Consider the following 72,089-nt stretch of genomic DNA (forward strand, 5'->3'; position numbering starts at 1 on the left):
TGCCATGTGGAATCACATGATTCACCTCTTGCCAGGTTAACAACATTTTAAAATTGACGTGTACCTAAACGAGAGTGAACTAAATATTTGAATGTGGAGTTCCGTCAATATGCAACCCGTTGCATATTGATATTCACTTAATGTGTAGTGTTTGATTGTTGTGAATTGACATGCCATGCCTTGCATAATTAAACCGATCATGCATCATATGTGTTGTGCATCATGTCGTGCATGTGTCATGGTGAATATTGTGTGTTGATTCTTGTTTTCGGTTTGCTTCTTCTCGATAGAGTTCCGCAAGCGTGTCAGAATGTGAGGATCCGTTCGACTACGTTGGTTCGTGTGCTTCACGGATTCGTTCTTCTTCCAAGCGGGATCATAGGCAAGATGATCGTTTCCCTAGATACCATCACTATCATTGTCATGCTATTTGTTTCGTTTCTATCGTTGTGTCTCGATGCCTACCACTTGTTTAATAAGCCTCCCAACATTGCCATGAAAACCTCTAACCTTTCCACAACCTAGCAAACAACTGTTTGGCCATGTTACCTCTTTCTTAACCACTTGATAGCATTGCTAGTTGCAGGTGCAGGTGCTTCCATGTGAGGACATGGGTTCCTCGTTATATGACCATATAATTTCTATTTAATTTAATGAACCTATATACTTGGTAAAAGGTGGAAGGCCTGGCCTTCTAGCCTCGTGTCTTGTTCGACCTTTGTCGGCTTAGTTTTGGCTACCATTTTTATATTTCATAGTTGAGCGTTCCTAACACGCTCGGGGTTGTTATGGGGACCCCCTAGATAATTCGTCTTAGTTAAAACTGGTCTAGCAAAGCCCATCTTTGGTTCTACATTTGCCTAATAACTAATAAACTTGCATAGGGACCAGTCGACCCCCGTGGATAATTAATCAACAACCGGGGCTAGTGCTCCTCATGAGTGTTAGCCCAAAACGGACTGCCTACGGGGCCACCACAAGGAAAATCGAGGATTGGTTTTACTCGTAGCTACTCCCGTCCGGTCGTGTCCTGAGAACGAGATACGTGGATCCTATCGGGTTTGTCGACACGTCGGGCGGACTTGCTAGACTTGTTTTACCTTTTACGAAATATCTTGTGCATCGGGATTCCAGTGATGCTTTGGGTTATCTCAGAGTTGAGGTTTTCCACTAAGAAATCCGAGGAGATCGCGACTTTCGTGATCGAGTCTTTCTATGCGGCTTGTGGTAATTTGTGATGTACTAGTTGGAGCACCCGTGCAGGGTTAAATCTTTTAGAAAGTTGTGCCCGCGGTTATGTGGCAAACTTGGAAACTCTGTTTAACATCCGGTTCTAGATAACTTGAAGTAAGCTTAATTAAAATATGCCAACTGTGTGCGTAACCGTGATTGTCTCTTTCGTGAGCTCCTTCTCCGACTGAGGACACGGTGGGGTTATGTCTGACGTAAGTAGGTGTTGAGGATCATTCATTTGATCATCATTAATTCACGTCCGCTGTGCGTAGACCACCCCAACACCCCTCTTTTATTCTTGTACTCGTAAGTTAGGCACCTCAAATAAATTATTGGTCACCTGCTGCAGACTCACCACTTAACCATACCTCACCCATTAACCTTTGCTAGTCTTAATACCTTTGGAAATGAGATTACTGAAGCCCCTGTGACTCACACATTACTACAACACCAGTTGCAGGTACAGGTAAAGTGATATTATGACGTGAGCGCGACGATTGTGCTTTTGGAGTTTCTTCTTCTTCTTCTTCTTCTTCATCGATCTAGGATGGGTTCCAGGCCGGCAGTCTGGGATAGCAAGGATGGACGTCGTTCTTTTATCGTTTGTTTTCGTCCGTAGTCAGACCCTACTCTTCTTCATGTGAACTTGATGCAGCTTGTGACGAGTGTAAGGCAATTCCACATACTCATCTATTATGTACATGTACTTGTAACAATATCCATTCTTGCAAAACGACGAGATGCGCTTCTATTCCTGTCGAGGCCCTCGCGCCAAAATAAGGATAGGGTCGCATCTTGGGCATTACAGGTTATTACGGGGATCCCCCTTGATTTCTGTTTTAGGATAAAACTCTTCTAGCAAGGCCCAACATTGGTACTATATTTTCGCAACATAATAATTGTAAACACCATTAGTAACGCATAGGGAGTTAGCGCTAACAATGGATTAATTGAACATAATACATGAAGGACTAGTGCTGATGGTGTTGGTCCTAAATAGAGCACTGTATGGGGACACCCCGGGGCAACTGCGGGGATTTCCATCAGGTCGTCGTACGCGTAGCTCATCCGGTAGTGCCCTGAGAAAGAGATACACGCGGCTCATATTGGGATCTGGCCTGTCGGGCGGTCTTGCTTGATTTGGTTTACTCTTATCGAATGTCTTGTGCACGGGATTCCGAGGATAATTTGGGCTACCTCGAGCTTCAGGTTTTCCACTGGGATTCCGAGGAGACTATGGGTTTTCCGTGGTTGAGGTTTCCCATGCAGCTTGTGATGGACTAGTTCAGGCACCCTCACGGGTTTAATTCTTTTGGAAAGTCGTGCCCGCGGTTATGTGGCAACTTGGAAACATTGTTTAACACCCGCTCATAGCAAACTTGAAGTAAACTCATTTAAAATATGTGAACCGTGTGTGTAACCGTGATTGTCTCTTCTCGTGAGTTTCTGATCCAAGAGATGACACGGTGGGGTTATGCTTGACTCATAACTAGGTGTTCGGTATCATTTCTTGATCATTATTAGTTCACGACCGTTTATGCGTAGATAACCCCCCTCCCCCTCATGTTCTTGTACTCGTAAGTTAGCCACTCAACTAAATGCTTAGTTGCTTTCTGCAGCCATGCCGCTTAACCATACCTCACCCATTAAGCTTTGCTAGTCTTGGTACCTTTGAAAATGAGATTGTTGAGTCCCTATGGCTCACAGATTACTACAAAAATAGTTGAAGGTACAGGTAAAGCGATACTTTGACGTGAGCACAATGACTCTTCTAGTTGGAGTTTCTTTGTCTTCCTCTTCATCGATCTAGGATCGATTCTAGGCCGGTAGCCTAGGATAGCAAGGATGGACGTCGTTTTATAGTTTGATTTTGTCTGTAGTCGGACCCTGCTCTTCTGATTGATGACATAATGTATGTGTTGTATTGAGATGATCATGATTAGCTTGTGGCGAGTGTAAGCCAATTCCATATACTCATCTCTTATTTACATGTACTTGTAACATATCCATTCTTGGGAAACGACGAGATGCGCTTCAATCCTTGTCGAGGTCCTCGTACCAAAATACGGATAGGATCACATCTTGGGCATTACAAGTTGGTATCATAGCAGTACCAACCTAGGAGCCCCTTGATTGATTGAACTTGGCTGAGTCGAGTTTACTGAAAAACTACTTTGAGTCTAGTTATATATCAGAGAGTAGGATACTTTTTACTCCTCTTCCCTGCTCTGGTGAGAAATTACGACTTAAGAATTTTAATTCTACCCCTCTTCTCACTAAAAAAAATTAGGATCACGCACGTATTTTGGAATCTCTATGATGCTGATGTGACAGAATTCAGTACTTGGTGCCTCCTATTTCCGAGGAGTAGAACTCTAGGGTATTCTTGACACATTGTTATCATTCAGTTTCCTTAGTACCTCAGGACAGAGGATGTTCGAAATTGCTTCAATTCTCCTTGTGGTGTGAGGAGTTTGGCGACATCTAGTACTGGGGAGAACGTCCAGATGTACAGCCATAATTAGTATCGTTGGGATTACAAGGGTCTAAGGTAGGTGAATTTCCAAGGTTTTTCTGGTTATGTCTTGACGGATGTGATACACTCGATGTGTAGTATTATTTCTAGGAGTTGAGTGATTTATTTAGTAATCGCTTCGTGTATCCATTGGACTAGATTGCATAACCAGAAAAGTTTGGGAGTCCTAAGTGGAAATTAAACTAGTTACCTAGGATTATCTTCCAACAGATGCATGATGTGAGGTTGGGGTTCGACATCTAGTGATTTGTTTGTTCATGGTCTTTCTTACATAGGATAGTCTTCGTATGGTTCGTCAAGCCTTGTAGTTCACTATGCCTAGGGACCATATTCGAGCGTAATTTCAATATGACAATCCAATGTACGATCGAGCTCGTGCGAATCTTACCACGAAAATATCGAGCGAAATCTCTGTCATATATTTGTTTCCGTCTTAACTTGCAAGCCTCGTCCTTTGTTTTGTCGGAGTATGGTAATTCGAGTTTCTTCGATGTCAAGTGGTGATTTCATATATTTTCTAAGTGGTGTTCTCATTTTAAATATGAGAGTGCTAATCCTTTTGCTCAACTTAATTATCATGTCGAATTCTTTTCAATCTGGAGTTCTTCCCTTCAAATGAATTCAATCACCTTCAATATTCCAGATCCGTCCTCATATTTCTTCCGGAGTTCGTCTCATCTGTCCCAAGTTATCTTTGCTTTTCCCCACCCTCCTGCCCATTTTCTTCAATGATTAAAACATCATCCAAGTGCCTTTCTTTTCATTGATGCTTCCTCTATCTTTTCTTTTGTATTGTATCTCGTGATTCATTGTGAAGACGCTCAAGAGTTCCCATTTCAGCATTCGGCATTCTCGTTTTTCTTCCCCAGTGGATTCGATTCAAGCTTTCGGTGTTCATCTTATCCTTTTCATTTGTAAAATGATTTCGTGTGTTGGAAATTTTTATCCAAGTATTTCTTCTTTATTCATCCCCAACTATTTTATCCGGAGTACTGAAGAAATCTTAGAAGTTTCATGTTTTTCTTGAAAACCCTTTTGATTGTTTTGAGGGTCTCACCTCATCAATTTCTTAATTTGTGCCGGTGAAATATCTCTTCCTAAGAAATCCATTCAAAAGTGTTTTATTTTGAGTGGCCCCATAACCCACAGGTTTTCCCAAGGATCTTACCTCGCCCTTCTAATCTTTTTTGGAGATCTCGAGTTCTTTGCATTTATGACGTAAGAATGGATTCCATGAGGCATATTCCTTCTCTAAGATCTCTTCAAATAGTTTCATCATTGGCTCAACCTTTCTCATCCATCGTTCCGGAGTGTCTCAGTAATTCATGGTGGTGTTTATCGTCATCATTCTCACTATGAAGACCGAAGAAGTGTTTCTCTTAAATCTTTGCTCATTCCATTGAAGATTCATGGTTTGAGCTTGTTGTTATCCTCTCAAATTGTTTTCGACCATGAGTAATTCTTTCCATATCTATCTAGAGCATTTTAGAGTTGTTTTCATTTCTCTATCCACCAAAGGCCATCATTTCAGAAGATTTCTTCGTTCTCAGCTTTCATTCTCAAATTCTTCTAAATTGTTGGCTCTTCGTTCCTAACTCAATTATTTCGGTGCTTTGTTCAAGTTTTCTGCCTGATGGATTGTTATCTCCTCATGCTCATGTATCTCCATTCATTTGTAGTATGCTCATTCGTTTCAAATTCATTAAAGACGTCTTCAAACTTGTTTCATATCTATGCAATCTTCTTCAAGAGGAATAAGTAGTATGTAAAATTTGTTGTTTGTCACCAATTTAACTTGATGAAGGATAAGCATAACATAATTCTTATTCTTGTTTCCTCAAAGTTATTTATATCCTTCTTCCAGAGTTCTTCATGATATCTAATTCTCAATTCTAAGTGGTTTATCTTTTCTTTTCCGGAGATCCAAGTCTTCTCAAGAATCTCTTTGCCAAGTTCTATCTAAATCTTGGAAGGTCATAATCTTATTGTTTTTAACCTACATTTATTTTGATCATTCTTTTGTATACGGAGGTTCAACATGGTGGTTCTTCAAGGATTTTTATCATTCTCGAAGTGTTGTTCAAGATTCTTGTTGAAGGAGCTCAAATATTCTTGTCTTGCATTCTGAAGTGAAATTCTTCCTCCATTATCCTTTGAGGTGGTGTTATAGCATTCTTGATTCATGAGGAGTCTCAAGAGAATTTGTTTCTAGAATGACATATTTAAACCCATCAATTTCTTCAATCATGAGGTATTTTCAACCCATGATTTCTTCGTTGAAGCTATCTTGGATTGGATTTCAGCTAAAGCTCTTCCTAAGGATTGTTGCTATTATGGTGATTATCATTGATCCAAGTCCTCGATGTATCCTCTTGGTGGAAGGAGTTTTACATATCTTGTTGCTCTCAAGATGTTAGTGGTCGATTGTCACCTCATAATTTGGAGATGCTTTCCATAAGCCGACAACAAGCTTATTCGTTTTGTTGTTTATTTTCCAACAACTCCGTTCAATATTTTTGTACGGATGCTCCTCAAATTGAAGGGTGGTAGAAGTTGTCATTTTTCGGTCATTTCTCTCCAAAGATCTAGCTTCTATTATTTTGTGTCGGATGCGTTGTGATGTTGCCCTCATCGACTCATCATCTCGTGTTATCAAGATCATGTTCTATCCTTGCTTATCAATTAAGTGGAGTGTTGTGAAATCTTTTCAAGTTCTTTCCATCTTATCTAATTTTGCATCCCTTTTATACTGGAGTGATGACCAAATTCTTTCTCTCTTGTTCCTTGTCTATCTCGTTTCAACCGGAGTGGTTTCGAATTCTTCCTTGTTCCTCATGCCATTCTTCATCTCGTTGCAACTTTCAAGGTTCGTTGGGTTCACCCGTTTGTCAAAGAAGCAACTAAGTTTTACCTCTTCATTTCATCTTTCTCTTCCTCTTCTCATTCTAAGATCTTGGGTCGGTATCTCCTGTTAGTGGAGGAGAGTTGTAACAGCCCGGAACCGACGCTCTGAAGTATTCCCTTTTTATTTCGTTATCGTCGTGTGATTCATTTGGTTGTTGCACTCATCATCGCATCATTCTCATCATTTGCATAGCTTTGGCACTTCGTTGCCGTCATTTTCTTAAAATCGCATCCGTTATTAGTTGTCGGTTCTCTCCATTCTCGTCGACGACCCTTTTGAGACCAACCACACATGCACACGCCCGCGGCATCATTTCAATATTGTTTTTAGAAGTGCATATAAAACTTTCTCAAATGGGTTCAAAGTTGGCGTGCGAACTTGTTTTATTGTAGGTAGACCGTGTGCCAAATTTCGCTGCATTCGGAGGTCGTTTGATGCCCCAATCGTGAAACATATAGCAGCACTATAGCTGGTCAGATAGCAGGCGATTTTCATAATTATAAACATGTTGCCGAGCTGCCCATTTTCCCTCTCTTATCATGCCTAGCCTCTCTACACAGTGCACCGACCTGCTCGCAACCTAGTCCGAAACTCCGCGGACCCAAACCCGGCGGTCGTGATCATTGGGTCCGGATCAACCACGTAATACCCCGAAACATCATCGGTATTTCAATTGGACCCTCTAACCTATTATTCTGGACTGTCCGTTCTAAAACGAAGGGACAAGATAGCCCCTAGCCTAACCCAATAAGGTATAAAACAGTCAAACCCTAGTTCCTAGCATGTCCCATCCACTCATTCCCATGGTCGTGCCGCCACCCATCTAACTGGTCATCCCCTTCCTTGGGATATGTCTCATCCACCCACCTCCTTGATTTGAAAATTGAGCCAACCATAGCCGTTCCTACCGATTCCCTCGATCCATGACACTCGCTTCCATCCATGCCTCGCGGACCCGTCCATCAACTGCAGCTCCCCGCGCCTCCTCCACCAAGAAGCAGCTAGTCCCGAACCCTATCGTGCTCGCAGCCATGAGCAAACCACGGCGCCAGGAGCGACCACCAGCCACTCGTCCGTCGCCAGGAATGGGTGTCCCGCAACCAGATCACGACCCCGCACCGCCTCGAGCCCACAGCGCCGCTATGCCTTGCCCCGTGCCTCCGGCTCCGCTTCTCATGCCGGCCGGCGAGCCAAGCCGCTGGAGTGTGACAGCCCGAGACCGACGTTCCAGAAGGTTCTCCCTTCTTTTCTGTTTCCGTCGTGTGATTAGTTTTATTTGTTGCATTATCATTTAGTTTGCATCGTCGCGTCATGCATGGCATCTTGCATCGTCTTTCACGTGTGGTGTTTTGAGTGTTGTGCTTCGAGTGATCACCGAGTCGTAGAGCGATAGTAGTTCCCCCTCTCTCCCCTCTTATTTCCTTTTTGTGGTTTGGCTAAAGACTTTAGTTTTAACCCCTATTTTAAAAATAAAGATTCGTCTTCTTTTAAAACCCTTTTATTAAATGTGGGGGCAACCCTTGGGTTTTTATTTTATCTCTCCTTGTGTTTTATTTTAAAACCGTCTCATTTTCTTTTTCTCCTTTAAAGAGTTTTATTTTATTCTTTAAATAAAAGGGGTTTGATTTTTATTATTTTGTAAGAAAAAGGGGTTATTTATTTCTTCAAAGGTTTTAGTTTTAATTCGTTTAAAAAAATGCCAATCTATTTATAAAGTTGGGTATATTTCTTTAAAAGGAGTAAAAGACAGTTTCTTCATTTTGTTAAAAACCTATTTTTTTCTTTATATTTGTTTTTCTGATTTTTTTTAGAAAGCAAAAAAAACCCAAAGAGGAGCCCAGCCCACTGGCCCAGGCCAGCCAGCCCTCCCCTGCCGTAGCGCACGCGAGCCTGCTCGATCCCCTCGTCCTCCCCGTGCGTCTCCCACCTCCAGCCGATCCCTCTTCTCTCCCCTTCTCCCTGCGTCGTTTCCTCCAGGGCCCCGATCCCTCCTTCCCCGCCGTCGAGCTGACCTCCCTCGCTGCCTCGCCCGTGCTCAGCCGCCTCCCGCGCCGGAGCCTCCCCTCGGCCTCGCCCCTCAACCTCGCCCCTCCCCACGTCAGTGCGTGCCGAGCTCGACCTCGCCTTGCTGCGTCCCCGAGCGCCGCCCCTCGCCTCGTTCCCCACCATGGCCGCCGCCCCGAGGACCTCTGCGCGCCGCCCTCGTCCCGTGGCTCGCCGCCCGCCAGCCGTCTCCTCTCGCCGGAGATGCGCCGCCGCCCGCCTGCTGGAACTGCGCCGCCCCGTCGAGCCGCAGCTCGTCGCCCTGACCGCGCCGCCCTCCGTGGACCCCGGCCTCCTCCTGTCGTAGCTTGCTGCAGGTTGCTGTTGTGTTTGCTGTTGCCGAGCTGCCGCTGTTGCTCTACTGCCTGTTGCTGGTTTGCTGTTGCACGCCTGCCCTCGTCGTTGTCCTGCTGCCGAGTTGCTGTTGCTTGTGCCGCCGCCTGCCTCGCTGTGTCGTTGCTGCCCTCCACGTTCCCCTGCCGAGCTGATTGGAGTTGATGTTGTTGTGCATGCTGCCGAACGCCGCCTGTAGTGATGCCGTGTTACTGTGTCGAAGTTGCTATTGCCTTGTTGATGCTGTTCTGTTGCTTGCTGCTGCGTGTAGTTTTTGCTGTTAGGTTGCTGTAGATGATGCTTGCTGTTGTCGCTGTCGCGTTGCCTGCATTGCTGTTGTTTCTTGTTGGATGTGCTGCGCCTTGCTGTTGCTTTGTAGCATGCCTTGACGTGCTTAGTGCTAGTTGTTGCAGTAGTTGCTTGGCATGCTTGCTATACCTGCTGTCGGTTGATGTTTGCTAGCTGTTGCTGGCTGTTGCTTGGGTTGCTTAATGCTTGTTGTTACTGCTGTAGATGCTTGCTTGCTGCTGGCTCTAGTTGCTATAGCTTGTGCTAGTAGTTTTTGCTGTTAGATGCTAGGTTGTAGCTGCTTGAGCCGAGCTTAGCTGCTGCTTGTGCCGAGGTAGATAGCTGTTGTGCCGCTTGCCATCGCCGCGTGCATCATCCCCGCCACCGTGAGTCATCGACATATTCGCCGAGCACCACGACTTCCTCGACGACCCCGGAAACGAGTTCGACTTCCTCGACGTCGTCGAAGACCCGTGTTCGACTACCGACGCCGAAGACCCGAGAACCACGACGCCGGGCGAACGACTACCGTCGGCGAGACCGAGTACCTCGACTTCCATGACGTCCGCTCCGAACCGAAACGCTCCGATACGCACGCTTCGAAGGTATACCGATGAGACATTGTCGTGAATCAAACGAATGTGATGTATGAGTTGAATGTATGTTTGCACCGTATGTTGGCCGTTGCACGTTGTCCCTCTTATGTTGTGCCCCGACACATGGAAACTCGGTAACCGGGATCACCCCATTCCTTATTTAGCGTTCCCGCACACGCTCCCTATTCGATGGCACGATATCTCGACGAGTTATCAGAATAGGAACATTGCCATGGCATCGTTTCCGTGTTGCCGCCATAGTTCCCCTTTCGCTCGCCGTGGCGACACTTGTTTCTGTCTCTTCTTACCGTGGTGTTGATGAACTCGCATGCATGACACATTCATGGCATATAATCTTGTGTTGCATGTCTCTCGTGTCGTAGCTCCATTCTATCTCTCGCGTGTTACCCGACTAGGATGACACGTAGGATCATCGCTTCACCCCTTGCCATGTTAACAACAATTAAATATTGCCGTTTAAATACTCGGGAGTGAAATAAATAATTAATCGTGGAGTTTCGTCGATATGCAACCCGTTGCATATCGAGCTTCACTTAATGTGTAGAGTTTGCGTGAGGTGAATTGCCATGCCATCCCTTGCATCATTGAACTGATCATGCATCATATTAGGTTGTGCATCATGTTGTGCATCGTGTGGTGAATATCTGTGTTGATGTTTGTTTCCGGTTTGCCCGTCTCGATAGAGCTCCGCAAGCGTGTCGGAATGTGAGGACCCGTTCGACTACATTGGTTCGCCGACTACACCGAGTTGTTCTTCTTCCAAGCGGGATCTCAGGCAAGATGACCATTTCCCCAGATACCATTACTATCATTGCCATGCTAGTTTACCGCTTCTATCGTTTATGTCTCGTTTCCTACCACTTGTTAAATATCAGCCTCTCAACAATGCCATGATTACCTTCAACCTGTTCGACCTAGCAAACCACTGATTGGCTATGTTACTGCTTGCTTGACCCTATTGATAGCGTTGCTAGTTGCAGGTGTAGTTGCTTACATGTGATAACATGGGTTCCTTGTTATATCACCCTTTTAAATGCTATTTAATTTAATGCACCTATATACTTGGTAAAAGGTGGAAGGCTTGGCCTTTCTAGCCTGGTGTTTTGTTCCACCTTTGCCCCCTTAGTTTCGGCTACCGGTGTTATGTTCCATAAACGAGCGCTCCTAACACGATCGGGGTTGTTATGGGGGCTCCCTTGATAATTCGTTTTGGACTAAAACTGGTCTGGTAAGGCCCAACATTGGTACTACATTTGCCCAGCATAATAACTTTGTTAATACTGAAAGCATAGGGCGTCATGAACCCGAGGAGTAATTTCACATTATACAGGGAGGGCCAGTGCTGATGGTGCTGGTCCAAAACAGAGCACTGTGCGGGGCCACCGCGAGGAAACTCGAGGTTTGGCACTCGTATGCGTAGCTTATCCGTCGTGTCCTCAGAACGAGATACGCGGCTCCTATCGGGATCGTCGACACGCCGAGCGGCCTTGCTGGATTAGTTTTACCTTTGACGAGATATCTTGTGCATCGGGATTCCGGTGATGCTTTGGGTAACCTCAGAGTTGAGGTTTTCCACTAGGGAATCCGACGAGATCGCGAGCTTCGTGATTGAGGATTTCTATGCGGCTTGTGGTAATTTGTGATGGACTAGTTGGAGCACCCCTGCAGGGTTAAATCTTTTCGGAAAGTCGTGCCCGCGGTTATGTGGCAACGTGGAAGCTTTGTTTAACACTGGTTCTAGATAACTTGAAGTTAATTAATTAAAATATGCCAACTGTGTGCGTAACCGTGACTGTCTCTTTCGTGAGTTCCTTCTCCGATTGAGGACACGGTGGGGTTATGTCTGACGTAGGTAGGTGTTAAGGATCATTCATTTGATCATCAGTAGTTCACGTCCGTTATGCGTAGATGTTCCCCCTCTTATTTCTTGTACTCGTAAGTTAGCCACCAAATAATGCTTAGCTGCTGCTGCAACCTCACCACTTAACCGTGTCTCACCCATTAAGCTTTGCTCGTCTTGATACCTTTGGAAATGAGATTGCTGAGTCCCATGTGGCTCATAGATTACTACAACACCAGTTGCAGGTACATGTAAAGGATACTTGATGCGAGCGCGTTGATTGTTCATTTGGAGTTGCTTCTTCTTCTTCTTCTTCATCGATCTAGGATGGGTTCCAGGCCGGCAGCCTGGGATAGCAAGGATGGACGTCGTTCTTCTTTTCTCGTTTGTTTTCGTCCGTAGTCGGACCCTGCTCTTACTCTTGATGAATATGTAATGTACTGATGTGACTCTGACGTAGCTTGTGGCGAGTGTAAGCCAACTCTGTTATATACCTCTTCTTTTCAGTACATGTACTTGTAACGATATCCATTCTTGCGACACGACGAGATGCGCTTCTATCCCTGACGAGGCCTTCATGCCAAATTGAGGATAGGGTCGCATCTTGGGCGTGACATGGAGCAACAGCCACCATCGCCGTCGACCCCCGCTAGACCGGGCCTCGTCGCACCCCTGCTCCTCCCTCTTCTAGGACTTGCTCCCAACACCATGGACGCAAGCCCACCAGCTTCCCCGTCAATCTGCAAGGACGTCGCCAGGAACCACCCACCAGCGCCGGGAATGGGCCCCTCATGCCTGCATCCGTCCAGATTCGGCCGGACCCCGCTGAATCGCACCGTCACGTCGTTCCGTCGCCGGAGTTCGTCGTGCCGCAGCCATGGTTGTCCCTTGGATGCACAGGGCTTCTCGATCATGTGCCCCGTTGACCTCCTTGTGTGGCCAACATGGCCCAACACTTGTTGGTGCTTCCAGCGTGTGGACCGCCAGCGCCCTGCAGCAACAGGCCCAGCCCAGCTCATCACAACCACAGCCCAACCACCTGCCTAGATCCGCTGACGTGAAGGCCCGCAAGGTGAGCACAAGAAAACCACCTCCATGTTGGTTATGTGACACCTTATGCAGACCAGAAAAATGTATAGAATAACATGGTCACAATTATTTTGCTGTTTAACAACTCTAAAATTGTGTTCTAGGCATAACAATAGCAATTTCAAAAATTACATATGGGGACTTTCAAGAATTGTTATTTGTTGTGTCCGGCCTCATTTAAAATGCCTAGATGATGTAGTTGTTCATACTTCACCTCTTGCCATGATTAAAAACATTTAGAAATGATTGTTTAGTAAAACAACATTAACCGCATTCCTCTTAAATATAGAGAGTTATTATTTTGTTATATGTATGTTCTCCTTCTCCATTTAAAAATTGCTTAATTCCATCTTCACCTTATGCCATGACCATTCATGTTTAATAACATTTAATATTGTCGTGTACCTAAACGTAAGTGAACTAAGTAATTCAAACATGAAGTTTCATCAATATGCAACTTGTTGCATATTGAGCTTCACTTAATGTGCAGAAGTTGATTGTTGTGCTTTGTCATGTCATGTATAATTAAATGGAATGCATCATATTAGTCTGCGCATCATGTCATGTATATGTTGTGGTGTTTATTTTGTGTTGATTGTTTGTTTCCGGATTGGTGCTTCTCGATAGATTTCTTTAACTGATTCGGAATATGAGGATTTGTTCGACTACACCCGTTCATCTACTTCACAAATTCGTTTTTTTTCAAGCGGTATCACGGGCAAGATGACTATTTCCCTGGATACCACTTGAATGATAAACCTCCCAACATTGTCATGAAAAGCCTCTAACCCCCTATATATCCCAGCAAACCTTTTGTTTGGCTATGTTACCGCTTGCTCAGCCCTTCTTATAGCATTTCTAGGTGCAGGTGCAGGTGCAAGTTGCTTCCATGTGACAACATGGATTCCTTATTATATCACAATATTATTGCTATTTAATTTAATGCGCATATATATTTGGTAAAAGCTCGAAGGCTCGGTCTTTTGGCTTGGTGTTTTGTTCGCTCTTTGTCGCCCTGGTTACTTGTGCACCGGTGTTATGTCCCATATTGAGCGCTCCAAACATGATTTTGGTTGTTATGGGGATCCCCTTGATTTTCGTTTTGGGATAAAACTCTACCGGAAATGCCCAACATTGGTACTGTATATGCCCAACATAATAATTCTTAACACCGTTAGTAACGCATAGGGAGTTAGCGCTACCCGTGGATTAGTTGAACATAACACAGGGAGGGCCAGTGTTGATGGTGTTGGTCCTAAATAGAGCACTGTGCAGGGCCACCCCGGGGAAACTCGGGGGATTTCTATCAGGCTACCGTACGTGTAGCTCATCCGTTAGTGCCCTAAGAAAGATATATGCACGGCTCCTATTGGGATCTGGCCTGCCGGGCGATCTTGCTGTATTTGTTTTACTCTTATCGAATGTATTGTGCACGGAATTCCGAGGATACTTTGGGCTATCTCGAGGTTGAGGTTTTCCACCGGGATTCCGAGGAGACTACAGGTTTTCCGTGGTTGAGGTTTTCCATGCAGCTTGTGATAGTTTGTGATGGACTAGTTGGAGCATCCCTGCAGGGTAAAATCTTTCAGAAAGTCGTGCCCGCGGTTATGTGGCAACTTGCAAACTTTGTTTGACACCCGATCATAGCAAACTTGAAATAAACGCATTTAAAATATGCCAACTGTGTGCGTAACCGTGAGTGTCTCTTCTCGTGACTTTTTGATCCGAGAGAGGACACAGTGGGGTTATGCTTGACTCGTAAGTAGGTGTTCAAGATCATTTCTTGATCATTACCAGTTCACGACCATTTATGCGTAGATCACCCCCTCCCTCTTATTCTTGTACTCCTAAGTTAGACACTCAAATAAATGCTTAGTTGCGTGCGGGAGCCTCACAACTTAACCATACCTCACCCATTAATATTTGCTAGTCTTGATATCTTTCAAAATGAGATTGTTGAGTCTGTGTGGTTCACACCTTACTAAAATAACAGTTCCAGGTACAGGTAAAAGCGATACTTTGGCATGAGCGCGATGATTGTTCTATTTAGAGTTTCTTCTTCTTCATCATCGATCTAGGATGGGTTCCAGACCGGCAGCCTCGGATAGTAAGGATGGACGCCGTTTTATCGTTTGATTTCGTCCGTAGTCGAACCCCGCCCTTCTAATTGATGATTGAATGTATATTTGTATTGAGATGATCATGATTAGCTTGTGGCGATTGTAAGCCAATTCCATATACTCATCTCTTGTTTACATGTACTTGTAACGATATCCATTTTTGTGAAACGACGAGATGCGTTTCTATCCTTGTCAAGGCCCTCGTTCCAAAATAATGATAGGATCACATCTTGGACGTTACACAAAGACACACAAAAAATGTGTTTTCACCTAATTCGATTGTTAGTTAGTTTTCCCTGCATCCCGCTTGGTCTTAGGACCTTCGTATTTTTCTGTCCTGGGTAGTAATGAGTGCCTCTTTCATTGCTTATCTCTATAAGGTGGCTATGAAGTTCAATTTGGCTCTAAAGTATCATTCTTCTTCGGTAACTTGTTTCTACGATCATCGACAAACCAAGTTTGGTAATCGGTTAATAATTATCCATTTTACTTTTCTAATTATCTTTTTTTTTATTTCTGCAAATTCCATGTCTTGTGTGAAAGTGTTGTGGTGGTTGTCCGAGGTTTATTCAGTCATTAGGTTTATTTACATGATTTTTGCCGGGGCAGAGGTAAGGCGACCTGTTTTTTTTTATTTTTTCGTAGATAGCTACAAAATTGCTTTGAACATTTCAAAAAGACGAAACACTTCTAACTCATTTCTATTTTTTTGTGACGTTTTTTTCAGCATTAACAAATCTCGTTCACCACACCATCACAAATGGTGTGCCTAGTCTGCTTATTAGAAACTTCGAGAGATCATTTTAGCGGGAGACTTAGAGAGTTTAGTGGAAACAATCTGCACAAACACCCGTTTTTCTACTCCCATTTTCTATAGTTGTCTCATCGATCTTTTTCTCATCCTTTTTTTCTTATTTTGTTTGCTGCACAGATCATTACATGTAATGCAACGATCTCATTTGACATGCAATTGGAATCAATTTGTGCTTTAGGGCAACAGAGTGGCCCATATACGTTGCTGAGCTCAAGAAAGGACTCACATCCATGGCGTTAACTGTGAGAGCTTCATCGGGAATTCGGGATACAAGATTCAAGAGGGATATTTGGTTCATTTCAACATAGATGGCCTGGTGCCAGCGAGGTTGACAAAGTCGTGGAGTCTGCGGCGTTCACTAAGTCCATTGACGGGTGAGGGGGCGCTAAAGACGATATACCCATCGCTCTTCAGGCACTCACGGAGAAAAAATAGGAATGTGAAAGAGGCGCTACAAGGAAACACATGGATAGCTGACCTTGCGCACGGAGACACCACGCACCTTTGGGTTGACGTCCTCCGTCTGCATAGATGGATCCAGGAAGCAGACATCCAGCTGATAGAGCAAGCAAGAGACCAAATCAAATGGAGACATGAGGCCTCGGGGACTTACACTGCCAACTCAGCATACAAAGCCCAATTCCTAGGAAGAACAACGTCGGAAATCAGCAACTTTACATGGAAGACTTGGGCACCGCAAAGGGTCAAGATATTCATATGGCTGCTGACAAAAAATAGGCTCTGGTGCAACGACAGATTGCAAAGAAGGGGATGGCAAAACAGATACTTCTGTCAGCTATGCCTCAGAAATTTAGAATCAGCAGATCATCTTTTCTGGAAATGCAACGTCGCAACAACAGTATGGGGGGAGACGGCATCTCGCACCGGATGCGCCTCACTAAGCCCAACAATTCGGGCCCACAACAAAACAGCCAGAGAGATCATGACCACAATGATAAGCAAGGCAAGACCAGAGTACAAAAAAGGAACCAGGACAATGATCGCGCTCGTTTTGTCAGAAATCTGGAAAGAGAGGAATGAGTGCACTTTCAGAAACAAAACAGCAAGAGCAGCAAGCATATCCACCTCCATCTCTACAACTCTCCAGTCTTGAAGGCAAGCAGGAGCAGTTTTCCTAGAGCACCCGTTTGGAGAAATTACGTGAGGAGTACGGCGTCTGTGCCAGGCTATCTTGGCTTTCACAAATTTTTCCGCGGTTTTCTTCTTGTTATGTCCTTTTGATCTTTTGATCAACCCCACACTTTTGTATTCCCGCCATGCTTCCTGTTATCTAAATATATGCCAGCCAGCAGTTGGATCTTTCAAAAAAAAAAAACTAAGTCCATTGACATGAATGGACACGGGATTTTCAAGCTTTTTGACCTTCTCACCTCAGTCTTGTTACATGAGGGTACCATTTGTTCACCGCCTCACCAACACTAACATCGATCAATAGACGATGGTACATTATCCCTTTGTCAGATTATTTTGTTCATTTTTTCTTCATTATTGGTAGTAAAATTTAAGTTTTGTATTTAGATTTTATAATTAGTCCATACATAAGTTAAGTAACTCTTTTTATCTCATTTTCTCATGTCTTTCATACGTCCTTACACAAGAAGCTATATTTAGTCTTGCTACTTTTGAATTCTTCATTTTTTTAGCTTTTCTACACTGTCCATCTAAATGGTTTTTTACAGAAATCATCTAAATGGGTTTTGTATGACAGAATTTTTATTTTCTTCATATGTGAATACCATGAGGCACCTAGAAATATCAAAAGTTTTTTGAGACATACTCCCTCCGTTCCTAAATATAAGATGCATTATTTTTGAAGTCAAACTTCTCAAACTTTGACCAAGTTTATCGACAAAAATATCAATATCTAGAATATATGGAATCATTATCACTAGATTCACCCTAAAATATATTTCTATATTATATATATTAGGTATTATAAATATTTATATATTTTGCTATAACGTTGGTTAAACATAGACAACGGTTGACTTTTTAAAAAACTAATACACCTTATATTTAGAAACCGAGGGAGTAAATATCAAAACAAGTAGTTCTAGCTTGAACATCCGGCTGGTGTAAGTGGAGAGCCCTCAGTTTGGGTGTGTATGGACCAAAGTGCAGCCGCAATCGGGTCCAGAAGATTCCCATTCAAAAAAGAGACCCGTTAGTGAGTGATGGACAGATGTTGCACGTGAATGGGTGGTGGGGAGCCGGGCCAATGGACACAATTTGACTGACATGAGCGAATAAAACCAGTCGCCTTTTTTGCGAACGAACTCAATACAAGCACTAACACGTGTTGTTGCATCATTGGAAGAAAAAATCAACCTAAACTGAAATCAAAATCAGCTGTCTGATAGTTAGACACTCCCTCTTCTTTAGGCTGGTCATAGTAGGAGTAACTTAGGTTGTATCATGTACTTGAGACTAGCAAACATGCTGATGTGACAGCTAATTAAAGATGAGAGAGAAGGTTAGATTAACATAGGTAGATACCGTAACATGTTAAATGCTATGCTACTATGTGTCATGCATGTCAATAAATGAAGTCATCTATGATACTAGTTTATGAAATATGCATTATGAAGGTAGTATCATACAATAGTATCATATGCATGATACTACTATATGATACTCCCCACTATGACCAGCCTTAGTCCTATAGTTATCTTTAGACAGGTCGTGGATTTGTTTTGTTTAGTTTTTAGCTCTCGGGCTAGAGATAGGATTTTCTTTCCTTATCAAGTTTCTTTAGATGGTCCGGCTCATATAAAAGCCTAGGTGCGTCTATGTACATTGCCCAGATCCGACCCTTCTGGATCCCCCAGCGCGGGCAGGGGGTGTCTCGCCTGATATGGAGACGACCAGCGATGGCACTCCCAGATCTGACCCTTCTGGATCCAGGTGAGCCCCATGATGGTGCCCTGTGCTAGTAGAGCGGCCTCTACGTCTTTGGTGACGGAGTGTGGCGTTTGGTGGTGCGGCTGCGGAAGTTGCAGGCTCGTGGTTCGTGCGGTGGTGTTGTGGTGGCTGGCGGGTCTTCACTTGTGTTGCAGGGGCGTCGAGGTGGTTTGTGAGATGTGCCCGGTGCCAAATGCAGCACTGGCTACTCGCACAGTGATGGCGGCATGACCTGTTTGGACCCGAGGCGGGTTGGAGATTTCACTCCAAGTAGGTGGGATTAGGCGTGGTCCGCGTTGTGCTCGCAGGCTGAGGTCCTTCTCCTCGCGGGTGCAGTGGGCATCGACGGTTGTCAAGGCGCTCGTTCACCCTTCACGGTCGGTCAGCTCGGCGTCTGTAGCCACGGGAATGATGTTGTTTGAGGTTGCTCGACGACGGCCATCGGTAGTCACACGCGAAGTTTAGGCTTGAACAAATGCAGAATAAAACTAGTGTTTAATTAGTCAAGCACAAAACCTAAAACAACTAGGCTCATCTATGTGCATCAACAACTTATACTAAGCAAGATGAATTACTAAGTGATAGCAAGATATATAACAAGAAACAATATAGCTATCACAAAGTAAAGTGCATAAGTAAACAATTTGGGTAAGAGATAACTGAGGCACGCAAAGACGATGATGTATCGTGAATTTCACACCCTTGCGGATGCTAATCTCCATTTGGGCGGTGTGGAGGCACAATGTTCCCAAGAAGCCACTAGGTACACCATAATCTCCTCACACCCTCGCACAATCAAGATGTCGTGATTTCACTAGTGCTACCCTTGAAGGCGGCCACCAAACCTTTACAAACAAGGTTGCGGCAATCTCCACAACTTAATTGAAGGCTCCCAACACCACCACGAAGCTTCACCATAATGGATTGCGGCACCGAGGTGCAAATTGCTCGGAGAAATCTTCACAACCTAATTAAAGACCCCGACGATTTCCGAAGCTTTAGACCATAATAATTGAGCTCCGAGACACCACCAACCATCTAGGGCGCCAAATCATCCAAGAGTCACAAGCTCTAGGGTGCCCAAACACCCAAGAGTAATAATCTTCTCAAATTTCACTTACATGTATCACCGTGAAGAACTCAAATTGATGCAACTAATTGTCACACCCAAGATGCGACCCTATCCTTATTTTGGCACGAGGGCCTCGACACGGATAGAAGCGCATCTCGTCGTTTTGTAATAATGGATATCGTTACAATTACATGTACAGAATAGATGAGTATATGGAATTGTCTTACACTCGCCACAAGCTACATCAAGTTCACATCAATACAACAATATACAATCATCATGAGGAAGAGCAGGGTCCGACTACGGACGAGAACAAACAATAAAAGAACGATGTCCATCCTTGCTATCCCAGGCTGCCGGCCTGGAACCAATCCGAGATCGATGATGAAGAAGAAACTCCAAATAGCACAACATCGCGCTGACGTCTTAATATCACTTTACATGTACCTGCAACTGGTGTTGTAGTAATCTGTGAGCCACAGGGAACTCAGCAATCTCAGTTCCAAATGTATCTAAGACTAGCAAAGCTTAATGTGTGAGATATGGTTAAGTGGTGAGGGTGCAGCAAGTGACTAAACATTTATTTGAGATGGCTAACTTACGAGTACAAGAATAAGAGGGGGATGACCTACGCATAATAGACATGAATTAATGATGATCAAATGAATGACCCTGAACACCTACTTACGTCAGACATAACCCCACCATGTCCTCAGTCGGAGAAAGGAACTCACGAGAGAGACAGTCACGAATACGCACAAAGTTGGCATATTTTAATTAACCTTACTTCAAGTTCTCTAGAAGCAGATGTTAAACAAAGTTTCCACGTTGCCACATAACCGCGGGCATGGCGTTCTGAAATATTTAACCCTGGAGGGGTGCTCCAACTAATCCATCACAAACTACCACAAGCCACATAGAAAGCCTCGATCACGAGACTCATGATCTCCTCGGATTCCTTAGTGGAAAACCTCAACTCTGAGATAACCTAAAGCATCACCGGAATCCCGATGAACAAGATATTTCGTAAAAGGTAAAAAAAAAGTCCAGCAAGGCCGCCCGACGTGTCGACGAACCTTATAGGAGTCGCGTATCTCGTTCTCAGGACACGACCGGATGAGCGCAGCATACAGTGGCGTGATAGAGATCTCATGAGTTGCCCCGGGTTGGCCCCGCACACGACTCTAGTTTGGACCAACACTCTTGAGGAGCACTCGCGTGGGGGTTGATTAATTATCCACGGGGTGATCAAACCCTTTGTGGTTCATTAGTTAATTAGGCAAATATAGTACCAAAGTTGGGTCTTGCCAGACCAGTTTTAATCTAAGACGAATTATCAAGGGGGTTCCCATAACAACTCTGATCGTGTTAGGAGCGCTCAATTGTGGAATATAACAGCGGTAGCCGAAACTGAGGCAACAAAGGTGGAACAAAACACTAGGCTAGAAAGCCAAGCCTTCCACCTTTTACCAAGTATATAGGTCTGCTAAATTAATTAGCAATAATATGATGATATAACAAGAAACCCATGTTACCACATGGAAGCAACGACACCTGCAACTAGCAACGCTAACACATGGTTAAGCAAGCGGTAATATAGCCAAACAGTGGTTTGCAAGGTTGTAGAAGTTGAAGGTTCCATGGCAATGTTGAGAGGCTGACATTTAATAGGTGGTAGACAACGAGACATAATGAAAGAAATGAGACAACTAGCACGGCATTAATAGTAATGGTATCTAGGGAAATGATCGTCTTGCGTGTGATCCCACTTGGACGAAGAACGAATCTGTGAAGCAAACGAACCGACGTAGTCGAACGGATCCTCACATTCCGACACGCTTGCGGAACTCTAACGAGAAGAAGCAAACTGGAGACAAGAATCAACACACGATATTCACCATGTCACATGCACGATATGATGCACCCCCTAATATGATGCATGATCGGTTCAATTATGCAAGGCATGGCATGGCTATTCACAACAATCAAACACTACACATTAAGCGGAGTTCAACATGAAACGAGTTACATTTTGATGAAACTTCACATACAAATTATTTAGTTCACTCCCTTTTAGATACATGGCAATATTAAATGTTGTTTAAACATGACAAGAGGTGAAGCATGTGATTCTACACGTCATTCTAGTTGGTTAACTAGATACGAGAAACACAAGATCATATGACATGGATGCAACATGCATGCAAATGACAACCACAATAGCGTTCCGGTTCCGATAACTCGACAAGATACCGGTGCAAACGAATTGGGAGTGTGTGCGTGTCAGATACCGGTGCAAACGAATTGAGAGAGTGTGTGTCATGCCAAAGAATGATGGGGTGATCATGGTTACTAGGTTCCCATGTACCGGAGGCATGAATATGGGGTACGTGCAACTAACATGGCATCTACAAAAGGACCTACTCGTAACTCATACAACAATGCATGGCTAGGTTATTGATGAAATCGCTGAAGGAAAAATAAATAAGCATCAGATACCGGTGCAAACGAATTGAGAGTGTGTGTGTCATGCCAAAGAATGATGGGGTGATCATGGTTACTAGGTTCCCATGTACCGGAGGCATGAATATGGGGTACGTCCAACTAACATGGCATCTACAAAAGGACCTACTCGTAACTCATACAACAATGCATGGCTAGGTTATTGATGAAATCGCTGAAGGAAAAATAAATAAGCATCAGATACCGGTGCAAACGAATTGAGAGTGTGTGTGTCATGCCAAAGAATGATGGGATGATCATGGTTACTAGGTTCCCATGTACCGGAGGCATGAATATGGGGTACGTGCAACTAACATGGCATCTACAGAAGGACCTACTCGTAACTCATACAACAATGCAGGGCTAGGTTATTGATGAAATCGCTGAAGGAAAAATAAATAAGCATAGGCCGAATTGCAACAGCTTGGGCTACCCTGGGATTCGATCTCAGGACCTCCCTTGAGGAAGTCAAGGCACCAACCAGTCGTCTACAAAGCGCTTGTGACAAAACCAAGGTTCACACTATATGAAATTATGCTGATGCGAATCTGAATCTAAAAATGAGACAAAGCAAAATATTGGGGTGTCTAGGATTCAAACCCAGGACCCCTTGAGTCTCACTACAAGGCACATGCAAGTGTGCAGGAAAATCAGGGTGCATGGGATTTGAACACCAGACCCATCATTTACATAGAGCGACGATGACCAACTCAGCTACCAAGTATTTGCGTCAAACAATGGAGCTTTAACTATGAGAAACAACACTACCGCGGATCTGAAACTGAAAACAGAACAACGCCTTGTTGTACCTCACGAACACCAGGTGAAACAGGGTCGGCCTAGCTGCAATCGTGGTGGCGGCTCCGGGCTCAGGCGACACGAGGAGGACGTGGGGATCCAGATCCACAATGGGGACGGGAGGATCCGGGCGGCAGGGACCGATTCCCGACATCACACGGCCGCCCAGGAGCTTCGGCGGCGACCTGCAAGCTCGCGCAGGACGCGCCCATGACAGGACAGCTCCTGCGCATATCCAACAGAGAGAGGGATGCGTGAGAGGGAGAACAAGTGAGAGAGGGAAGAGAAGGAGGCCACGGGCCTTGCGGTGCTGGGAGGTCAAGGCGGCGGTCGCGCCGGTGACTGGCTGTTGCGGCTCCGGCGGCTCAGCGGCCGGCCGGTCGGAGGAGTCGGCGGGGTCGGGCAGCACGCTCAGGAGCTCGAGGTGCAGCACCTGGCTGTGGGCGCGAGGCTCCCGGGTCCTGGCTGTTGTGGCTTGCCGTGGCGGGGACGCGTCCCCGCAGGAGAAGGGAGGCGCGGGGCTGGCTGCTGCGAGGTGGAGGGGATTGGCTCGGTGGGGAAACAGAGATAGCGTGGGATTTGAGCGATGGGGATCCCGAGGAAGATGGATGGCGGCGGCGACGGGACAAGCCTCCTAATTTTTTGGTTTTGACTGATTTAGCTAGGGTTGTCTCTTTATATATAGCACGGGTCCAAATGGAGACTATTTAAAGACATCGGATCGCGATCGGACATCTGCATACAACTTGGGAGGTTAGTTGGGCTCTGAAGATAGGCTAGGCTGAGATGAGAGAGAAAAGTCCGACTATAGTGTCGCTATATGTTTAACGGTCCGGGTATCAAACGAACTCTAATTGCGATGAAAATTGACATGCGGCCTACCTTCACTAAAATAAGACCGCACGCCAAGTTTCAACTCAATCCGAGAATATTTTATACAAACTTTTTAAAAACAATATTTTAACGATGTCGCACGCGCGTGCGTGTGTGGTTGTTCTTAAAACGGTCAACGACAAAAATGGAGAGAACCGAGAACTAATAACGGATGCAAGTTGTAAAAACTGGCAGCAACGGAGTGCCGATGCAATGCGGATGATGCGAATGATGCGACAAACAAATAATTAACATGATGACAATGGAATAAAAGGGGAATCTTCTGGAGCGTCGGTCTCGGGCTGTTACACTAATGCAATGGCAAGAACACACAAAGTGGTCAAGTCCCTCACCCTCAAATCACACCACAACAACAAAAGCTATGGAGGAATATGAGAGGAATAACAAGGAGCTCACAAAGAACTCCAAGATCTAGATCCGAGGGATTTCCCTCACATAGAGTAGAAAGTGATTGGTGGAAACGTAGATCTAGATCTTCTCTCTCTTTTCCCTCAAGAACTTGCAAGAATCACTGGAGGGTAGCAAGCTCGAAGAAGGTCAACAATGGGGGCAAACACCAGCTCAAGAGGTAAGGTCCATTGGGGAATAAAACCCCCTTTCATAGGTGAGGAAAATCCAACGATTCCCCCCTCAGCCCACACACAAGCGGTACTAACGCTCAAGAGAGCGGTACTACCGCTTGGGTGGTTGTGCCTATTGCACAGTGCAATGGCACAAGACCACGAGCAGGCAGTGCCGCCAAAGCGGTACTATCGCTAGGTTTGTAGTGCGGACGCCCTCGGATGCACGGCAATGACACAAAACAGGTGCAGTATTGCTGAGGCGGTACTACCGCTGGCAAGAGTGGTACTACCACTTGTAAGCGGTAGTGCCTCGCCCTACTGCCACCCTTAAGTCCGCTAATAGTTCTGAGACCAGAAGGTTAGGCGGTAGTTGAGCGGTAGTGGCGGGTGGAAGTACCATACTACCGTCCCAACAACCACCAGTCCGACATGAAAAGTCGAGACTTCACGGGCAGCGGTACTATCGCCCGGGGGTGGTACTACTGCTTACCTAGAGCGGTACTACCTCTTACAATGTAGGCGGTACTACCACCGACGAGCATGGTACAACCTCTTGTTTCTTTCAGGAACAAAACATAGGAAACAAATGAACGCAGGAACACGAGAACTGCCATAACTTTTGTAAATAAGCTCTGAATTGAGCAAACTCAAGCTTGTTGGTTATATTACGAAGAGGCACGGGAGTATGTCTATGATATATAGAAGTGAAACCTCCATCACAGAAGCACCGACATAAACTCCAACATCGAAAACATCATAGAAGATGCATATGGACTCCGTTTTCGATGAACTCGAGCTTGTCATGAAGATGACCATAAGCTCTAAAACCCACAAAGAGAAACACCAAACAATAAACAAGAAATATGATGCAAGGATGCAAATGGTTTGAGCTCTCAACAAACGATACGATCAAGCTACTAAACTGAGAGCCCTCCTTGATAGTACGGCAATCGATCATATAACCTGGTCTCCCAACTACTATCATGAGACCGGTAAAATAGAAAACCTATCAAGGGCAAACCTTTGCCTTGCGCATAGTTCACTTGAGCTAGATGGTGACGATCTTGTTCTCCTCAATATGGACCACCTTTCTTGATTGTGCCGGCTCGATAAAGACTAGTAGATTGCTCCTCCATACTCCACTATGGGTGAGCCACTCTTCGACACATCTTCACAAGTGTATTATCACCACAATGGACGGCAAGCTTCAAGCATGATCTCTTCGTGATGCTCCACTTGAACTTGCACACCGCAAACTTGATGACGGTCATCACTTGATGTCATTCTCCATGGGTTGTATGATATCTTCCTCTTGACGCAATCCCATGGACACATACCTAACCCCACATAGAACTCTCATGAAGGCCATGGGTTAGTACACAAAGCGTAACGGGCAATGCTTACCATATCATGGGATCACTTGATCCCTCTCAGTACATCATGTACGCTTTGTGTGTTGATCAACTTGATTCACTCTTTGACAGTCTTGATCAACCTTGAGACATATCTTCTCTCTATAAGATGATGTCTTGAAGGTAAACATGAATGTTCACATAATGTTCTTCTTCAAGACATGCTTGCAATAAGCTCAATTGACACATAACCAATCTTTGGATAAATCCTTGAATACCACCTTGGTCATTACATAAACTCCTTGAAACCAACAAATGAAATTCAAAAAATGCAAGTGGACAAATCATTGAAGTAAACTCAAAGCAATCATTAGTCCATAGGGATTGTCAACAATTACCAAAACCACACATGGAGAAATATGCTCTAACAACAGGGTCGTGTCCCCCTGCCCCCGGTGCGCCGGGACCGGCTGGGGATGCACGCGCGAACGCCTCCAATGATGGAGGTGTCGTCATATGCCTCGGGACTAATGGCGGGCTAGGAGTGAAAGGAGGTGCCTTTCACTCTTTCCATCGTGGTTGGTACGTTGTGTTGGGGATCGTTATGGTATCTCGGACATGGATGTCGGGGCGGCGGCTCCGAGTGGCAGTCCACATGGGTGGCTCTCTAGAGGGCTCCATGATGGTGGCGATAGGTACCCTCTTGGTCGCGTGGGCGACGAGATGTGCATTGACAGATGGCTTAGGCGTTCGCTCTGTCATTGGCAGTGGTGGCGCCCCGATCCAGACCCACGCATTGGCCTCGTCACGCTTGTCCTAAAGACCTCGTCATGGCACGAGGGTTCTACCGAGTGAAAGCTCTACACCTTGGCGCCGGCTTTGGCGATGCTCGCAGGCGTCGCTAACTTCCTGAAGATGTCGTTAAGGTCTTTCGATCTGTTTCAGTGTTTCGGGTGAAGACCCTTGTCCGTCTCGACTTGACAGCGGCGACACTTTGCACCGTTCTCCCTCCTGAGGGCATTGTTGTGGAGCTTAGGTGTGTTAAAGGTAGTGTGGCATTGTTCTGCATGTGTTCTTTCCCGATTGCGTGTGTGATCTTAATATCCTAGGATCGGCGTTGTATGGAAGCTACCGCTCCATCTTGTATCGTTCGGCCATCTACTTCTGTTCTGGTGATGCTTTACAATTATGTGTGCATGTGCATGGGTTTGAAGGCACCTCACACCATTCCAAACTCCAATTTGGACGACATTGATCACACACTTACAGATCAACCCCAAACAATGAATTAAATAGATCTATTTTTGTATAGAATATAATTAGGAGTCCAAAATTGCTCATTATTTTTACGGGGCCTTATCATGATATGAAGGGGGGCTTCACAAATTTTGCATTGATTTTGGGTATTGTTTGCACTCAAAACATTTTTTTAAGGAATAATTAAGTAGCAACCCCTCCTAGCCCACAACCACAACACCCAGCAGCCTAGTTAGCATGACATCTTCATAGGGGCAGTAAGAAGACGGTCCACATAAAAGGATCCTAAGGCAAACTATTTTAGCAAACCTTGTGGGATCAGGGCAGAATCGATTCACTCTATCCGACAGTTTCGACGAACAATCTGGTAGCAGCAAAGGCACTCAAGTGGCTAGTTAAGCGTTATGGGATGTTAGCCTTCCAGCGTTCTACATGTACTGTGGTACTTCAGGCCTAGTCTAGCTCTGCGATGTTTAGTTTTTCATTCGGTATTTTCCTCAATAAACTGAGCAAACTCGTCTCTTTTCTGGCACTTGCCTTTATGCGATGCATTTCTTCTTTCGGAGTGTTCTTGTAATACCCTTTCTAATCAATGGTTTGGCAACTCTCCTGAAAACATTAAGAGAACAAAAATAAGATTAACAGGGAGAGCTCCCCGGCTCCATTCATCAGAAAGAAACCTGAAAAACAGGACCACAAAGACCTAAAGTTACGAAGATTCAAAAGTCCTGGTACAAAAGGGAAGGGAACCGACTACCTAAAGCCACAGAATCCATCCAAGTTGCTCCGGCCCAGAGCATCATTATTACAATTATATCATACGTACATGGATAAGGAAATACGCCAACAAAGCAGAGATTTGGTGGCACTAGGTTTTTTTTCTAGCAACAAGCTGCACCAGGTGAGATCACACAAATCGCGTCCAGGGCAGACACTGGGCTCTCCATCGATCCAGGGACCTGCTGAAATTAACATATATAAAAAATGCCGCCAGCGCCAGCTGCTATTCCGCCGGTCACCGTAGAGATTAGAGCATGAGAGAGACATGATGGCCTCCTTGACAAACCGTTTCAGGTTGTGAGCGAGTTTGACTCATATCACACGCAGTCACACACTGAGTAATCACATTCATTAATATGTAAACACAGCTCTGGTTTTCCATATCGAGCAGGAGGGTACAACTAGTACGGGAAACAAAACAAAAGAGCTCTGGAAGGTGGGGGCGCAAAAATAAGAACAAACAGGATCGGATTTCTGTCATGTGGAAAGCGCCATCAGCCATGCATCGTGGCGGTCTTCTTGAAGTCGATCTTGTCAACCTTCACCTCGCCGTCAATGAGCTCGTACACGTAGACAACAACACGGAGGCCATCAATGTCCATGAGCACGAAGCTCGGGTTGACGTCATATGTGATGCTGCTGTGGGCGCCCGTGGCTGAGCCAGGGTTGATGACGACACCCCCCTCGTGCTTGTAGGCCTTGAACTGATGGGTGTGCCCGGTGACGAGGATGTCCACATCCAGCTGCCGCTGAAGCATCGCTAGGGAGTCCAGGTCGCCCCATGGAACAACCTGGCGATGGTTGTTGATGAACACATCACAGTTGAAATGGTTAGGAGAAATATTCCAGTGATAATCATTAATAAACCGCACATCCGAAGATGGAAGTAAATATTGGTACCGACAACATGAAAGACAATTTACTATAATAATATCACATTGGTCTATCGAAATTCAAGAGCTAGTTGTTCCTAGATAGAGGAGCCCTCCTGCTAGGTAGCAACCTCCTCCTCCCCTCCCGCTCCCACGCCAGCTGCACCTCCGGCACCGGCGCAAACTCCGACTCCGGCGGCCACCTCTCCTCTCCCCACCCACGTCCATAATTTGCTAACAGAAGCCTTGGCAGTGGATTTTGATGATTATTTCTTCTTGCTGGCTGTCGAAACGAGCGGCGTCATCTTGGTGGCTTGGACAAGTCACACGGTTGGTTGAGCAATTGCATTACAATTGCATTACAGCTCATGTGTCTCGCGCCATAGTGGATTATTGGTGGTTGACTTGCGTCTTAAGGACCGCAAGAGCACTCGGACAAGATCACCTTCCTCAACAAAATGCGAGAGGTGAGAGCTGTCAGTCCGGACCCTTGGGTACTTTGAAGTGACTTCAATATGACCCACCACGATGAGTACAAGAGCACCGACAACCTCCACCGCCGCACGTGGGGGACGGGGGGTCTGCTGCTCCCTAAGTGATTGCGAACTCAAACAGTTGTATCTTTCATGGTCGACGCTACCGTGGTCTAACAAGTGTGGAACTGCCGCGTTGGTCAAGCTCGATCACCTGTTCTGTACGGTGATCTGGTAGGAGCTCCACCCAGATTCTTCACCTCGCTGCCTCTCCACCTTTATCTCCAACCACTGCCCCTTCTGGATTGCACACCATGGCCTCCCTGTTGACGACGTTTCTAGTTCGAGAGTTTTTGGGCCAAGGAGCCTGGATTCAACAAGACGGTTGCCGAGGGTTGGGCGGCCGCGACCGACGACCCCTTTTGTCGCCTCGTCATGTGGCTTAAGAACACAACTCGTCAGTTGAGGAGTTGGAACAACAAGCAGGTGCGTTGTGTCAAACTACAACTTGTGCTGGCCAGGGAGCTCATCTTCCGCTACGATGTGGCCATGGAGTTGAGGCAGCTCTCAGAGCTTCATAGCCAGTTGCGTGCTAGGATGAAGCACGCCTACCTCGGACTCGCTTTGTACCATGGCTAGGCAACGTTTGAAGATTGCCCGGTTGGCTGAAACCAACTTCCTACAAGAAGCAAAAGCAAGTGATCCATGACCTTGTAGCCAACGGAGCGGTGGTTTCTGACCACGCGACTATCGGCAAAGATAACTTCGACCGCTGCAACATGCTTCTTGGCACAGGTGAGGGTTGTGAGTTCTCGTTGAACCTAGAATTACTAGGGTTGCGCTCGGAGGACTTGGCCAGCCTCGACGACCCCATTAACAAGGAAGTTTTGGGAGGTGGTTTGTTAGCTGACGTAGGGGTAGGTGTTAGGGCCGGACAGATTCACGGTTGAGGTCGTCCAATCTTGTCGGGTGAACCATGAAGGATGATGGAATGGTAGCCTCCACCAAGTTGAACTCGTTGTGTGGGCAGGGTTTCCATGGTCTAAACCAAGCCGTGCTAATCCTATTGCCCAAGACATCGGATGCATCGACCCTTCGGGACTACCACCCCATCAACATCATACACATATTTGCCAAGGTGGTGGTGAAGACATTGGTTAGCAGGTTGTCTCCCAAATTGGGGGGCTCCGTTGAGGAAAACCAATGCACAGTCATCAAGAAACGTTGCATTCATGATAATTTCATGTTGGTTCAACAAACAAGGTATCTGCACCAGATGGGTGAATCGCATGCCATGCTCAAGTTGGATATCACTCATGCATTCGACTCGGTGTCGTGAGCTCTATTTGAGGTACTTCAGCGGGTAGGCTTTGGCCCACGCTTCCCTGAGTGGATTGCCATACTCCTGTCCACTGGTAGCACATGAGTGATGCTCAATGGTGAACCAGGGCCTCTGGTGTGGCATCATAGGGGCATGCAGCAGGGGAACCCGCTCTCCCCTATGTTGTTTGTGTTGGTGATAGACACTCTCAACAAATTTTTTACTAGCTTAAGAGAGTTCAGATTAACTCCACCTATGTGTCTCAACATAGCCGGTCCAAAGCCCGGGTAAAGGAGGAGAATTGTGATAGGCTTGGCGAGCCAACGTCAAAACTCAGCCACTGATGAAACCCAAAAGATTTTCGTTGGGGCGTAACTCTCTCAGCGACATGCCAGATCAGAACCCGAGTGTGGTGTTAAATGGGCAAGGGCCGGGCCGTCACCCCCTAGTGACGCGCGCCGGTATCTTGATCTAGATACGGTGGCAGGTGAGCAAGGATCGGGTCGTCGCATCCTTAGTGGTGCGCTACATCGACGTCCGGGTAGTGGAAAATGAGCAAGGGTCTTCACATTTGACTCGACGAGTGCGAAGGATAAGGAAGCTAGCGAGCCTAGGAGGATCCGCTTAGGCAGTTGGAACGTAGGGTCCTTGACAAGTAAGCTTCAGGAGTTAGTTGATACAGCGGTGCGAAGAGGTGTTGATATCCTTTGCGTCCAAGAGACCAAATGGAGGGGGCAGAAGGCAAAGGAGGTGAAGGATACCGGCTTCAAGCTGTGGTACACGTGGACGGCTACAAACAGAAACGGAGTAGGCATCTTAATCAACAAGAGCCTCAAGTTTGGAGTGGTAGACATCAAGAGACGTGGGGACCGGATCATCCTGGTCAAGCTGGTAGTTGGGGACTTAGTTCTCGACATTATTAGCGTGTATGCCCCGCAAGTAGACCACAAAGAGAACACCAAGAGGGAGTTATGGGAAGGCCTGGAGGATGTGGCTAGGAGTGTACCGATTGACGAGAGGATCTTCGTAGAAGGAGATCTCAATGGCCATGTGGGGCACATCTAACACAGGTTTTGGAGGGGCGCATGGGGGCTTTGCCTGCGACATCGGGAAACAAGGAGAAGATGTCTTAAGCTTTGCTCTAGCCTACGACATGATCGTAGATAACACCCTCTTTAAGAAGAGAGAATCACATCTAGTAACTTTTAGTAGTGGTCAACACTCTAGCCAGATTGATTTCATCCTCTCGAGAAGAGAAGAGAGGCGTGTGTGCCTAGATTGTAAGCGTGCCAAAGTCGCTAGAACGAAGTGGTAGCAGCTCAACGCGCGCGCGCGCTGGGGGGGGGGGGGGGTAGCTCAGGCGCTCAAGGAGAGAGTCATTAAGGAGGGCCCTTGGGAGGAAGGAGGTGATGCAGACAATATGTGGATGAAGATGGTGACTTGCATTCATAAAGTGGCCTCAGAGGAGTTTGGGGTGTCCAAAGGAAGTAGAAGCGAAGCTAAAGATACCTGGTGGGGGAACGATAACGTCCAGAAAGCTATCAAGGAGAAGAAAGATTGTTTCAGATGCCTATACCTGGATAGGAGTGCGGACAACATAGAGAAGTACAAGATGGCAAAGGCCGCAAAGCGAGCTGTGGGTGAAGCAAGGGGTCAGGCGTATGAGGACCTCTACCAGCGGTTAGACACAAAGGAAGGCGAAAGGGACATCTATAAGATGGCCAAGATCTAAGAGAAGATAAGGGATGTTGACCAAGTCAAATGCATCAAGGACGGAGCAGACCAACTCCTGGTGAAGGATGAGGAGATTAAGCATAGATGGCGGGAGTACTTCGACAAGCTGTTCAATGGGGAGAACGAGAGCTCTACATTAAACTGGATGACTCATTTGATGATACTAGCAAACATTTTGTGCGGCGAATCCAGGAGTCGGAGGTCAAGGAGGCTTTAAAGAGGATGGAAGTGTTAGGAATAAGCAACTTGTATTCCCATGAGGCCATAGGCCAGTATATATACATGTACAGGTGATGGTCTATATGCAGGAAACCCCTTATATATTGGGATAAATACAAAAGGGTACATGACTTATATTATAACTCTAACACCCCCCCTCAAACTCATGGTGGATGAACAACACTGAGTTTGGAGAGATAAAAGCCATGTTGTGCTCTAGTATAGGCCTTCGTCAGGAAATCCGCCAACTGTAACTCGGAAGGCACATACTGAAGAGCAACAACCTGATCCTGCACAGCAGCGCGCACATAGAAAGCATCAACACCAATATGCTCGGTGAGCCCATGCTTCACAGGATCGCGCGCAATGCTAATAGCACCTGTACTGTCAGATAAGAGCATAGTATCCTGAAGTAACCATCGTAACCAAGTCACCTCTGCCGTCAAAAGAGACATCGCTCGCAACTCAGCCTCTGCACTCGAACAGGAAACTGCAATCTGTCTCTTCGTCTTCCAGGCAATGAGAGAACGACCAAGAAAAACACAGTAAGCAGAAAGTGAGCGGCGATCTGAAGGATCACTAGCCCACGTAGCATCCGAATAGGCCTGAAGCTGTAAAGAACTGGAGCGAGGAAAGAATAGACGGTGAGAGATCGTGCCCCGAAGATAACGGAGAACACAAAGGAGATGACTATAGTGAACCGATGTGAGAGCAGAGACGAACTGACTCAGAATATGAACCGGATAAGAGATATCCGGACGAGTGACAGCTAGATAAACAAGACTGCCAACAAGATGACGATAACGCGTCGGGTCACGCAGGGGATCGCCATCAGTAGCAGAGAGGTGAACATTGAGCTCCAAAGGAGTCTCAACAATGCGCTCATCAGTAAGAGCAGCACGAGCAAGAAGATCCTAGATGTACTTTTCCTAGGATATAAAGAAGCCATCAGAGGTAGAAGAGACTTCAATCCCAAGAAAGTAGCGAAGAGGTCCAAGATCAGACATAAGGAACTGCTCACTAAGGCGGGCCTTGACAAAGGCAATATACTCGAGGTCATCCCCAGTGATGACCATGTCATCAACATAGAGAAGAAGAGTCCGACCACGAGGAGAAAGGTGAATAAACAATGTTGGATCATGAACACTGGGTGAAAAACCAGCGGCAGTCACCACAGAGGCAAAACGCTCAAACCAGGTGCGTGGGGCTTGCTTAAGGCCATAGAGAGAGCGACGAAGACGACATACCATGCCATCAGGAATAGAATACCCAGGTGGTGGCTGCATGTACACCTCCTCACGCAGCTCACCATTAAGAAAAGCATTCTTAACATCAAGCTGAGAGATAGACCAGTGGCGTGTAGAGGCCACGGCAAGAAGTGTACGAACAGTGGTCATATGAGCCACAGGAGCAAAAGTCTCGTCATAATCACGATCATGCTCCTGCTGAAAACCACGAGCCACAAGACGAGCTTTGTGACGCTCAAGAGAACCATCGAAGCGAGTCTTAACCTTGTAGACCCACTTACAAGTGATGGGACGGACTCCGGGAGGAAGGGAAACAAGATCCCACGTACCAGTGCGTTCAAGAGCAGCAATCTCCTCTGCCATCGCAAACTGCCATTCAGGATGAACAACAGCCTGATGATAAGTAGTCGGCTCAAGAACGGCAGCACCAGCGATGGAAAATCCAAAGCGATCAACAGGCGGACGAGGACAAGAACGCAAGCCATAAGTAGGCTGAGACGAGGATGATGAGACATCCACAGAGGCATCCACAGAAAGTGAACGACGAGTGTAACACTGAGGAAAAGATGGAACAATGGAAGGAGGAATCGCCAAGATAGAATCGGGGAGTGGCGACGAAGAAGTCACCGGAGATGAAGGTGTAGAATCTGGTGACATGCTAGACGAGGAGACCGTGGAAGATGGTGGCGACAAGTCGACTGGAGGTGGAGAAGCAGAGGGAGTGGAACAAAGAGGCAAAGGCTCGACGGGTGTGATAGGTGTGTCAGGAAAAGTGAGGAAAGAGATATCCTCCACTGAAAAAGTCGAGGAAGATAGGCGTGGGTAGAAGGGACGAGACTCATCAAAAGTCACATCCCGAGAGATACGCATCCGACGACCGATAGGATCCCAACAACGATAGCCCTTATGCTCACCACTATAGCCTAAGAAGACACACTCAACAGACTGAGCGGTCAGTTTGGTGCATTCGCGGGGGGCAAGAAGAACATAGCAAACACAAACAAACAAGCGAAGCATCGAATAATCGGGAGAACGATCAAAAAGACGCTCGAAAGGAACACCGCCCTGTAGAGCAGCAGAAGGCTGGAAATTGATGAGATAGATGGAGGTGGAGACGGCCTCGGCCCAAAAACGAGGCGGGAGAGAGGCAGCAATCATCAATGCACGAGCCATCTCAAGAAGATGACCATGCTTGCGCTTAGCCACGCCATTCTGAGCGTGAGCACCAGGAAAAGAGAATTGAGAGAGAGTCCCTTGCTCAGCAAGAACACCACGCAACATCTTAGAGATATACTCGCCAGCGGAGTCAGCACGGAACACACGAATGGAAGAGAACTGAGTATGAACCATGGCAGCAAAACACTTATAAATGGACAACACCTCACTACGAGAAGTCATGAAATAAAGCCATGTGTAACGAGAGAAGTCATCTATGAAAATAATATAGTATTTATGACCCCCTTTCGAAGCGAAGGGAGCCGGACCCCATACATCGAAATGAACTAAATCAAAAGGACGCTTAGACACTGACTCACTATGTGGATATGGTAACTGAATCTGCTTGCCAAGATGACAACCCTGACACTCTAAAGAGGCATATCCTGAGACAGAACCCAGAAGACCTCGACGAACTAACGACGACAAACGAGAACCACACAGATGACCAAGTCGATGACGCCACTGCTGGAAGGAAACAGTAGCCGAGGCGACCAAAGCGGAAGAACTGGCGATAGAGTCGGCGGCGGAAGGAACATGAAGCCAGTCCAACTCCCAAAGACCCTCAGAATCATGGCGGCGAGGACCAGCCCCAACCAGAGTGTGCGTGCACAGTCCTGGACAGAATAAGAGTCAAGGTCAAAGATGACACGACAACCAGAATCAGCAAGTTGACCAGCGGAAAACAGATTCATGGTAAGTCGAGGAACATGAGCAACATCAGGAACAGAATAAGGAGTGGTAAGAGTGCCTCTACTAACGACAGGAAGGGGAGTACCATCAGCGGTGAGGACATGAACAGGAGAATCAAGCGATCGAAGAGAGGACAGAGTGAAAGAATTAGAAGTCATATGAAAGGAAGCTCCAGAGTCCAGAACCCATGGGGATGTACCTGACTATGTAGAAGGTGGCTGGTATGTCGTCTTCATTTTTTGCGCAAACAAGATGCCTCGGGGTCATAGCGATAGTATGGCTAACCAAGCTTTTCAACCTCATTTTTTGGGCAAACAAGATGCCAGAAGAATGGAGACGGAGTATAATAGTATCAATCTTCAAGAACAAGGGGGATGTTCAGAGTTGTACTAATTACTGTGGAATTAAGTTGATGAGCCATAAAATGAAGCTATGGGAGAGTCAGTGAGCACTGCTTAAGAAGAATGACAAGCGTGCCCAAAAATCTGTTTGGTTTCATACCTGGGAGGAGGTCGACAATGGAAGCCATTTTCTTGGTATGACAACTTATGGGAAGACACAGGAAGCAAAAGAAGGACCTGCCTATGGTGTTCATTGACTTGGAGAAGGCCTATGGTAAGATACCACAAAATGTCATATGGTGGGCCTTGGAGAAACACAAAGTCTCAGCAAAGTACATTAACCTCATAAAGGACATGTACGATAATGTTGTGGCAAGTGTTCGAACTAGTGATGGCAACACTCATGACTTCCCGATTAAAATAGGACTACACCAGAGGTCAGCCTTGAGCCCTTATCTTTTTGCCTTGGTGATGGATGAGGTCAAAAGGGATATACAAGGAGGTATCCCATGGTGTATGCTCTTTGCGGATGATGTGGTGCGATGATAATCGGACGAGGGTCAATAGGAAGTTAGAGCTATGGAGACAAACCTTGGAATCGAAAGGTTTTGGACTTAGTAGAACTAAAACCGTGTACTTGAGGTGCAGTTTCAGTATTACTAGTCATGAGGAGGAGGAGGAGGTTAGCCTTCATGGGCAAGTGGTGCCTCAGAAGGATGCCTTTCGATATTTGGGGTCAATGCTGCTGAAGAAAGGGAATATCAATGAAGATGTGAAACATCCAATCAAAGCCGAATGGATGAAATGGCGCCAAGCTTCTGGAGTTCTTTGTAACAAGACAGCGCGACAAAAGCTAAAAGGCAAAGTTCTATAGGACGACGGTTCGACCCGCAATGTTGTATGACGCGGAGTGTTGGCCGACTAAAAGGCGACATGTGCAACAATTAGGTGTGGCAGAGATGCGCATGTTGAGACGGATGTTTGGCCACACAAGGAAGGACCGAGTCCGGAATGATGATATATGCGATAGAGTTGGGGTAGCATCGATTGAAGAGAAACTTGTCCAACATCATCGGAGATGGTTTGGGCATATTCAGTGCAGCCTCCAGAAGCTCTAGTGCATAACTGGCGGCTAAAGTGTGCTAATAATGTCAAAAGAGGCCGGGGTAGACCGAACTTGACATGGAAGGAGTCTGTAAAGAGAGATCTGAAAGACTGGGGTATCACCAAAGTGTCAGGGGCGAGAGAGATGAATGAGACGGTGGGTTTTTTTTGCGTCGGGCAGACTCACCCCAGCTTTTTCGTTCTCTCTATTTTATCTGTTATGAAGTTTACAAAAGCAATCTATCTAGCTAACTAACCCGGCCAGCCCGCTACGTTCTGGAATTGTCACGCCATCCCATGACTTCCATCTCGCTAGCGTGCCACGCTGGCCGGGAAAAACTTACAACAGAAAAACAGCAATGAGGTGATCGTGTATACGACTCAGCCCTCCTACACCTACGTCCTACGGGTATGCTGCATGCGTGTGTCACATCATCAGCCATGCAAAGGTTATTCAAAACAGAAAAACATCTACGAGTTGATGGAGCTTATGCCAACATTTCTCCCCCTTAAGCTCCACAGCCTTTGCCGATCTCTCTGACTCCCAGTCTCTGCCGCATCTCCACATGTCACACTCGACCCAGGGCCTTTGTCAGAATATCGGCGAGCTGATCACTAGTGCCTACATGATCAAGTTCCAGCTCTCCTTCCTCCACACAGTCACGGATGAAATGAAACTTCACATCTATGTGCTTACTCCTGTCATGGACACACAGTCACGGATGAAATGAAACTTCACATCTATGTGCTTACTCCTGTCATGGTGGATGGGGTTCTTTGAAAGCACTATGGCTGATTTGTTATCCACCATAAGCTTGAACTTTGCTGGGTTTCTCCCTTCATCTCAGCGATCAGGCGGGTTAGCCAAAGGCCTTGACAGGTTGCCGCCGCAGCTGCCACATATTCAGCTTCACACAAGCTGATTGCCACCACCTTCTGTTTCTGGGAGGTCCATGAGATAAGATTTCCACCGAAGAAGAATACCTGCCCTGAGGTGCTTTTCCTGTCTCCAACATCACTGGCATGATCGTTGTCGCTGTATCCCAGCAGATCACCTGTCCCTCCTCGTGCATAGTAGCAGCCATAGCCCAGGGTGCCCTGAATGTACCGCGGGATCTGCTTCACTGCCGTCCAATGAGTCATAGTCGGCTTCTCCATGAACCCTTGCTATACCCACTGAGTGAGTGATGTCAGGCCTCGTGTGTGTCAGGTACCTTAAGCTCCCAATGATGCTACGGTAGAGGGAAGAATCACAAGGTTTGGCTCCATCTTCCTTCCTCAACTTGAGTCTGCACTCCATTAGGGTGTGAGAGCTATTGCACCCAGCCATACCGCCCAGCTCAAGTATCTTCTCTGCATAGCCTCGCCGACTCAACGTGATCGAGCCCTCTGACTGAACTACCTCCATCCCCAAGTAGTAGCTTAGGAGGCCGAGGTCGCTCATCTTTAACAACTCCTGCATCTGGCCCTTGAACTGAGTGATATGTTCCTTGTCAGTGCCAGTGATGATCAGGTCATCCACATACACACCTACCAGTAAGTATGACTGCGCGTCTCCCCGCCGGTAAACTGCATGTTCCAGGGGGCTACGTGTGAACCTAAGCATGTCTAGAGTCTCATGCAGCTTTGCATACAATGCCCTTAGCCCTTTGCGCAGACCATACAGAGCTTTTGATAGCTTCAGCACTTGGTTTTCCCTCCCAGCGATGACATAGCCCAGCCGCTGTCCAACATACACCTCCTCCATGAGATCGTCGTTGAGGAATGCAGACTTTACGTCCATGTGGTGCACCTCCCATCCGGAGAGCGCGACTAAACCTGAGAATGGTTTCATACTTGAACCATACTTGAACTATACCCATACATTTATCTCTCAAAACCATACTTAACCCATACCCATTTGATGTCATTTTCAGCCCAACCAGAACTAAACCCATTATTTTTTCCACCCAAACCAACTTAAACCCAATACATAACCGTGGGTTTAAAACCAATACATAACTATGGGTTTGCTTTAATGTACATATAATTGCACAAATTGACAAGTTAAGAAGCAAATGAGATAGAAAAGGCATAAGTGCATCTACAACAGTTTAAGAACAAAGTTATCCTTGAGATATAGTCAACACACAACAAAAGGCAAAAAAAATGCCCACGTCTGTATAGCTCACTAACAAGTGTATTAAAACAAAATTACTTACCAAAGCACAAGCAAACACTTCCGATTTTCATGTGGTATTTCCCCATAATACATAGTTACACAGTGCATTACAACATGCATGCGGATCAAAGATATTCATTCTCGGTCATCATTGGTTATTGCACATAACCAATGCCTAGAAACCGGTTTGGACCCATAGTTTATAACCGTTTATAACCAAACTGTTTAAACCCATAACCAACTATACCCAAACTGGTTTCTCCACATACCCAAACCAAAACCAAACTAAAAAAAGCTCAGCCCAATAAAACCTAAACCAATCAAACCCAAAGTAATAACCGAACCGTTACACCCGGTTTTTTAATAACCATTCCCAGGTTTACGCGCGACGAGTGCAAGGAAGAGGCGGACAGTCTCCATGCGGGCCACGGGAGCAAATACCTCCTCGAAGTCCACTCCCTCCCTCTGTGCATAGCCCTTAGCCACTAGATGCGGCTTGTGCTTGGTGACATTGCTGTCGGGGTCACGTTTCACCTTGTAAACCCACTTAAGCCCGATCGCCTTGTGTCCACGCGGGAGCGTGGCGAGCTCCCAAGTGCGAGTTCTCAGCAATGGAGTCCATCTCTGCGTCCATGGCCCTCTTCCAGTCGGCGTCGGCCAGCACCTCGATGATAGTCGCTGGCTCCTCAGCACTGAGAAGGCAGCGCTCCATCGCTTCACGGACAGCCTCCCCCTCAGTCTCGTCGAGGACGCAGGAGAGGCGACGGTAGCGGATGTTCCCCGGATCCACATCACGGCCATCGACATGAGTCGGTGGAGTGGCCTAGCGGATCTCGCGCTCAGCCGCCGGCATCGCCGGCTCGACCTGTGGTGTCCCGTGCGTGCTCACCACCGATGTGGACGCCACGGGAGGTGTCCCTCCAGGTGTAGACGTGGGCGACGAAGCGGCGCTGCGTGCCGAGGCCGGTGTCGAATCCATGTCTCTGTCGACCTCGTGGACACCTTGCTCCGTGTTGTATGGGACTAAAGGCTTTGTTCTTGTTGTCGTTATTGTTGTTGTTGTTGTTGTTATTGTTGTTGTTAAGAGAGTTCGGATTGCTCCGTCGCCTCGCATCACGCGACCTGACAACTCAGTCTCACTGTACGCGGGCAATGTTGACATCTTCTACAACATGGATAGGGTGAAATTGTCCATTGTCCACAGCTTGGATGCACACGCTTCGGTGTTGCACACCAACTTTGCAAATGCTCAATGTCCCCCGTTAGGTGTTTGGAGAAGGCCCTGGAGGAGACATCGGTGAGTGTCGGCTAGCTCCTTTCCTGATCAAGTACCTCGGGATCCCATTCAAGCTCAGGAAGTGCTCGTGTGAGGCTTTCCAACCTTTGGAAGACATGATCGCCACCGCCTCGGAATCCATGACGGCAAAGGCAGGGCGTCTCACCTTGGTCAAGTTGGTCCTGACCATCATGCCTTTGCACCAGTTAGAAGTCCTAGGCATGCACAAAAAGACCCAAAAGCAAATGGACAAGATCCTGCGGGGTTTCCTCTAGGTGGGCACGACGGTGACCATTGTCATGTCAACTAGTTGCGGGTGTGTAGGTCCCTTCGCTGGGGGAGCTTGGGTGTTCCAGACCTTGGCCGCACAACAATTGGCCTCAGGGTTCGCTGGTTGTGGACGATACACACAAACCCCTCCATCCTTGGAGAGGTCTGGACCTCCAGTTCTCTCGAGAAGAGCGATGGGTGTTTGCCGTCTCCACTAAGATGGTTGTAGGAGTCATTCCTATTCTGGGTGGATCGCTTGCTTGATAGTTGATGCATTGCGGAGCTGGCTCCCGAGTTAGTGCTCTTGGTTTCCAAGTGCACCAGGAAGCGACGAACCATTCGAAAGGCCCTGACCGACCGCCGATGGATCTCGGACATCAAGGGGCTTGACGCCCCTGGCCTTAGGGCAATATGTCAAAATCTTGCGATAGTTGTGCATGATGCAACTAACCACCACCCTAGACATCCTTCTTTGGCATTAGACTGTGGACGACCAGTACACTTCCAAGAGCTCTTACGACACTCTTTCAAGGAGCGATGGGTTCAAGCTCTTGAAAGCTGATTTAGTACACCTGACCTCGTCCCGATTCAAGTTCTTCCGTTGGCTAGCTTGCCCGAATCGTTATTGGACTTCCTAGCGGTTTGCGCGGCGGGGTCTCCATCATGCTTCTCATTGCATGCTTTGCGACCAGTTGGAGACAATGGCTCATCTCCTAACCGGTTGTTATTTCTCGCGCATGGTGTCATGAGTTGCTCTCCTGGATCCGATTGACCGCTCCCCCTCCCCACCCTCACCCCTCGCGTGTTGTGATTGTTGATTTTGTGGGTTGGTGGCAACTAAATTGACATTCAATCCACACCTAGCCCGTTCTCAGTTATAATGCTGGCAGCTTGGTGCATCTGGAAGCATCAAAACGTGATCATCTTCGACAAGGCGTGGCTCAGCTTGATACACCTGCTTGACACATTCAAAACGGAGGTTGGGCAATGGCCAACGACAAGTGCGAGGGGTCTAGCGCCTTGCTTCCGGCATTTCCCTTGCCTAACAACTACAACCGTCGGGTTGTATTCTCTGGGTGTTGCCCATCTTCGGGTTTGTACAAACTATTCTTTTTATCAATGCAATGAAACAAGGCTTTTGTGATTTCTTGGGAGAAAAAAAGATTGTTGGCAAATTACATTCAAAGATGACATTTAGTAGAACAGAAGAGGCATTAGCATACTCAATTGTCAGCGGTGTGCATGATATGGTGCAGGTGAATAAAGTAGACAGAACAAACCAACTATCATGCATTGTGCATGACCCTGCAAAGGTGAAAGTTCAATATACTGAGCGTGCTTAATATCCTTATAGAGGGAGTATCATATCACTTCATGGACATGGTTTATCAATCTATTGCTTGGATGTAAATATGGGATGCAGAAATATGTGGAAAGAAAATTGTGTGCACCCTCATTCACTCCATTACTCAAGTCAGTGCTAAACCACATGAGGTCCATCAGTCGTCGACCTTTGAAGGGCACGTTTGGTCCTTCAATGGACCTTAGATCATTTGAACACACAACGGCTTCTAGATTGCAACATCTCAATCAATTCGCCCGCTAACAACAATCATCGCTGCTTACAATTTGAGGAGCCGACCCGAGGTCGTCGCCGATGTTTTGGGATGTGATCCCGGTAACTCTTATTATACCACTTCCTCAAAAGAACACATGGGATGTAAAACCATTTCCCTAACTCCGCCTATGTTGTCTCAATATAGCCGGTCCCAAGCCCGGGTAAAGGAGGAGGGTTGTGATAGGCTTGGCGAGCCAGCGTCAAAACTCAGCCACTCTTATGGAGATGAAACCCAAAAGATTTTCGTTGGGGCATAACCCTCTCAGCGACGTGCCAAATCGAAACCCGGGTGTGGTGGAAAATGGGCAAGGGCTGGGCCGTCACCCCCCAGGTGGCGCGCCGTATCGTGAGCTAGATACGGTGGCAAGTGAGCAAGGATCGGGTCGTAGCATCCTTAGTGGTGCGCTACATCAGCGCCCGAGTGTAGCGGAAAATGAGCAAGGGTCTTCGCATTTGACTCGACAAGTGCGAAGGGTAAGGAAGCTAGCCGAGCCTAGGAAGATTCGCTTAGGTAGCTAGAACGTAGGGTCTCTGACAGGTAAGCTTCGGGATGTAGTTGATACAGCGGTGAGGAGAGGCGTTGATATCCTTTGCGTCCAACAGACCAAGTGGACGGGATAGAAGGCAAAGGAGGTGGAGGGTACCGGCTTCAAGCTGTGGTACACGAGGACGGTTGCAAACAAAAATGGAGTAGGCATCTTGATCAGCAAGAGCCTCAAGTATGGAGTGGTAGATGTCAAGAGGGACATGATTATCCTGGTCAAGCTGGTAGTTGGGGACTTAGTTCTCAATGCTATCAGCGCGTATGCCCCGCAAGTAGGCCACAATGAGAACACCAAGAGGGAGTTCTGGGAAGGCTTGGAGGATATGGTTAGGAATGTACCGATTGGCGAGAGGCTCTTCATAGGAGGAGACCTCAATGGCCATGTGGGCACATCTAACACAAGTTTTGAAGGGGTGCATGGGGGATTTGGCTATGGCATCAGGAATCAAGGAGAAGACGTCTTAAGCTTTGCGCTAGACTATGACATGATAGTAGCTAACACCCTCTTTAAGAAGAATCACATCTAGTGACTTACAATAGTGGGCAACACTCTAGCCAGATTGATTTCATCCTCGCGAGAAGAGAAGAGAGGCGTGCATGCCTAGACTGTAAGGTGATACCAGGAGAGAGTGTTGTCCCTCAGCATAAGCTTGTGGTTGTTGACTTCCGCTTTCGGATTCGGGTGCCAAAGTCACTAGAACGAAGTGGTGGAAGCTCAAGGGGGGAGGTAGCTCACGCGTTCAAGGAGACGGTCATTAAGGAGGGCCCTTGGGAGGAAGGGGCTGATGCAAACAACGTGGATGAAGATGGCGACTTGCATTCATAAGGTCGCCTCGGAGGAGTTTGGAATGTCCAGGGGAAGTTAGAAGAGAAGCTAAAGATACCTGTTGGTGAAACGATGATGTCCAGAAGGCAATTAAGGAGAAGAAAGATTGTTTCAGACGCCTATATATGGATAGGAGTGTAGACAACATAGAGAAGTACAAGATGGCAAAGAAGGCCGCAAAGCGAGCTATGAGTGAAGCAAGAGGTCGGGCATATGAGGACCTCTACCAACGGTTAGACACGAAGGAAGGCGAAAGGGACATCTATAAGAAGGCCAAGATCCGAGAGAGGAAGACAAGGGGTGTTGACCAAATCAAGTGCATCAAGGACGGAGCAGAGCAACTCCTGGTGAAGAACGAGGAGATTAAGCATAGATGGCAGGGAGTACTTTGACAAGCTGATCAATGTGAAGAGTGAGAGCTCTACCATTGATCTGGACGACTCCTTTGATGATACTAGCGGGCGTTTTGTGCGACGAATCCATGAGTCAGAGGTCAAGGAGGCTTTAAAGAGGATGAAAGGAGGCAAGGCGATGGGCCCTGATTGTATCCCCATTGAGGTGTGGAGAGGCCTCGGGGGCATAGAGATAGTATGGCTAACCAAACTTTTCCACCTTTTTTTTCGGGCAAACAAGATGCCAGAAGAATGGAGACGGAGTATATTAGTACCAATATTCAAGAACAAGGGGGATGTTCAGAGTTGTACTAATTATCGTGGAATTAAATTGATGAGCCATACAATGAAGCTATGAGAGAGAGTCATTGAGCACCACTTAAGAAGAGTGACAAGCATAACCAAAAATCAGTTTGGTTTCATGCCTGGGAGGTCGACCATGGAAGCCATTTTCTTGGTACGACAACTTATGGAGAGATGTAGGAGCAAAAGGACTTGCATATGGTGTTTATTGACTTGGAGAAGGTCTATGGTAAGATACGCGAAATGTTATGTGGTGGGCCTTGGAGAAACACAAAGTCCCGGCAAAGTATATTACCCTCATCAAGGACATGTACGATAATGTTGTGACAAGTGTTCGAACAAGTGATGACAACACTGATGACTTCCCGATTAAGATAGGACTGCATCAGGGGTCAGCTTTGAGCCCTTATCTTTTTGCCTTGGTGATGGATGAGGTCACAAGGGATATACAAGGAGATATCCCATGGTGTATGCTCTTTGCGGACGATGTGGTGCTAGCCGATGATAGTCGGACGGGGGTCAACAGGAAGTTGGAGTTATGGAGGCAAACCTTGGAATCGAAAGGTTTTAGACTTAGTAGAACTAAGACCGAGTACAGGAGGTGCGCTTTCAGTACTACTAGGCACGAGGAGGAGGGAGGTGTTAGCCTTGATGGGCAGGTGGTGACTCAGAAGGACACCTTTTGATATTTGGGGTCGGTGTTGCAGAAGGATGGGGATATCGACGAAGATGTGAACCATCAAATTAAAGTCGAATTGATGAAGTGGCGCCAAGCTTCTGGCATTCTCTGTGACAAGAGGGTGCCACAAAAGCTAAAAGGCAAGTTCTATAGGACGGCGGTTCGACTCGTAATCTTGTATGGTGCTGAGTGTTGGCCGACTAAAAGACGACATGTGCAACAGCTAGGTGTGGCGGAGATGCGCATGTTGAGATGGATGTGTGGCCACACAAGGAAGGACCGAATCCGGAATGATGATATACGAGATAGAGTTGGGGTAGCGCCAATTGAAGAGAAGCTTGTCCAACATGTGCTGAGATGGTTTGGGCATATTCAGCGCAAGCCTCCAGAAGCCCCAGTGCATAGCGGACGGCTAAAGCATGCTGATAATGTAAGAGAGGCCGGGTAGACCGAACTTGACATGGGAAGAGTGCAAAGAGAGATCTAAAGGATTGGAGCATCACCAAAGAGCTAGCCATGGACAGGGATGCGTGGAAGCTTGCTATCCATGTGCCAGAACCATGAGTTGTTCGCGAGATCTTATGGGTTTCACGTCTAGCCTACCCCAACTTGTTTGGGACTAAAGGTTTTTTTGTTGTTGTTGTTGTTGTTTGTTGTTGGATGTAAAACCATTTCCCTGACTGAACCACTGCATCTGTTGGATCACAGGCCGGAAACACACGCGTACACAGTGGAGAAGGAAACACACGGAGACACACACGAGAGATTTTTCTGGTGCCGCTTAACTTCCTTCTCGGCTTTTCTTCCTTTATTATTCTTCTCTCTCTCATTATTCGGTTACAGAAGGGAAAACGTGGCCTATAGGGATCCTACAAAAGCGCCATGATCCGGTTAGCTCATGCCATCCCACGAGCTCCTAAACGTGTCTACCACGCGATGCTAAACAGAAGGAAACAACCGGATGCAAACGGATGCATCTCATCAGGCCCATGCAAATGCATGCACGGCTTGCACAAGTTACGGCTCGTGCCTGCCTAACTAACTAGCTAGCAAAGAAGAATGATAATTAGACGTGACATGGAGAGCCTACTACTCAACTAATGCAACCACCTAATGACTAGTGTAATATCTGAACCAAACCATGTAACGAGATTAGCACTAACAATCACCTTCCTAATCTTGTTACTCAACTTTTTTTCTTTGCATACTGAAACACCTTCAGGCCGGCTCAACATTGACACCTTCGTCGCTTGCACCATCTGACTATGTTGTGTTTGTCACCGTAGGCAGTACTAACCAACTGATGCCCCTGTTGTCACCACCATAGCTCCCTGGTGGTGTTTCCATGTCAAACTGCTGCTGCTGCTGTAGAGACATGTCTTCTCGGCTCCTCTTCCTTGGTGACATGTGCACAACCCTAGTTGATGCCTTGAGTAGCACCTTGTACAGCCGGTTGGATGATCTCTTAACCTTCATCTGCACCTTCCCAAAGTTGTCTCTAATCCACATGAATGTACCATCTAACACTATCCGATTGCCATCCTCTGATAGCTTACCAAGACTAATTATGTTATTAGACAAACTTGGTACAAAGTATACCTCGGTCAGATGCAGTTGCTCACCACTCTTGCATTCAACATAGACTGAACCTTTTCCTTCAATCAGAATTGTAGAACCATCTCCAAGCTTCATACATCCACGGATGCTTTCATCTAGCTCTTTGAATTTGCACCTGAGCCAGTCATGTGGTTGCTAGCACCACTATCAAGCCACCAGGCATCAGCGGAGTGGCCTGATCCAGCCATGCATGCCTGAGGTTGGATGTTCTCTTCATTCAGCATCACAAAATCCTTGGCCTTCTTCACGAATTCACATGCATTATTCGTGACATGCATATCAGACCCACATCTCATGTTCCCTCGGCTTGTTCTCCTCACTAGCATGCACCAATGCCTCAGTCTGTGTCCAGTAAACGTCGGACATGGCATGCAATTTCGCATTTGCCGCGGCCAGCTCCCCGCGTAGCCGCTCAGCCTCAGCCATGGCAGCCTCCAACTCGGCCTCCACAGCTAAGGGTGAAGCACCTCCTTCACCTTGATACCTTCGGGCTCGACGACGTCCGCGACATGCTCCTCCGCCACCGGTGCAAGCGCACATGCGACGGCCATCAGTAGCGTCGGCTCGTCATCGACGTCGGCGACAGCTAGAAGCGTCTTCTCTTTCTTCCACGCCTCACACTCAGAGTTGAAGTGTCCTTTCTCCCCGCACTCAAAGCAGGTAATCTTCGACTTGTCGAACTCGCGTGGGATTTTTCTTGTCGCCGCGTCCGTCGCTGTTCTTGCCGCCGTTGCTGGAGCCTTCTCCTTTCTTCTTTTCTTCTTGGACAAGTGCCTCCAGCTGCGCACGGGAGACCAACATCAACTTCTCGCCGTCGTCGCCGCGGTCTTGGCTCCGTCCGAACTCGTTCTCCTCGAACGCCCGCAGCCGCCCAATGGCCTCGGCGACCGACATCTTCTTGACGTCGCCCCATTGCTCGATTGACCCAATGATCGGCAGGAAGCGATCCGGAACCGCTGCGAACAGCCGCTTGACAACTGCACGCTCCGTAAGTCCTCGCCAAGCGCTTGGATTTCTCCGACGAGCGCGGTCAGTCGACGTCCAAACGCACCAACTTCTTCGCCATCTTCCATGGTCAGCCTCTCGAATCGCCTTGTCAAGTGGCTGATGCGCGCCTGCACGACACACTCATCGCTGATGCGCATGGTGCGGATAGCCTCCCATGCCTCTTTTGTCGACTCGTACTCCACGATCGACATCATCACGTCGTCAGGAACGGACTGCGAGATAGCAGCCATAGCTCCCTGATCCTTGGCCTCATCGACGTATTCTCCGGTGATCGCCGACCACACACCCATTGGCTTCAGGATGATCTTCATCTTCGCCGCCCACAACTGATAATTACCTTCTGTCAGCTGTGGGTATTGGATCGGCACACCGATGCTCCTCGCCGGTGCCGCCACGACGATAGTCCCATCGCCGGCGCCGCTGGCTCCGACCCTCTTGCTCGGCGGCGTGTACTTTCCGCCGCCGCCAGCATCGCTCTTCGTCGGTGATTGATCTCCCATCTCTACACACCGTCGCCAATTCGCCTCCGGCCACAGCCTAGCTTTGTATACCAATTGTTGGATCACAGGCCGGAAACACACGCGTACACAGTGGAGAAGGAAACACATGGAGACACACACGAGAGATTTTTTGGTGCCGCTTAACTTCCTTCTCGGCTTCTCTTTATTATTCTTCTATCTCCCATTATTCGATTACAGAAGGGAAAACGTGGCCTGTAGGGATCCTACAAAAGCACCACGATCCGGTTAGCTCGTGCCATCCCACGAGCTCCTGAACGTGTCTACCACGCGATGCTAAAGAGAAGGAAACAACCCGATGCAAACGAATGCATCTCACCAGGCCCATGCAAATGCATGCACGGGTCGCACAAGTTACGGCTGGTGCCTAACTAACTAGCTAACAAAGAAGAATGATAATTAGACGTGACATGGAGAGCCTACTACTCAACTAATGCAACCACCTAATGACTAGTGTAATATCTGAACCAAACCATGTAACAAGATTAGCACTAACAGCATCAACCAAGCATTACCAACCTCCCTGTAATTCTACATTTCTACTGTAATTAAATTAAAACTACAGCTCTTGAAGTAAAAAAAGAAAGAACACTACAGCTCTTTAACAAAACATCACCTAACAATTATTACATCAAGAAAACATGCCAACAAGAGAAACTGACAAACATCTCCTAGTAATAGAAACTTGACCAGTTCTCAGAGGTGTACAGCATAAAAAGTGTCTGTTTATAATTTGTCAACAACAAGAACTCCAAATCAAGGTATTAACTGTTGACTTTCAACAACAACAAAAGGCAATATTACTTTTTCTCCAACAATAAGAATGACAGAAATTAAAAGAGCAAAACAAAATTATCAATTTAGAGCGAACCTGATGGCCATGGCATAGCCCTAGCTTGAACTGGCCAATAGTAACTGTTTTAGTCTCTGGGTAACGAGCATCCTCATCATATTCACCTCTGGTAATGTGGAGATCAGGACAAAGGCTTTTAAGGTAGTCGTGAACTTCCTAGAAGAATGTTGAGAAATTTATGACTTAATATTTTATCAAAGCAAAAAATTACAGTCCATACAAGAAACATTACTAGCACCCTATTAATAGGTGCAATACCCAGCCTCAAGGAAACAAAATTCGCTACATGAAATGGTACAAAGTCAACTATTTCTTCACAAAGATGACCCAAAATAGTTGAAAAGCGACAAATAGTCTGCGATGTTGAGCATCATGACCCAACACTTCACAGGTTCACATTCATAATCCTATAGAATAATACATCGACTTCTCTTTGTTACTTTTTCCCATGGTTTCAATTAGTTTGACACGCAACCATCCAACTTCCTATTACTTCATCATGAATTAATCACATGCTTACCAAACACCTAGGTTGCATTAAGGCATTAACACTTCTACAATGTGGCACTCTAGTGTTTGGCAAGCCAAAATATTAGTGTCTGATTCACAAGATAGCCGCAGCATGCAACCCATCATGACAAAGGTGTTGGTTCTCATCAGTTTACAGGTCAATATAGCATTGACAGTGCAACAAGACTAACACAAACAATACCATACAACTTTTGAAATTGATGTGTTTGGGATTCACATGTAGAAAGCATATGGTATGAAAAATAAGATGGTGATAAAATTGGTTAAGACCTATACATGATGTAGTATACCTTAAGTGTTCATTCGGAAAAAAAACTGGAAACCGTTTCAGCTCGCAAAAGCAGGTGCAAGTAGATAAAACTTGATGTTAATGGACCATCACAAAAAATGCAAAGCGCAACAATCATTCACTCAGAAAAAGTCGAAAGAAAACTCAAATTTGCAAAACAATAATAAAGGGAAATGATTATGATCAACCGGCTGATCTAATGTGGAGCGTCCACCGCCTCCGTTTCTCAACACGTGTCCTACTAGATCACGTACATCTCTCTCATCTTATCTTTGCAACAACAGTGTTGTTGCAGAAGGTGGCAGAGACCAACGTCTGCGCAATTGCGTGAGCGGCTGGAGATGATGTTGTAATTTTTGCAACATGGGGCTTGTTGCAGAAAATTAGATGCGATAGAGATGTTGTTGTAAATTTTGCAACAAGGGTCTTGTCGCAGAAAATTAGAGAACAAGGTTGTGAAACATGGGTCTTGTCGCGGAAAATTAGAGAAGAGGTGGTTTTGCAATAAGGGTCATGTTGCAGAAAATTAGAAAAGAAGAGGTTGTGCAACATGAGTCTTGTTGCAGAAAATTAAAATAGAGTGGTTTTGCAACGAAACGAGGGTTTTGTTACAAAAAATTAAAAGAGAAAATTTTGCACCAAAGGTCTTGTTGCAGGACTACAAAGTTTTGTAACAAGAGTTTTGTTACAGAAAAAATAAAACGAGGAATGATAGAAATACCATCAACGAATCAGACAGCTCACTAGGCGGCGGATCTTTTAAAAAGATCTGCCGACCGACGCGTAGCACGCCCCGATAATAAAACTCCATGGGATAGATGTACTATTGTCAGCAGGTTAGTAAAAAAATCTTCACGCAGGCTCATTCGAAGACTAGGTGGGCACTAATGTTATCTTTCTTCTTTCTGATACATATTTTCAAAGGAACAGAGATTGTGATAACTCTTTCAGTAAGAGTCAGGAAAATTTCATAAACTGGGCATGGTGCGAATAAATTTAGATATTCTTTGTAAAATAAGTTACTGTAAGCAATCAGACAATAAATAAACTCATTATAACTGAGCAAAAGAACAAACAGAAACGATGAATTAATAATATTTCAGTTAATTACTTGGAGCCAAAGGTACATTCAGGATTGGTGGAACTAAAATTTATTGCTCCAATAGAAAAAGTAATCAGTACCCTTTAGATACCATGTATGTTTTGATCAAAGAAAACATGACCAGCGTACTACTAGTCTACTACAGAGAAAGACAACAATTTTGTACTCCCTCCGTTTCTAAATATAAGTACTTATAGAGATTTCAATACGGATTACATACGGATTTATATAGATATACATTAGAGCGTAGCCTCACTCATTTTGCTCCGTGTGTAGTCTATATTGAAATCTCTATAAAGACTTAAATTTGGAAACGGAGGGACTAGTTTCTTAATATGATTTCTTGTATTTAAATTTAGAGATTATGTCATGGCCTAAGTTCCTGAGGGGATAGTGGTGGCTGGCGGGAGGTCGGGGACAGGGAAGGTTGCGTCTGCCTGCCATGATGGCAAGGGAAGATAGGGCTGCGGGAGGAGAATCCAGGACTCTTTAAACAGACTCAGACCTGACACAATAGGGAAACCTTCTACAGGACAAAAAAAACATCATACTCAAATAAGACTTTTTTTTCGAGAAAACGCAAAGACTTTGCGTTTCATTTCATTGAAAATGAAGGAGTTTAGTAATACAGGTCTCCGAGCGGGAGAGGTACAGGGTCAAAATGCAAGAAAATTAGTGTACGTCCCAAGTCATGGGGAGGACCAGTCCCAGGCCAGTGGCGCCTGCCCGGACCCAGAGTGTAGCCTCGTCTTTGATTCTCGCCATGAGCTGGGTTGACGAGGGTTGTGCAGCGTCGAACACACAGGCATTCCGCTGCTTCCAGATCATCCACGCTGTCAAGTGGACCGCCGATGCGAGCCCTTTTCGCATTGGCCGCGGCGTGGCCTGTTTGGCTTGACGCCACCAGTCCTTCAGGTTGTCGTCCTGGGTCGGGTCAGGCGGCCGGCAGGACAGGCGGAGCCAAGAGAGGGCATCGTGCTAAATTTGCCGCGAGAAGGGGCACGCAACCAGCAGGTGGTAATATCGTTTCCGGCTCCTGGTCGCATAGGACGCACCGGGGGTGGTGCTGCATGCCGCGGCGGCTCAGCCTGTCAGCGGTCCAGCAACGGTCCAAGTTAGCCAGTCACATGTGAAACTTGACCCTTGGCGGCGCCCAACTTTTCCAGATCAGGTCCCATGCATCGCAGCCGGAGGAGCCCGCGAAGGTGGCCAAGTAGGCGCTGCGCGCTGAGTAGACGACATCCGATCGCCACTTCCAGACTAGCTTGTCAGGGCAATCCTGGAGGGTGGTGTGCTCGATCTCCCACCACAGCATTAGGTATTGTCCAATTTCGTGGACACCTATGCTGCCGAAGATATCACGCGCCCAGATATGATTCCGCCTAAGACTTAAACTTGCCTAAACCTGTACTCCTATCGAGTGGTGGCCATGGGATCCTGCTTGGGCTTGCACCTGCGGAAATAGTGCTGACTCCACATGACATCACCCCCCCCCCCCCCCCTCCAAAAGCAGCTTGTCCTCAAGCTGGAAGGTTGGATACTTCTGCTGAAATTCAGTAAGGTCTTCCCGGGAAGCTTCAGATGCAGAGCACAACCTGCTCATTGCACCAGCACTTGCCACAGGCCACAGATGAGGCGAGCCTTGAGCACCTTGAGTGGAGGGAGATGCAACTACCATTTCATGATGTTTCTCAGGAAGTTGTGGAAGCGCGTCAGGGGGATTCCCATGGACTGTCTGGTCCAGAAGCTTGGAGATTTCGTCAATGGTCGCCTAGATTGCACCGATACGAATACGTGTATCAGTATCGGGGCAATACGGATACGTGAATACGTCATTTCCGAAAAGCACCACCGCGGGGATACGTTTGACTATTTTTTTAAATAATATAAAAAATATGTTCTCAATTAAGCATCAAGCCATTTAGCATATATTTAGTCCGTGCAGTCCATTATCTTCTATCGTCTTATCCATGATTCCAACAAAAGCAAGAACCAACAGCCAAAGGGTAGCAGCAATTTACAAACATAAAAGTTCAGTTAGAGACAAAGGGAGGAGGAGGAAATCAACAGCCTTCCATTAGATAGAATTCTACAGGATAGTGGGGGGGAGGGGAGCGGGAGCACCGGGGAAAGGAGCCCACCACAGGCACTACTAGAGCTTGAGAGGTATCAGGGACATATCAGAAAATAATCACTATCGGATACAATATTCGATATGGATGCGCTGACTGCTGTAAGTATCGGTGTTTACTTGATGGTCGCCATTTTGCCACAGGAGCTTGGCTGGCAGACCTGAGAACCGGTGTCTTTGATAACAAGTTGTTACAACCTAAGAGCATCTCCAGCCGCCGCCCCCAAGAGCCCCCTCAGGGCGTCTTCTTTTCCGCCGGGCAAACAAAAATGTCCCAGCCGCGCCCCCAGATCCTTGTTTTTCGCCGGTTTGGGCCGAAATTACATCCGGCGAACCCAAGCCGAGCCCAACGCACCGGGGGCGCCTGGGGGCACCGGGTGAAGCGAAAAGGCGCATGGGGCCGCACTGTCGGCGACACCGGTCAATTTTCCTGTCGTCTTTCGCCTTTCCCTCCTCACCATCCACCATCTCCCCCGCAGTTCCCGCCAGTCTCCCCAGATTCGCCCGCCATGACACCGAAGAAGTATGCGCCCCCTCACCTAGCCACCGAATCCGCAACGCCCAAGCCGAGGAAGCCGAGGGCGCCGATGCCAAGGCCCCGGGCTTGACGAACGCCAGCGGAAGGCCGACGTTGATCGCCGGACGGCGGTCACCAACGATCAGCGAAATAGGCTCAACATGAAGAAGGTCAGGGACACGGCGGCGGAGCAGGAGGTGTCGTCTCGCACGCCCATGGCGAACGAGCTCCAGATCCTTCCGCCTCAACAGGCAGGCCAATACCCACAAGGCGCGTGGGGTAGCCAGCATAGCGTTGCATCACCGGCCAACTTCTCGCCGCCGGTGTGGGGGTACGCGCCCTCGCCTGAATATGCCAACGTGACGCGTGTTAGGAAAGCAACTTATCTCTATTGAAGGCTCAAGCGGCATATATATATTATACAAGACTTGAGGTGCAAGGAAAGTAAACATAGACTAATAGGACTCCTAGACCAATACTAATACTTCCTAACACCCCCCCCCCCAAATGCAAAGCGTATGCAATAGCATTGCATTTGAAGAAGTGTAATACTAAAAAAATTGATAATCCAAATCAGCGTCTTGAGAGTGTCGTCGTAGCATGAACAGTCTTCAAAACCTGTCGAGTCAAGCCAAAGGGGATAACGAAGAGATGGCACATCAGAGGAAGACACCGCATCACTTGAAGATACACCATAAGTATCAAGAGAAGATGGGTTGTCAAAAGAAGATGGCACATCAAGAGAATACATCATTGCGTAGAAAATCATAGTCCACGACAACCGACGGCGAAAGAAGCTCGGCAGTTAAGGCACGATGGGCGTAGATCGACAATGCAAAAGGAGTCCAGAAAATCCTATACAAAACAACAAGGGCAAGTAGGCCACAAAAGTTGTATAGAAAGGATCAGGACCGGAGAGAGGCTGACGGACAATGATATGGTGGACTCACATGGCATGAGAAACACAAAATATCAACGGATTTGGTGAACGCAACGGAAAATATAGAAAACTAAAGAACACATACTAGACAATAACTATGGAAGAGCACGCAACACCAAAGGAAGATGCATGCCTGAGATGAAGCGGCCACGTTGAAAATCACCGAACAACGAGAGGAGTAGCAACTGGCGAGCAGGTAGCAGGAACACAACAGTTGGCCAGAGGAGCAAAGGGCAACGAAAACAGCAGCATAGCACGCAGATGGACGTGCAGGAGAAGAGTAGCACGGGGGCACACGTCATGTACACGGCTTGTAGAACAACAAACTAGCAGCAGCAGTAGGAAAACCAGTTGCAGGCGCGTGTGCAGCAGCAGAGCCACACGTAGAGATAGCAGCAGCTTATACAGAGGGTCCGTAGTCTGCGCTCGCGCAGGCAGCAGACGGCAATAGGTGGACGCGACGGGATCCAGCAACAGGTGGTGGGATCCGGGCGACGGAGCAGCTGGCAGCGGGATCCTGCGAGGGGCGGCGGCCGGCGGAACCAGAGCAAACCATGCTGCTGGGTTGGCCTGCAAGCGGATCCGCACAAGGGTTGCGACGGTTGACCAGAAGGTTGCACCCTGAGAAAGCAGGGGCGACCACACAAGAAAAGCATCAGCGACGCGCGAGATTGGATCGGGAGGGCGAGTTGCGGCGCCTGAAAAAAAATAATCTAAGCTCTAATACCATGTTAGGAAAGCAACTTATCTCTGTTGAAGGCACAAGGGGCATATATATATTACACAAGACTTGAGGTGCAAGGAAAGTAAACATAGACTAATAGGACTCCTAGACCAATATACTAATACTTCCTAACAACGCACTCGGCGGCTTCAACCCCAACATCACCTTCCCGCGCACCCCCTCTGCGTTCACCGCCGGCCTCAATGCCCGGTACGGCTACTCGTCGACATACTCAGGTTCATCTGCGTCGGCTCTACGGTGTGGCCCCCTACCCTTCGCACCTAGCTCAGCGCCATAGTTCAGCAGCGCCGACACCGAGATGAACGAGATCATCACGAACGGCTCAGCCGCCGCCGCTTCATGCCCCAGGTTCCGCATGCAAGAGGAAACGGTGGTCGGTGGACATCGCCGACGACATGAAGGACGTCAAGTACGACGTTGTCGAGGAGGAGGTGGAAGAGGAACAACCGGCGGAGCCGGAGCCAGCGAGCAAAGGGAGAAAGAAGAGGCAGTCGTCTAACGGCAAGTCAGGCGAGCCTTGCGTCAAGTGGACGTCAAAGGAAGACGAGTGTCTCGCCGAAGCACGGAAGACTGCCAGCATCAACCCGATCACCGGCGCGAATTAGAATGCCGACACATACTGGAGAAGGGCCACGACCGCGTTCGACGAGCGCAAGATGGTCGACCCCGAGTTCACCAGCATCCACATGGATCGCAGCAACAAGGCCATGGCCAACCATTGGCCAACTATCCAGCAAGCCTGCAACAAGTGGCATGGGATTCAGGAGGAGGTCATCGCTCGCCCGGAGAGCGGCGCCAACGTCGAGTGCCAGGTATGTCCATGGCTCACCGGCCTAGCTCTTTGTCGTGTTCTTTCGTCGACACTTGTTCTTTCGTCTGTGCGGATGGTCCGAATGTTCGACATGCATCGTCAGGACAGCATCGATGCCGAGTTCAAGTTCCTTCATGTCTTCACAAGGATCGAGTCATGCAAGAAATGGACAGAGGTCCAGCTCGCTCTCGCCAAGACCAAGGACGGTGTCTACAACCTGGAAGCGCCTGTCTCGAGGGCGGCAGAAGGGCGGCCTGATGGCAACAAGAAAATGAAGGCGATGAGGGACTCGGCGCCCGCTGCCAAACGACTGCAATCGTCAATAGAACAGTGCATCGCCAACGCCAGGAGTCACTCCGCCATGAGGAAGGAGAAATACGAGGTGAGGTGGTCGGCGTTGATGACGAAGCAGGACGTCAAGCTCAACCTTCTCAGGATCAACGTCGCCGCGAAGAAGAGGAACACCGACCTGACGTTCCTAATGAGAGCTGACATGGCGACGATGGACCCGCAGGTGAAGGCGTGGTATTTGGCGGAGCGCAACCTCATGACAGGACCGGCGGTGACAACAGCGAGCACTGCAACTGCGACCACAACGTCAACGCCAACGCCAACTGCGCCCACACCAACGCCGAGTACTACAACTACGGCCCCAACGCCTACGCCGAGCTCTCCCACCCCTGCAGGAGAGGAACTTGCCATTTGAGTTCCATGTCTATGGTTCCTACCTTTTTGACCGCCGGAATTTGGCCATATTTCGATCGCCGACATGTGGCATGATGATCGCCGAACGTGTGTTGTTTTTGGTAGAGGGAAAGAGAACTTTGAATTTATGTGCGTTTGGGGCCGAAACCTCGGGGTGCGGCTGGAAACGTGTTCCCCCCACAAGCCGAAAAAACCGACGGCACAAACGCACAAACGACATCGCAGGTGCGCTGGGGGGCCAAACGGCTGGAGATGCTCTTAGACTTGCCTAATCCTGTACTCCTATCACGTGGTGGCCATGGGGTCCCTGCTTGGGCTTGCACCTCTGGACACACTGTTGACCCCGCATGACAGATTTATACAGGTAGAGACCATCAGACAAACTTATAGAAGCGCATGCATAGTTATGTGAGTAAGCGTGGTACTTTTCAGAATGGGAAGGTACATGATGATCATACAAATTTCTAACACCGCCTGCATAATTGTGAGAGATAGGCGTGATATTTACCATTGTTGAGGAAATCGTTAACTGGTAACTGCTCGGTTGGGTGGTGAGTAGGGGATTAATCTGCTCGGTTGGGTGGTGAGTAGGGGATTAATGGGCTAATCGACAAGTTAATCGGTCATTTAATCCATTAATCGGCTACTCGGTGACCCTACGAGTAGGGATTAATCGGCAAGTTAACTGGTTAACTGGACGAATTCTTGAAAAGGGTATTATTTACATAACGGAAAAACAAACTGCGAAGATACCGAAGTAACCGAACCAAGAGAAGAAATTATTGTCTCATGCCTACTCCCTCGGCAAGCTCAAATCCCCCAGACGTCTACTGCAAAACCGCATCATGTACAGACAATCAAGCAAGTGCAAGCTTATGACAATCGGTAATCAGTCCACATGCCAAGGGCGAGTGCCGTGGTCCCAAAATCAACACGGCGACACCCAACAACTGAACAAGGAACAAAATATGTATAACAAACGATAAGCATGGCTTCACGAACTAGCCAGTCAACCAGATTTGACAAACCATAGACACGGCGATCCAGCAGCAATCATGCGCACGCAGCATCGAGCATGTATCACGGGGAAGAAAGGGAACTGACCTTGATGCAGAGGTTCCCGGTGCAGATGATGTGCTGGATCTTGCCCGGGACGAGCATGGACTTGAACTTGGCGGGCAGGTCGGGCGCACGGTGCGGGATGTGCAGATCGCCCAGCGCCAAGACCAGCACCATTGGATTTGATTGGAGATCGCGGTGGTTGTGTGGTTGTGTGATCCGAATCCCTCAGCCCGCTCTGCTCTCCTAGAACGCGATGATCAAATCTGGTTGTTCCGGTTTTCGCTCCGCAATTCTGTTCTGCTTAATTGATAGATTTGGGAAGCTTGATGATGAGGAGGCAATCTTTGCCTCCGTTTCAATAAAAAAAAGGTATTCCACTCAAATCCCTAGCACGTTCGTTCTCAGGTGAAGTGCACGTATGGCCCTCAAATTTGTCGAGACAGCTCACTTTGGTCCTCAAAACATCCAAAGCGACAAAGCGGCCAGCCTGAAGGTTCTTCCATCAAAAACAAAACAACTGAAGGTCCTCAAACTAAACCACGTGTTCGTATACCGTATGTATTTGGCTGATATGGAGGTGTTGCAGCATCTCGAGCAGATTTTGTATAAGCTTTCGACCCGTAAAATTCAAACTAACTTAAAAATATCGATCCAAGAAGATCGTTTAAAAAAGACTCGGCCGCTAAAAATTTGTACGGGCATCCCATAAAAACTCGACATGGTCGCTATATATATCGGATACGAAGCGTTTTAGGGTTCCTAGCCGGTAAAGCTCCAACTCTCCTCCGCCGCAATCACTCCGGCGCCAAATCCCTCTCTCTTCGGCCGGAGTTTTCCATGCACACGACCATTCTTCGACCGTCGCTATGTCGAGCGAGGACGCGGGCGTGGTGTGTGAGGGGGCGTGGCGGCAAGCCTCCGCGAAAGCGAGGCCACGATGACGAGGTTGAGAGCTCCGCCATGCGCCCCTGGTCAAGGGTGAGAGAGGTGACATAAGACTCCATTCAACTAGCCGCAACAATTCGATGTCGGGCAGTACAAGATGTGAACTGTCCAGACGCAAGGGTTTCATGGTAGGTGAGGACTAAAAACCTGAATAACCCACTCAAACAACAGAACCACAAGTTTATATTTACATTCTGATAAACAGAAGGACAAAATATGTTTTGCGGCTAAACTAGGATGGTCGAGCATGACACGAATGGGTAGAAAGTATGGTTATGTCTTAGTTCGAGTAGAGAGGTCGGATATCTAGGGAGGTCGGGCGAAACGACAATTTGGTTGCCCTGGCCGACCAAAGAAGAATATGGGAAACGATCGTCATTGTTTGTCAATGGTAAACATACATGGAAGATATAATGCATTATGAACATAATCACTTTAGACCATTTCGAAGATTTATTATGTAAGAGATGAGCATGGGCGATGCACATACAACCATCCGTAAAGAAAATTCATCTAATTTTTTTATTGCATTAGTTGCTTATCTTCTTGGTCTCTTAAAATAGTTCATTTGAATTCAATTTGTAAGTTTCATATAGTTCGCTTAACTTGTAGGTTGTAGTTGGTATCTGCGCCAATTGGCGCAACGGGTCATTGCTAAAGAGGTTGGTCCTCCATCTCGTCGGTTAGCATGGCTTCTTTCTACTCTTGTCCTTTTGGGTGGGGTTTCGATGGTTTAGGTCATTTCTTGTGGGTGTGTGGTTGGACTTTCTATCATGTGGTCGACGGCTTGCCTTGGCCGGCCAACGAAGCACATTGAGAACATCGTCCCTCACTGGTTGGTTAGTTGGCTTCTTCAAATAATTCACTTGACTTCCATTTTATGTCCATGTAGTTTGCTTAACTTTCAGGACGCAGTTGGTCTCTGCATGATGCGCAATGTGTCATCTATTTTACCTAAGAGATGTAGATACAAACATCAAAACAAGTCACCTCATTTTCGGTTGTATTAGTTGCTTCTTGTCTTGTTCAAATAGTTCACTTGACTTCCCTTTTAAGTTTCACATAGATGGCTTAACTTGGTGAAAGAGCATGGTGTGCCCATGTGTGGTTTTGATAATTAATGGCATTCTCTATGGACTAATGGTTGCCTTGAGTTCTATTTGAAGGATTTGTCCATAGGCATTTTTTGAAGTCCATTTGTTGGTTTCAAGGAGTTTATATGATGACCAAGGTGATATTCAAGGATTTATTCAAAGATTGGTCATGTGGAAGTTGAGCCTATTGCAAGCATGACTTGAAGAAGATTGTGTGAACATTCATGTTTACCTTCAAGACATCATCTTTATGAAGAGAGAATATAAGATGGAAGGTTGATCAAGACTAAAGCAAAGAGTGATTCAAGTTGATCAACACACAAAACATAGAAGATGTACCAAGTGGGATCAAGCGGGCTCATGGTATCGTAAGTATTATCCATTACGCATTGTGTGCTAATCCATGATATTTGTGAGTGTTCTTTGTGGGGTTAGGTATGTTTCCATGGGCATGCACCAAAAGGAAGATCACATACAACCCATGGAGGATAACATCAAGTGGTGATTGTCATCAAGGTTGCTGTGTGAAGTTCAAGTGAAGCATCACGAAGAGATCTGAAAGCACAATTACTCCCTAAGGTGGTTTTGGTAATTAATAACAACATATGTATCATTGAACTAATGATTCTATCCAAGTATATTTCAGAAAAGTTCAAATATGCATTGGCTAAAGGATTGTGAGGAGAAACCCCTTGATGCAAGGAAAGGAATAGGATTGGCCAAGCTTCAAGCAAGAGGACTCCACGTTTTATATTTGTGAAAATCACTTTTGCGTCCATAGGAAAGCAATACTATTAAAAGGGGGTGAGGTATTAATGATGAATTGGTTGCTCAAGTGCTTAGAGATAGCCACCAAAAATACTTAACATTCCTCTCATAAAAATTGTGTCCAAAGCCTTCACATCAAAATCGGTGCCACCAAGAATTCCATTTCGGTCCTACCGATTTTCCGAATAACAAAACCTTTGCCAAACCCTAATATCTCGGTACCACCAACTTTCATATCGGTGCCACCAAGCCTTCATATCATAGTCACTGACCAACTCTCTAGTATCTCTATTTCAAGAATCTGAATTTCCGAGTTTAAAATCAGTACTACCGAGATTTGCAAACTGCCCTAGGTCATCGAATCGGTACCACCGAGATTCATATATTGGTCTCACCGAGAATTCAAAAGTTGCCACATTTAGTGCAACTCGGTCCATCGAGATTCCTTTCGGTGTCACCTAGCTGGGCAATAATGTTGTAATGGTTGGATTTTGGGAGATGCCTATATATACCCCTCCACCACCTCTCATTCGCAGAGGAAGCACTCAGAACACACACACACTTGCCATATCCATTTTTCTGAGAGAGAGCCGCCTACTCATGTGTTGAGATCAAGAGATTCCAATCCATCCATTTGAAACTTGATATCTAGCGTCCCCAAGTTGCTTTCCACCAAATCAATCTCTCCTAGCCATGCCAAATCTATGAGAGGGTGATTTAGTGTTGAGGAGACTATCTTTTGAAGCACAAGACCAAGGAGTTCATCGTTCTACAACATCTATTACCTTTCGGAGGGTGGTGCCTCCTAGATTGGTTAGGTGTTGCTTGGGATCCTCCTACTTCGTGTTGTGGAGTTGAACCAAGAAGTTTGTACGGGCAAGGAGATCGCCTACTTCGTGAAGATCAACCCTGAGTGCGGCTAGTTCTGTGTGGACATAAGCCATGGTGGAATAGACAAGGCCGCTACTTCATGGTGTTGGGGAACGTCGCATGGGAAACAAAAAATTTCCTACGCGCACGAAGACCTATCATGGTGATGTCCATCTACGAGAGGGGATGAGTGATCTACGTACCCTTGTAGATCGTACAGCAGAAGCGATGTGAGATCGCGGTTGATGTAGTGGAACGTCCTCACGTCCCTCGATCCGCCCCGCGAACAATCCCGCGATCAGTCCCACGATCTAGTACCGAACGGACGGCACCTCCGCGTTCAGCACACGTACAACTCGACAATGATCTCGGCCTTCTTGATCCAGCAAGAGAGACGGAGAGGTAGAAGAGTTCTCCGGCAGCGTGACGGCGCTCCGGAGGTTGGTGATGATCTTGTCTCAGCAGGGCTCCGCCCGAGCTCCGCAGAAACACGATCTAGAGGAAAAACTATGGAGGTATGTGGTCGGGCAGCCGTGAGAAAGTCGTCTCAAATCTGCCCTAAAAGCCCCATATATATAGGAGGAGGGAGGGGGACCTTGCCTTGGGGTCCAAGAGAACCCCAAGGGGTCGGCCGAGCCAGGGGGGAGGACTCTCCCCCCCAAACCGAGTCCTACTTGGTTTGGTGGGAGGGAGTCCTTCCCCCTTCCCACTTCCCCTCCTTCTTTTTTTTCTTTCTTTGATTTTTCTTCTTTGGCGCATAGGATTTGGTGGGCTGTCCCACCAGCCCACTAAGGGCTGGTGTGACCCCCCCAAATACCTATGGGCTTCCCCGGAGTGGGTTGCCCCCCTCCGGTGAACCCCCGGAACCCATTCGTCATTCCCGGTACATTCCCGGCAACTCCGAAAACCTTCCGGTAATCAAATGAGGTCATCCTATATATCAATCTTTGTTTCCGGACCATTCCGGAAACCCTCGTGACGTCCGTGATCTCATCCGGGACTCCGAACAACATTCGGTAACCAACCATATAACTCAAATACGCATAAAACAACGTCGAACCTTAAGTGTGCAGACCCTGCGGGTTCGAGAACTATGTAGACATGACCCGAGAGACTCCTCGGTCAATATCCAATAGCGGGACCTGGATGCCCATATTGGATCCTACATATTCTACGAAGATCTTATCGTTTGAACCTCAGTGCCAAGGATTCGTATAATCCCGTATGTCATTCCCTTTGTCCTTCGGTATGTTACTTGCCCGAGATTCGATCGTCAGTATCCGCATACCTATTTCAATCTCGTTTACCGGCAAGTCTCTTTACTCGTTCCGTAATATAAGATCCCGCAACTTACACTAAGTTACATTGCTTGCAAGGCTTGTGTGTGATGTTGTATTACCGAGTGGGCCCCGAGATACCTCTCCGTCACATGGAGTGACAAATCCCAGTCTTGATCCATACTAACTCAACTAACACCTTCGGAGATACCTGTAGAGCATCTTTATAGTCACCCAGTTACGTTGCGACGTTTGATACACACAAAGCATTCCTCCGGTGTCAGTGAGTTATATGATCTCATGGTCATAGGAATAAATACTTGACACGCAGAAAACAGTAGCAACAAAATGACACGATCAACATGCTACGTCTATTAGTTTGGGTCTAGTCCATCACGTGATTCTCCCAATGACGTGATCCAGTTATCAAGCAACAACACCTTGTTCATAATCAGAAGACACTGACTATCATCGATTAACTGGCTAGCCAACTAGAGGCATGCTAGGGACGGTGTTTTGTCTATGTATCCACACATGTAAATGAGTCTTCATTCAATACAATTATAGCATGGATAATAAACTATTATCTTGATACAGGAATTATAATAATAACTATACATTCATTATTGCCTCTAGGGCATAATTCCAACACATGGACCCCTCTGTAACGACTAAGATGCGACCCTTTCCTATTTTGGGGGCGAGGCCTCAAAAGGGAAAGGGGCGCATCTAAATGTTTCGCAAGCGAGATAATCATAACATTACATAACTGAAAGAGTGACAAGTAGGGCATACACTTGCCATCTGATAAGAGCATAGAATTTAGCTTACATACACACTTTATTCAGAGCATAGTTTAGTCCAGCTACGACAACATGAAAACAAGTAAAACTATGAAATCCCGAATGTTGGCCCCACGATCACGACCACGGTCTCAGTCCTCCGGGTAAGTCACGTACAATCTGCCAAAGTCCTCGTTGAACTCCCACTTCAGCTGGCTGTCATCACGATCTCCTGCGTCAGGCGTACCTGTACCTGTTGTTGTTTGAAATAATCTGTGACCCATGGGGACTCAGCAATCGAATGACCTTGGTATCGAATCTAGCCAAGTTAATGGGTGAGGAAGGTTAAGTGTATGAGTTTGCAGCAACCTAAGCATATATGGTGGCTAGCTTACGATGATCAGAGTAACATATGGTGGTCTACGCAAGGCGTCCGAAGACTAGGTTGATCACTAAATGATCCTGAACACCTACTTACGTCAGACATAACCCCATCGTGTTCTCGATCAGAGAACGATCTCCGAAAGAGACAGTCACGGTTACGCACACAGTTGGCAGTTTTATTAGAATTACTTTAAGTTGTCTAGAACCGGATGTTAACAAAATATCCACATTTGCCACATAACCGCAGGCACGGCTTTCCGAAAGATTAAACCCTGCAGGGGTGCTGCAGCTAGTCCATTACAAATTACCACAGGCCGCATAGTAATCCTATATCACAAAACTAGTGACCTCGTCAGATTCCTAAGAGGAAAACCTCAACTTTGGTGAGACCCAAAGTTTCACCGGAATCCTAATGCGCAAGATATATCGCTAAGGTAAGACAAATCTAGCAGAACCGCCCGACGTGTCGACGACCCCGATAAGAGACGCGTATCTCAGTCTCAGGACACAACGGATGAGCACAACATACAGTGGCGTGATAGAAATGTCCCGAGTTGCCCCGGGTAGGCCCCGCACATGACTCTAGTTTGGACCAACACTCATGAGGAGCACTGGCCCGGGGTGTTGATTAATTCATCGGGGTAGCTATTCCCTATGCATTTAATTATTAAGTTATTAGCAGATTAAAACCAAAGTTGGGTCCTGCCACACAAGCCTTAACACTACACGATTTATCAAGGGGGTCCCCATAACAACCCCGAACGTGTTAGGAGCGATCAGTTATGGAATCAAACACCGGTAGCCGAAACTAAGGCGGCAAAAACGAAACAAATCACTCGACAAAAGGCTAGGCCTTCCGTTATTTACCAAGTATATAGATGCATTAATTAAATAACAGTTGAACATAATGATATCAAAATGCCCATGTGATAGCACCTGCAACTAGCAAAGCTATCCATTAGAGTTTTGAGCAAGCCTACTTAGCCAAACAATATTTGCTAGGACATGGAAAGTGTTTGGGGTTCATGGCAAGACAGGTGGCATTTATATCAAGTGGTAGGCAGCGAGCATGTAACGAGGGAAACGTGATTCTAAGCATAACAAAGCTAGAAACGGTGTCAAGGTCACGGTCATCTTGCGTGTGATTTCTTCAGCCTGGAACTGCTCTTGTTCTTCCTGCACGTACTCTCCAGAATCTACGTACTCGCTCTCCATTCCCGGTGCTACCCAAGATAAGATAACAGCCAATGAACACCAGCAAAACATAATGCAACAACCAATATGATGCATGTGTGAAGAAGGAAGCATGCATCACTATTCTATTCACTTCCATATGCATTAGTTGAGTTAATTGAATTCTGGACAGAACCTCATATTAAGTTATCTTGACATGCATGAACATGTGCATCACGTGAAAACGATGCAAAAACATATAAAGAATGTAATGAACAGAGTCACGGATCAACTGGAAACTACAAAACAAGTTACAAAGGCCTACGGGTTTAAAACAACCACAAACAACCACAAACACAAACTTATGGGCACTCACTGGTGTAACCAGGTTGCCACATGATCAAGCAACAAAATACAGGTGGAATGGTGCTTGGGAACACACCACACCAACAACCAATACCCTCACAAGCCCTAAAACCACATAAGCATACAAAATGTTTTTAACAACAACATAGCAGTTTGTCTACAAGATCTACAGCAGCTACCACCCTCTAAATAAATCAAACAAGGCATGAAACTAAAGCCATCCAAAAGCATTACAACCCTGGACACAAAGCTAAGGCAAAAGAATCACCCATGAGCAGATCTATAGCCACTAACTTGGAGAAAATATCACAGACTGGGACTTGTGAAAATTACAGATTTTCACTAGCTGCTTATCCTCTGAAGCATTTTGGAAGCCTCCAAAATGATATCTACAGGAGGTGTATAAGCATGAAATTTTACAGGGAGCTAGAAACATAACATCTAACAAATATTAGTTTGTTGCATGGGCTAATGCCCAACACACGAGCGAATACACACAAGTCAACAGGGGAAGAAAATAACTCCAGATTCCCAGACTTAGTGAAATTCTCAGGGTTTCACAAATTTGACAGATTCAGCCAAGTGTCCACTTTGACACGGCACAATAGGTGCATACAAAAACCTAAGAAGAAAATGAATGTCCCATGCTGTAGAGGGGTTCACCCACTACCATTCCATCAAGGAATCATTTACAAAGGACCAAAGCACCACCTAATGTAAAGCTCTAAACATGGCATCACATCAGAAAATAACAGTTTTATGAAGTTGCTCTAAAGTGGAATGTGATTGCACCAATGGATTCCTGGGATGATTCTACCCCAAAACCCATATTCATACAAAGGTACTTGCATGAAACATCAATGCACAAAGCTAGCTCGAAAATATCACAAGGATTCCTATAAGCTACAAGTGACTTATTGTCACATGTAGAAGCTACCATATTTGGCAATATCTACATATGGACTCTCACTAGGAAAGATTAAACTGTCTAGTGTAATGCCCCGAGTGTGTAACCTTCCCTTTTTGGAACCTTCTCCATGTGGGTCCACCTTGTCAATGTTATGAGAGAGTCAATGTGTTATGATTTCATGTATGTCACTTGTTTATTCTTTCTTTGCATGCATGCATGCCATATCATTTCATGCCCATGTCTTTGTGTGTTGCATTGTGATCATATGAGGAGGTGTGATATCTTGGGTGACATGTGGTTTTGTGATTGAGTGGTGTGGTGCACCTCTAGTAGAGGCTTGTGGATTTCAACTAGGGTTTCAAAACTCTCTCCCTCCTATTTATCTCAAGCCCAAATATATTTGCTTCTTCTCTGTTTTAAAAATGTCCTTGCTTTAGCTTATTTGGTGGTGGAGATGATCATGTGTTTGTGCTGTTTTGAAACTTTGTTGAGAGGGTGCAAATATTCACAAAACAGCCCAACAATCCCTGTTTTGTAAATATTAACTTGCTCCTAAAATCCTTTTCCTAATTTATTCAAATAGGTCATATTTTTCCATGAACAGGGGTATTTTTGTTTTGTTTTTACCCCCAATAGTTTTTGTTGTGCTTTATTTTCTTCTCTGGCTTTTCCTGTAAATAGAAAACCCCCAGGGTTTGTTTTTTCCTTCTATTCTGCGCCACCATGTGGGCTTCCTCCCACAGTCCGGCCCACTCCCTCCTCTCTCTCGCGTAGTAGCCCAGGGCACGTCCCTCTTCTTCCTTCTTTCCAGCTCGACACCTGGGCCCACTCGTTAGTGACCGAGTGTCGTTCCCCTCTGCTTTCCACCGGAGCTCCATCGCGCACATGGCCGCGGCGCATCCCTCTCCTCCTCCTTCCCCTATTTAATCCCCCTTGGCGTCCGTGCCGAACCTAGGGTTCCTCCTCCTCCGCCGCCACTTATTCCCCATCTCCCTCTCTCTCTCTCTCGACGACCTCAGTAAGAGGATCAGCGCTTCCGCCATGGCCGATCCGTGAAGAAGCTCGTCGCTGTTGTTGTTGTGCCCCTGCTTCCTCTCCAAGGCGTCGTCGAGCTCGCGGGATCTCCAGGGAACCCATTCCCGGTGCAAGGACGGCAAGATTGGCCCTTCTTCCCCTGCTTCGTCGACGACCCCTTCCGCTCCGACAAACATCCCCGACACGGCTCCCTCCTCTACTTCCTCTCCGACCGGCTCGGTTTCTTCGGTTGTGGGGTGAGTAGATCGTTCCTCCCTCCTTCCCTGTCTGCAGATCGAGTGTATGGTCGTAGATTCGCCGTCGTCTTGCTCTCTGTCGCCGGCGCCGCCGCACGTCGTAGAGCCGTAGCAGCAGTTCCTCTCGAGTAGGTTTAACGAGGGAAATGGAATGGTGGGTGCATGGGCATCCTTCCATCAACGCGCCGGAGTTTGATTTTGCTTGTGTCACCAGCGTTGTGGCTCCCCTGTTCCGGCCACCGTGGGTCTGAAGTGGATCCCGAAGGGGTTGCTCAAATGAGGAGAGCCCCCTTCCCTGTCAAGAGCCGATGCGTAGCGTAGTGGTAGCGCGTTGTTGTTGCCAGTCGCAGGTTGCGGGTTCGATTCCCCCCTCGGTACCCTTTTGTTTTTAATTCTTTCAGCACGGTAGCCAATAGAGAGCATTCCCTGCTCTCTTGCCTTTATCTGTCGAGCAAGTGCATCTCAGCCCAGTGGTGTGTTGCAGTGTTGTGCACCAGGAGGTTCAGGGTTTGATTCCTGCCCTCTACTTTCTTTTTTTCCCTTTTGCATTTTGAGCTATATGCCTTTTGACTTGTGTATATGATGTTGTGGTGTGCTTTGCACATGAGGGTATTATTTTTATTTCCCTCCTCTCAAAATCAGCATGTGGTGCTTGGTGAATTTGCTAGTTTGTGTTTATATATTATGTGGGTGTGTAGGTTTACTTGGTAGTAGATCATGTGTGGGTTGTTTGCATACTTGCAAGCATAGTATTGTTGTGTGTGATGCACTAGGTTAGCATGTGTAGATGCATCTTATGAGATTTAGTGTAGGGTGTGGTTTGTGCTTGTGGGTTAAGCTCATGCCCTAGTGGTGCAAGTAGAGTGTGGTGTGTGTGTGGATGGGTTTCCCCCCTCCCCACATACCTTGTGGTGTGTGTGCATGTGTGTGTGTCACACCCATGCCCAAGTTATGTTGGCCTTGATATGCTCATGATCTTGCTTATATAGTATGGGGTAGTATATATGGTGTCAACTAGGTGTGAGTCCTCAATTTCATGTGTAGGTGTTATATTATGTTGTGCTTGTACTTGTGGTGGTGTGGTGGTGTGCCAAGGCACATGGGCATGAGGTCTACCCCTCATGTACCCCATTGATGTTGTGGACATATGCACATGCTTGTGTAGATATAGTTCTAGTGAATAGCACATGTGATGATGCACTATTCACTACATATGATTCTATGTAGTTTTTCTTTTCTAGTTTGTGCTCATTTGTTCCAAGCAAGTGCATAGGTATTATATATGTTTTTGGGGTAGAAACATCCCAGGAATCCATTGGTGAAGTCATTTTTGCCTTTGTAACATTTTCTGGAGATGACTTATTTTAGATTTGTTCTATGTTTGGAGCTTGGTTCCATGAGATGTGGTGTGCACAAGAGGTTGATTCCTTGTTGTGGCATTAGAGGGTAACCCCCTCTATGGCATGTTGGTTTTGTTTCATGCTTAAGAAGTCATATGTGCAAGTTGGGCCCATTCAAAGTAGGCATGTGGCTGAAATCCCAGATTAGTGAAAATCTGAGATTTTCACCAAGTCTGAGAATTTGTTTATATTTTCTTCTCCTCTTGATGAGCTTGTGCAGGTCAATGTGTTGTGATTCAGCCTTAGCTTTCAACTGGAAAGTTGAAGCTTATGTGTTTGTCTAGCTCCCTGTAAATTTTCATTCCATTTGGAGTCCTGTAGATATTGTTTTGGGTGTTGTCAAAATGCTTCAAAGCATAAACAAATAGTGAGAATCTGGAATTCTCACTAAGTCCCTGAAATCTGATATTTTTGGGCAAGTTAGCAGCTATGTAACTTTCTGTGTATAACTCCATTGTGTGATATTTTTGCTTGTGCTTGTAGTACTCTTGGATAGCTACTGCCACATATCTTATTTAGCATGTTTGGGTGGCTGTAGGTGCTTTGCATGTAGCTCACAAAGTGCTATGATGTTGTTTATGGCAGATTGTGTAGATTTGGTATTTTGATGTTTGTGAGTGCATAGTTGATGTTGTGGTGATATTCTTTGCACCACCCCATCCATGTTGGTTTGTTTTATGTCTTGGCAACCTGGAAATACCACAGTTGAGCCATTGGAGTGTGTTGTGATGAATTTGACACGTAGCACTTCATTTCTTGTTTCGTTGTTTTCCGTTGATCCGTAGCTCCGTTTGTAATGTTCTTTATATGCTTTTGCATCGTTTTCATGAGATGTATCTGATCATGTCATTCTCATGCATGTCAAGATAGCTTAGAATGCATTTATATCCAGGAACATGTAATTACTTCTCATGCTTGTGCTATTGAGTAGAATAGAGGTGCATGCTCATATTCATCTCATGCATCATGTGCTTGTTGCATCTTGAGGTGCTGTTGTTCATTGGATGCTATTTTTATGTTGGGTAGCACCGGGATCGGAGAATGAGTACATGGATTCGGGAGAGTACGTGCAGGACGAACAAGAGCAGTTCCAAGCTGAGGATATCACATGCAAGATGATATGACCTTGATTCCATCTCTAGACTTGGTATGCTAGATTACATTTCCTTGTCATATGCTCGTTGGCTACCACTGAAATAATTGCCTCCTGAATTGCCATGAAAACCAAACACTTATCCCTTCCTAGCAAATCTTGAATGGCTAAGTAGGCTTTGCTAAGCTTCTAATGTTAGCGTTGCTAGTTGCAGGTGCTTTGTCTCATGCGATAACACGAGCTTGATATCATTATGTTAAATCTGTTATTTAATTAATGCACCTATATACTTGGTAAATAACGGAAGGCCTAGCCTTTTGCCGAGTGCTTTGTTCCGTTATTTCCGCCATAGTTACCGGCTACTGGTGTTTGATTCCATAATGATCTCTCCTAACATGTTCGGGGTTGTTATGGGGACCCCCTCGATAAATCGCGTAGTGTTAAGACTTGTCCGACAGGACCCACCATTGGTTTTAATCTGCTAATCATTTAATAATAATCTGCATAGGGAATAGCTACCCTGAGGAATTTAATCAACAACCCGGGCCAGTGCTCCTCATGAGTGTTGGTCCCACCTGAGCGATGTCCGGGGGCCCACTGGTCACCCAGAGGTTTAGCCATCCCGACGTCTAGCTCATCCGTCATGTCTCGAGACTGAGATACGCGTCTCTTATCAGGGTCGTCGACACGACGGGAGGTCCTGCTAGTCTTGTCTTACTTTAGCGATATATCTTGCGTATAGGAATCCCGGTGAAGCTTTGGTTCTCCCCAGAGTTGAGGTTTTCCTCTAAGGAATCCGACGAGATCACGAGATTCGTGATAGAGGATTACTTTGCGGCAAGTGTACGTTTGTGATGGACTAGTTGGAGCACCCCTGCAGGGTTTAATCTTTCGGAAAGCCGTGCCCGCGGTTATGTGGCAACTTGGAATATTTGTTAACATCCGGTATTAGATAACTTAAACATAAGCTGATAAAATTGCCAACTGTGTGCGTAACCGTGACTGTTCCCTTCGAAGATCTATCTTCGATCGGGAACACGGTGGGGTTATGATTGACGTAGGTAGGTGTTCAGCATCACTTAGTGATCACCCATTATCAACCGCTAGAATAGACCACCTTCAATTCAAGTTCTACGTAAGTTAGCCACCATATAAAGCTTAGGATGCTGCAACCTAAATACTCCACCTTTCCAACCTAATAACTTGACTAGTTTTGGCACCGAGGTCATAGATTGCTGAGTCCCCGTGGCTCACGGATTCCTTCACAACACCAACAGGTTCAGGTACCCCCGAGACAGGTGATCCCGACGGCACGCAGCTGGCGTGGCAGTACGATGAGGAGAGCGACCGCCTGTACATGAACTATCCAAAAGACTGAGGCGTGGTCGTCATCATGGGCAAGCATGCAGAGTAGCATAGTCATTTCTCATGTTTTGTAGTCCGTAGCGGAACTACCTTGTTTGGATGTGTGATGTAACTCTGATATATTTATGAGATGGCAATTGAATCCCTTATTGTCATTCTGTTGATATTATGTATGTGCTATGTTACCATGTTTGCAAAACGCTTAGATGCGCTTCTTTCCAATTCGGGGCCTCGTTCCCCGAATCGGAAAGGACCGCATCTTAGTCGTTACAAGTTGGTAATCAGAGCCTTATGACAATAGGATCCTTTGTGTGAT

General features: G+C 46.6%; 2 protein-coding genes across 2 annotated transcripts; both read right to left on the reverse strand.

Annotated features, from left to right (window-relative positions):
* Positions 1-20,225: 20,225 nt before the first annotated feature.
* LOC123405412 lies at positions 20,226-26,683 on the reverse strand. The gene is made up of 3 exons (XM_045099103.1): positions 26,621-26,683; positions 23,124-23,746; positions 20,226-20,265 (listed from the first exon to the last, which is right to left on the reverse strand). Exons 1-3 carry the CDS (start codon positions 26,681-26,683, stop codon positions 20,250-20,252), a joined length of 702 nt encoding a protein of 233 aa, XP_044955038.1. The 3' UTR covers positions 20,226-20,249.
* A 1,610-nt stretch (positions 26,684-28,293) lies between these two features.
* On the reverse strand, positions 28,294-58,544 carry LOC123401358 (vacuolar protein sorting-associated protein 29). Its single transcript, XM_045095143.1, has 3 exons — positions 58,118-58,544; positions 49,261-49,398; positions 28,294-28,749 (listed from the first exon to the last, which is right to left on the reverse strand). Exons 1-3 carry the CDS (start codon positions 58,247-58,249, stop codon positions 28,453-28,455), a joined length of 567 nt encoding a protein of 188 aa, XP_044951078.1. The 5' UTR covers positions 58,250-58,544; the 3' UTR covers positions 28,294-28,452.
* Positions 58,545-72,089: the final 13,545 nt, after the last annotated feature.

This window comes from Hordeum vulgare, chromosome 6H, assembly GCF_904849725.1.
Source record: "Hordeum vulgare subsp. vulgare chromosome 6H, MorexV3_pseudomolecules_assembly, whole genome shotgun sequence".
NCBI classification, from domain to species: Eukaryota; Viridiplantae; Streptophyta; class Magnoliopsida; order Poales; family Poaceae; genus Hordeum; species Hordeum vulgare.

Excerpts from the sequence above, each read along its gene's own strand:
- LOC123405412 (XM_045099103.1), bottom strand. The coding sequence starts at position 26,683 with ATGACAGAGCGAACGCCTAAGCCATCTGTCAATGCACATCTCGTCGCC. Across the intron at positions 23,747-26,620 it reads TCGCCCACGCGACCAAGAGG|GAGGCTTGTCCCGTCGCCGC; the intron begins GTACCTATCGCC and ends CCAAAAAATTAG.
- LOC123401358 (XM_045095143.1), bottom strand. The coding sequence starts at position 58,249 with ATGGTGCTGGTCTTGGCGCTGGGCGATCTGCACATCCCGCACCGTGCG. Across the intron at positions 49,399-58,117 it reads CCGGGAACCTCTGCATCAAG|GAAGTTCACGACTACCTTAA; the intron begins GTCAGTTCCCTT and ends ACATTCTTCTAG. Across the intron at positions 28,750-49,260 it reads GGCTATGCCATGGCCATCAG|GTTGTTCCATGGGGCGACCT; the intron begins GTTCGCTCTAAA and ends AACCATCGCCAG.